The 68,628-nt window shown below is 46.3% G+C and overlaps 3 protein-coding genes across 5 annotated transcripts in view; 2 read left to right on the top strand and 1 right to left on the bottom strand.

The window, feature by feature from the left end:
* ANKRD35 (ankyrin repeat domain 35) overlaps window positions 1-12,212 on the top strand; it is a 61,465-nt gene extending 49,253 nt beyond the window's left edge. For 2 of the 3 annotated variants that reach the window (XM_082275325.1, XM_082275327.1), the window contains exons 7-13: window positions 340-446; window positions 532-713; window positions 983-1,035; window positions 2,858-5,137; window positions 5,406-5,495; window positions 9,246-9,311; window positions 12,033-12,212. In XM_082275325.1, the coding sequence (XP_082131451.1) occupies window positions 340-446; window positions 532-713; window positions 983-1,035; window positions 2,858-5,137; window positions 5,406-5,495; window positions 9,246-9,311; window positions 12,033-12,104 (2,850 nt within the window). In that variant the 3' untranslated portion in view covers window positions 12,105-12,212. The remainder of the gene's footprint in view (window positions 1-339; window positions 447-531; window positions 714-982; window positions 1,036-2,857; window positions 5,138-5,405; window positions 5,496-9,245; window positions 9,312-12,032) is intronic. The other variant, XM_082275326.1, reaches the window with a different exon arrangement.
* Window positions 12,213-26,856: 14,644 nt separating this feature from the next.
* Window positions 26,857-44,102, top strand: PIAS3 (protein inhibitor of activated STAT 3; the record flags this gene model as incomplete). Its single annotated transcript, XM_082275890.1, has 13 exons — window positions 26,857-27,457; window positions 29,176-29,260; window positions 29,757-29,807; window positions 32,048-32,138; window positions 32,236-32,370; window positions 35,820-35,925; window positions 36,053-36,126; window positions 38,074-38,234; window positions 38,326-38,462; window positions 38,612-38,780; window positions 41,724-41,860; window positions 42,041-42,081; window positions 43,700-44,102. The coding sequence occupies 13 exons, from the start codon at window positions 26,857-26,859 to the stop codon at window positions 43,958-43,960; spliced, it is 2,049 nt and encodes a 682-aa protein (XP_082132016.1). The 3' UTR covers window positions 43,961-44,102.
* Window positions 44,103-48,210: 4,108 nt separating this feature from the next.
* NUDT17 (nudix hydrolase 17) lies at window positions 48,211-68,317 on the bottom strand. Its single transcript, XM_082275328.1, has 10 exons — window positions 68,242-68,317; window positions 68,006-68,153; window positions 62,437-62,559; window positions 56,853-57,036; window positions 54,041-54,066; window positions 53,866-53,958; window positions 52,282-52,380; window positions 52,067-52,203; window positions 48,677-48,849; window positions 48,211-48,600 (listed from the first exon to the last, which is right to left on the bottom strand). Exons 2-9 carry the CDS (start codon window positions 68,078-68,080, stop codon window positions 48,690-48,692), a joined length of 897 nt encoding a protein of 298 aa, XP_082131454.1. The 5' UTR covers window positions 68,081-68,153; window positions 68,242-68,317; the 3' UTR covers window positions 48,211-48,600; window positions 48,677-48,689.
* Window positions 68,318-68,628: the final 311 nt, after the last annotated feature.

Here is a 68,628-nt window from a genome sequence, read left to right as displayed (position 1 = left end):
CTCATTCATGAGGGGCAAGCTTAGGGGATCTATGCCTAGCAGTTTTTCGCTTATCAAAAATCACTGCAGCTGTCACTACTTCTGTCAGCCTTTGCAACAGAAGGAAGGCACCCCCATCTCTACAGTAGATCACTGTGCCCAGGGAAACCGCCCCTCCCTTGTCCCGACCAGGGTGACAACACTCTGTCCCTGTCTCCCACCTGTGCTCCTGTGTTGTCACTCTGTCACATTGACTTCCAATATAGACTATTAGTGGCCAAGTACTAAAATGTACAAAAGGTTACAAAGTTGCGCCGAGGCTTTATATGTAGATTTAGCGCTCTCTTTTTTTAATTACAGGATGGACGGACGCCGCTTATGATCGCCGCACAGCGCAACCATCCTACCGTCTGCTCGCTGCTGCTGGACCGCGGCGCTCAGGTGGACCTGTGTGACCGCGAAAAGAAGTGAGTGAAACAAAAATTGGCCGGTCCTGACTCCCCACCCAGTTATTCTCCCAAGTCTGACCCTTCTTTTACTTTTGTGTGGCAGGACGGCGCTTATTCTGGCCTGCGAGAAAGGCAATATCCAAGCGGCGGAGACCCTCATCACCAAGGGAGCGGACCCCCAGCTGAGGGATAATAAATTCTGCGACCCGCTCTCCTATGCTAGCGTAGCGCGGGATGAAGCGCTCAAGAAACTGATCCAGTCCGCCCTGGACAGGAGGAAAAACGGTGAGGACCCCACCCCCCTTTCCCCATTTTATCATCTAAGATTAGGTGCAGAATGTTGGGAGACACCCAACTTCGAGTCAGAGGATACCCCAAAAATCACATCCTGATCGTAGAAGTGGGGGGAGGGGTAAATTTAAATTCAACGTTAATTTAAAGGGTGGCTAATTAACACCCAACTCCACCCCCAACCAGGGATGACCATTATTCTAGGTGGTTGGGTTGGGTGAGCAAGGAAATGTTAACACATTCCTGAATATTTTATTTTACAGCACAACTGTCGCGGATTCAAGATGACCAAACTGCACCCAGGGTATGTACAAAGGTCAGAGGAACCAATCAGGAGCTATGGGAGCTGGTGAGATTTTACTTCAGGAAGAAAAATAACCTTTTAGACAGTTTTCCCTGAAACAAGCGTCCCCATTGGAAGATTTCCCCCCACTTTCTGGTCTGGTTGTTGTGGCCTGGGGGCGGTATCCGCTGAGAAACGGACAGCTTACAGGGGTGCAGTGGAGACACGGGTGTGGGGAGGCAGAGGAGCCCACTTGGAAACAGACAGATGCACTGGAGATGCAAAGGAACCCCTTGGAGGCACATCGATGCACAAGGACACACTGGAAGACACGGGTACACAGGGCATACTTGGAAGTATAGGGATGCATGAGGGCGAACAGGAGACACAAGGGGGCACAGAGAATACTAGATGGCACACTGGAGACACAGGGGCATATATGGAGCATTTAGAGGCACAGGGATGCACAGGAACACATAGGAGGCAAAGGTGCACACAGCAGACACAGGGGCACACTGAAGACACAGGGGCACACTGAAGACACAGGGGCACACTGAAGACACAGGGGCACACTGAAGACACAGGGGCACAGGGCATACTTGGAAGCATAGGGATGCATGAGGGTGCACTGGAGACACAAGGGGGCACAGGGAGCATGGGGATGCACAGGAACACATGGGAGACAAAAGGGGCACACAGCAAACGCTTGGAGGCACAAAGGCACACTGAAGACACAGGGGCACACTTGGAAGCATAGGGATGTATGAGGGCACACTGGAGATACGGGGGCACACTGGAGACACAGGTACACAGGGCATACTTGGAAGCATAGGGATGCATGAGGGTGCACTGGAGACCCAAGGGGGCACAGAGAACACTAGGGGGCACACTGGGGACACAGGGAGCGTTTGGAGGCACAGGGATGCAGGAGGAACACATGGGAGACAAAGGGTCACACAGCAAACACTTGGAGGCACAGGGGCACACCGAAGACACAGGGGTACACCGAAGACACAGGAGGGCACTGAAGACACAGGGGCATGCAAGGAGCACTTGGAGGCACATTTATGCATGGGAACACATAGCAGTCAAAGGGGCACAGAAAACACTTGGGGGCACATTAGAGGCACCTGGAAGCACAAGGACGCACAGAAACACACTAAAGACACAGAGGCACACTGAAGTCAAAAGGGCGCACTGGAGACACAGGAGTGTCAAGGAATCGCTTGGAGGCACAGGGACACATGGGAGACACAGAGCCACACAGCAAATACTTGGGAGGCACAGGGGCGCACTGAAGGCATTTGGAAGCACTGGGCACACCCGGAAGCACAGGGATGGACAGAAAACGCACTGAAGACACAGGGGCACACTGGAGACACAGGGGCGAACACATGGGATACAAACTGGCACACAGCAAACACGTGGAGGCAAAGGAATGCACAGGAACACACAGGAGACAAAGGGGCACACAGCAAACACTTGAAAGCACAGGGATGCTCTGAAAGGAACAGGGGCGCACTTGGAAGCACAGAAACACACTGAAGACACAGGGGTACACTGGACTTAAAGGGGTGCACAGGGAGTGCTTCTAGACACAAGAGGACACACTGGGGACATAGGGGCATGTAGAGAGGAAGAGGTACAGCACAGTACAACTCTAATCTATATCTAAGTCAGATAATGCAACTGAATAGCCAGTCTTCTGAGAGTTTAGCCTATTGCTACAGATTCAAGGACACAAGAGTGTTGAGTACCCCAAGATGGCCAATGGGCCATTTTACATATTTTCTTGGCCAACAGGTAAAATAAACCCAATGTTGTATAGAATTTACAAATATGTGTTTATTTTCAGGCTGCTTCCCCAAACTCAAGCCATGAGCAAGAACTTGTCAACATATGGAAGAAAAGATTTCACGAAGAGCAAAAGCGAGGAGTGTGGCTACAAGGAGAACTGATGATGAAGACACAAGAAATCGAAAGGATAACAGAAGATCAGAGGATAGAAAACAACAGAATTCGAGAACTAGCTGAGAGTTTGGAGGGACTTTTGGACAGGCAACCCGAGAACCTTGGCGCTTTGGCTGGTCTTTTGGACAGGCAACATGAGAACCATGGCGCTATAGCTGGAGTTTCCACCTCAGACACCTGTGGTCTGTTGACTCGAGTTCTGGAACAAGTTAGGACTTTAAAAGATCAGATAAACGAGAAGCATCTTCTAGACCAGAGGGTCAAAATCCTTACTTCCAAAGCAGCGGAGGCTGAAAAGACGAAATACCAACACCAAGAAGAAACAAGGCTTCTTCAAGGAGAAGTTGCTGCAGCAAAGGAGAAGGAAGAGGGTGCGAGAAAAAAAGTGATGGAGCTGGAAGGCCACTTGGAGAACATGAGAGAGGTGTTGTCACAATTTGAGAAGCGCAAGCGAATACAAAGTACGGTAGTAGAAGATCTGCAGGAACAGATCTCTGAGGTGACCAAAGAAAAAGAAGAGCTTCTGGTGCTGTTACAAAAATTGCAAAGGCAAGAGGAGAATGGTGGCAGTGGTCAGACAACGAGATCTGTCAATGCCAAGGCATTGACTGAAATGACCACCTTGAATGAGTTCCTTACAAAGCTGAAAAGCAACTGTGTTAACGTCGAAGTAAGGCCAAACAATGAAGTATCGAAAAGGTGCTCGGGTTACGTGCCAAAGGACATTCTGGAAAAAAGTGCTGAAGACTGGAAAACCACCGTGGCATCAATAGAGAATTATATAACAACAACCGAGAGATTACAACAGAATGTAAGGTCATTACAAAGAGCAGAGTCGGATCTTGTGAATGGTACTACAAAGGAGAAAGCCAAGGGGAATGGGTCAAGCAACACTTTAGAACACTACCGTCCAGTCGAAACCAATGTGCCTTGTTTACGAGAAGACTTAACCTACTATCCAAAAAACAGTATAGCCCAACTCAGCAGAGGCCCATCCCTTAACAATACCCAAAGCAGTGACCATACAAGGAGTATAGACTCATTAAAACAAACTATCAGAGGCTTAGAGTCAGAATTGTCCTCTCTTAAGGCAACCAATGCCGACTTTCTCTCCAAAATGAACCAAGTCATTCAGGAAAAGCAAAACCTCGAAGAAGGACTCCTCGCCCTGCAGGAGAGCATGCAATCAGAGTTCGCCATGAGGCAAGAAACTGAACTCCGGTGTAAGGATTACAAGCACCAGATCGGGGTCTTATCCGATGAAATGCAGGCAGAGCAAGACAAACTCAAAAAGCTAAACACACGACTGGAGGCTCAGCAAAGCGAAATTGCCGTGCTGAGGGACAGCTTTCCTCCAGAGGTCCTTCAGGTAGAGAACAACAGAAGCATCCAGATGTTTAGCTCGGACATCCTGGAAGAGCTCTACTGGAATGTTGGGACCCTGGTCAGGAAATACAACGAGGCTTTGCAGCAGGTGGCCACATTACAAAAGGAGAACCTCAAGCTTCTGGATGACCAAGTTCAAACCATATCTATGACGGAGCACAAAAACATTCTCAACGGAATGAAGAATGACTTGCACGCCAAGGTCAAGGAGATAGAAGACGTAAAACAAAGGCTGTTCCAATCCATGGGTAGTGTGGTGGAGCTCAAAGATCAACTTGAACTCCAAACCTCCAACTCCATCCCGAAAGCAGATGTGGAAAGCCGCATGGAGGACCTGGAAAGTGTAGTCATGGCTTTGAAGGAGGAGAACGATGCCTGCAAGGTGGCACTGGAGGGCAAATGCGAGGAAGTCATCGTCCTAAAGCAACAGCTGGAACAGGAGGCTGAAGAAAGCCAAGCTTTGCGGCAAAAGGAAGTCAACGCACTGCAGGAGTTTAAACGCACCAGGGACCATCTGGAGGCCCAACTTCGAGCGTTGCGAGAGCAAGTCCAGGTCCTAAACAAGGAATATAACAAAACCACAGAGGAGGCCAACCGGTGTAAAGACCAGCTGGCATCTGAACAGGAAAAGGCGGTTGTCCTAGAAGGAAAGGTTAGGGAACTGGAGAGAGAGGCTGAAAATCTGAAGTTGAAGGTCCTGAAGTATGAGGAAGAGAAGTGCCAAGTCAGTCAAAAGTACGACCTACTGTCTAGAGTGTCCCAAGAAAAACAGGAGAAGGTAAGTGGAGGAGGCACCTGGGTTTGTTACATCGATCCTCAGATGTTTTTTTGCTTTTAGATTGGGGAACAATTAGCCTTTGAGGATTGTTTAGAACCCAGGCTGTATCACCGCCATCCCGGGTTCTGTAATAGGGACACAGACAGAAATTTCCAAAGCATGTTAATGGGTGGGGGAAGGTGACCCGGGGAAGGCAATCTATCATCAGATTAGACTTCAGCTTTTATTCCTATCATTCACTTCTAAACAAGGCATTTCCTTCTCTTAGATGGAGGCGTCTGCTAAGGAGTCCAAGTCCTTGTCAAAAGAGATTGAGCAGCTGCAGAGACGCTGCACCGAACTGGTGGGCCAGCTGGAGGTAGGTCACTGGATCTTCTAGACTAGGGGGGTCTTCAAACCTTGAAAACAAAGAACCATTTTGCTGCACCTCAAACTTCAGGGGGGCAGGACTGTGGTGAATGGGAATAGAAAATGAGGTCATGTGAAGGACTAGGACCCCATCTTTGGCATCAGTGGGAAAAACAGTGCCTGAGCGTTGGCATCAGTGAAGGGGGGGAGGGGGTGGGAAGAGTCCCTCGTTGTTGGTGTCAGTGGGAGGAATAGTGACCCAACATTGGAGTCATTAGGAGAAATAGCCCCTCACTCTTGGTGCCATTGGAATAGTCCCTCATTGTTGGTGCCAAATATGGGAAAGAGTCTATCATTGTTGGTGCCAGGGGGAGGAATAGTGTCTCTTCATTGGAGTCATTAGGAGGAATAGTCCCGCATTGTTGGTGCTATTGGGAGAAATATTACCTCTTTGTTGGTGCCATTGGGAGAAATAATGCCTCATCATTGGTGTCAGTGGGAGGAATAGTGCCTCATCATTGGTGTCAGTGGGAGGAATAGTGTCCCATCATTGGTGTCAGTAGGAGGAATAGTGCCCCATCATTGGTGTCAGTGGGAGGAATAGTGTCCCATCATTGGTGTCAGTAGGAGGAATAGTGCCCCATCATTGGTGTCAGTGGGAGGAATAGTGTCCCATCATTGGAGTCAGTGGGAGGAATAGTGCCCCATCATTGGTGTCAGTGGGAGGAATAGTGTCCCATCATTGGAGTCAGTGGGAGGAATAGTGCCCCATCATTGGTGTCAGTGGGAGGAATAGTGCCCCATCATTGGTGTCAGTGGGAGGAATAGTGCCCCATCATTGGTGTCAGTGGGAGGAATAGTGCCCCATCATTGGTGTCAGTGGGAGGAATAGTGCCCCATCATTGGTGTCAGTGGGAGGAATTATGCCCCATCATTGGTGTCAGTGGGAGGAATAGTGCCCCATCATCGGTGTCAGTGGGACGAATAGTGCCCCATCATTGGAGTCATGAAGAGTAACAGTCCCTCATTGTTGGTGTCAGTGGAAGGAAAAGTGCCCCATCATTGGAGTCATGAAGAGTAACAGTCCCTCATTGTTGGTGTCAGTGGGAGGTATAGTACCCCATCATTGGTGTCAGTGGGAGGAATAGTACCCCATCATTAGTGTCAGTGGGAAGAATAGTGTCCCTTCATTGGAGTCATTAAGAATAATAGTCCCTCATTGTTGATGCTATTGGGAGGAATAATTCCTCATCATTAGTGCCATTGGTAAGAATAGTGCCTCATCATTGGTGTCAGTGGGAGGAATAGTGCCTCATCATTGGTGTCAGTGGGAGGAATAGTGCCCCATCATTGGTGTCAGTGGGAGGAATAGTACTCCATCATTTGGGTCAGTGGGAGGAATAGTGTCCCATCATTGGTATCAGTGGGAGGAATAGTGCCCCATCATTGGTGTCAAGTAGGAGGAATAGTGCCTCATCATTGGTGTCAGTGGGAGGAATAGTGCCCCATCATTGGTATCAGTGGGAGGAATAGTGCCCCATTATTGGTGTCAGTGGGAGGAATAGTGCCCCATCATTGGTGTCAGTGGGAGGAATAGTGCCCCATCATTGGTGTCAGTGGGAGGAATAGTGCCCCAAGGGCCAAATAAAAGGCATGCAAAGGGTCACATCTGGCCCAGGGGTTGCAGTTTGGAGACCACTGTTCCAAACCAAGGATTCCAAAACTTGTTCCTCATCTACCCCCAACAGGTCATGTTCAGGACTTCCTAAACCTTGCATAGGTGCTTTTAATTAATGCCATCCACTGAATGCAATCATGAATTACCCCGTACAGTTACCAGAATAGAAGATAATTTCATAAAAGGAGGTCTTATGGTCTTCATATGTAAAGAGAAGACAAAATTCCCTTTAGGCTTGACTACACAGCTGCCATTAACTCTCAGCCCAGCAGGTGGAGCTCTTGTGTAAGCCTTTACTGACCCTTCCTAGTAACCATATTACATAATTGTTTTAAACAAGCCCTTCCCACTGGTTGTACGCCTGTGGGGGCGGGTCCTATTCTGTCCTGCCCCTTTTGCATCACCTTTTGTGTGTTGAAAGCGCGCCCCAAACACTGTCACTGCACGCTGTGGAATAAGGGCCCATAGAAACGAAATAGGAAGGGAGGCGACGTCATGACGTCACCTCCGGTTAACTCGGCGGCTAACCGCGCCGAATTTAAAAAAACTGTCAGTATTCAAAAATGCCGGCATTTTGAATACTTTAAAGTGCATTGGAGAGGTTTGGTGTCTTTTAGACCCCCGATCCCTCCATAAAGCGTATCTGTATCTGTCGCAAGGGATGTTTGCATTCCTTGTCACTGCAATAAAAAAAGTCATCAGATTTTTTATTTTTTTTAAACATTGCTAAAAATATAAAAATTAAAGAATATAAATAGGAAAAAAAATGATTATTATTTTTTTAAAGCGCCCCTGTCGCCGTGAGCTCGTGCACGACAGAAAACACATTATGCAAGTCGAGCCCGCAAATAAAAACGGTGTTCAAACCACATGTGAGATATCGCCGCGATCGCCAGAGCGAGAGCAATAATTCTTAAAAAAAATACCTTCTCTAACTCTACACTGGTAACCTTTAAAAATGTTAAATTTATACTTCTAAAACTAATAAAAATATGTTAAAAAAAAAGTAAATTAAAAAAAAAAAAAAATTGCAAGGAAAAATGTATAAAAAAAAAAAAAAATTTTTTTTTTTTTAAAAAGTAAACAAAAAAAAATGTCAGTGCCCTCGTCCGTGCATGCAGAAGTGAACGCATACGGAAGTCCCGCCCATATATGCAATACCTTCTCTAACTCTACACTGGTAACCTTTAAAAATGTTAAATTTATACTTCTAAAACTAATAAAAATATTTGTTAAAATAAAAATAAAAAATTGCAAGGGAAAATGTAGAAATTTTTTTTTTTTTTAAAAATAAAATATAATGTCATTGCCCCCGTCCGTGCATGCAGAAGTGAACGCATACGGAAGTCCCGCCCATATATGTAAACAGTGTTCAATCCACACATGTGGGGTATCGCCGCGATCGTTAGAGCAAGAGCAATAATTCTAGCCCTAGACCTCCTCTGTAACTCTAAACTGGTAACCTGTAAAAAATGTTTTACCAGCGTTACGTATGGAGATTTTTTAAGTGCCGTAGTTTGGCGCCATTCCACGAGTGTGCACAATTTTTTAAAGGGTGACATGTTGGGTATGTATTTACTCGGAGTAACATCATCTTTCACATTATACAAAAAACATTGGGCTAACTTTACTGGTTTTTTTTTTAAATTAATGAAACAAACATGCATTTGAAAAATTGTTGGGCAAATACCGTGTGAAATAAAAAGTTGCAACAACCGTCACTTTATTCCTTAGGGTCTCTGCTAAAAAAAAAAAGATGATTTTCACATGTAGGAGCGGAGTGGCAGAATCGGCCCGGTATGGAAGTGGTTAAAAAAAAAAAAAAAAAAAAAAAAAAAATCGCTCATCACCCAAAAAGGAGCAGAAGCTTTATTTGGGTGACAAACGCACACAGGGCAGACTAGCAAAGTGAATGGGCTTTCCTATGCACAACATGCAAAAACGCATGTAAATCTCGTGCTTTCAGAATCGCACGTGGAAACGCCGATTGCTTCAATGCGATCTCTGAACGGGCCTGAAGGCGCTCAATTCTCCATAGATAAATCATTGCTGATAGAGTTTTTTTTTTTTTTTTTTTTGCAGGACACCAACAAACATCATCAGGAGACTATCGCCACCTACAGGACTCACCTGCTCAACGCAGCTCAGGTAACACAGGGAAGGAAAAGCGACCGTCCAACTAATTGGGGAGGAGAGGAGGGACTTGTACTTGTAAACCTGAATAATTAAAACCAAAAAAAAATTAAAGCTGAACTCCATTCCAAAAATAAACCTTTTCCTCCATAGCCAGAAAGTATATAAATCACCAAATGCCTTTACAAACCCAGATATTACTTTGTAGAAGTAGCAGTGACATCATCACTGTGCTGTACATAGCTTGTGCAGAGAGCAGAGATGTGGGAGGAACCCTACAAGCTCCACCTACTGCAAAAAACTAAAGGAGGGGGGCGGAGACGAGACATGTCACACTGCACAAGGAAAGAGCGCAAAGCTGTGGGAGGGGCTCAACATACTCCACCCACTATAGAAAATTACAGAAGAGGCAGATATATGGGAGGGCTCAGGATGGGGGGAGGGCTCAGGACAGGGGGAGGGCTCAGGACGGGGGGAGGGCTCAGGACGGGGGGAGGGCTCAGGACGGGGGTGGGGCTCAGGACAGGGGGAGGGCTCAGGACAGGGGGAGGGCTCAGGACAGGGGGAGGGCTCAGGACAGGGGGAGGGCTCAGGACAGGGGTGGGGCTCAGGACAGGGGTGGGGCTCAGGACACCCTTAGCGAACAGTCAATTTGGCAGACTCCGATTACAAAAAGACTCAGACAGCGGTACAGGATAACAGACCTTGAGGTTCATTCAGTATCCATAAAGCTTCAGATTGATCTGGGAGGCAACTCCTCTCCACCAGATCCAATCTCTCTTGTGGTCTGTACTGGCTGGACAGCTGTCTTCCATATGAAACAGGCAGGTTACTCACACAGGTTACTGGATCTCTGTGGATGTGCTTTCCATGTGGGTCGCTGCCTCTCCTCAGCAGAATCCCAGACTTGTGGCTAGGCCCCTGGTTTCAGGCCTAGCCATCAGCAGCACACACCCACCCCGAAAGGGGGTCCGGGCAGTAAGAGAACTATGATTAGACCTCCCCTCACTTAAATACTCTCTCCCAGCATGCCACAGCCACACTGTAATTGGCTGAGAGAGACATGGACATTAACAGTTTGTTTAACTGTAATTCTCACTCTAGTGTCAGAAGCAACAGTGCCACCTACTGACGGAAGGGAGAAACGCAGTCAAACCCAGATTAAGAGAGGAAGTTCAATTGCCCACAGTATAATTATAGCCAAGCTAGTTACTGCTAGGGTTGCCACCTCGTCCCTTTAATCCAGGACACATATTAATTACACAAGTTCTCAGGCTGATATAAAGCACCAAGTGAGTTTAATTACCACCTTAATCAGCCACAGAACCTGTGTGATTAATGTGTTTCCTGGTTTAAAGGGATGAGGAAGCAACCCTAGTTACTGTCCAGCAAACTAAATTTTAATAGCAACCCTGCATTAAGACAAGGGTGCTACACTTATACAGGTGTCACAGATCACAGAAACAGGAAGTGAAAGTCTCCCCAGTGGAGTCACAGATAGAGGTTTCCACTTGAAATCCCTACAATGGGTTCACAAAGTCTCAATTTTAGTACAGCCAAGAAGGCCGGATTTCTGTTTTACCATCTGTGACTTCCTGTCCCGGTGACAATCACACCCTCATTCCTTCTACGGGTGTCACAGAGACAGGAAGTGAAGGTAAGTCTCCCCAGTGGGGTCACAGACAGGAGGTTTCTCCTTAAAAACACTTTAATTGGTTCACAAAGACTCAATTTTAGTGCAGCCAGGAAGGCCAGATCTCCGTGACTTCCTGTCCTGGTGCCAACCACTCCTTTATTCCTTGTACAGGTGTCACAGAGACAGGAAGTGAAGGAAAGTCTCCCCAGTGGGGTCACAGACAGGAGGTTTCCCCATGAAATCCCTACAATGGGTTCACAAAGACTCAATTTTAGTGCAGCCAGGAAGGCCAGATCTCTGTGACTTCCTGTCCTGGTGACAACCACTCCCTTATTCCTTGTACAGGCGTCACAGAGACAGGAATTGAAGGAAAGTCTCCCCAGTGGGGTCACAGACAGGAGGTTTCTCCTTAAAATCACTTTAATGGGTTCACAAAGACTCAATTTTAGTGCAGCCAAGAAGACCGGATCTCTGTTTTACCATCTGTGACTTCCTATCCTGGTGACAACCACTCCCTCATTCTTTATACAGGTGTCACAGAGACAGGAAGTGAAAGAAAGTCTCCCCCAGTGGGGTCACAGACAGGAGGTTTCTCCTAAAAATCACTTTAATGGGTTCACAAAGACTCAATTTTAGTGCAGCCAGGAAGGCCAGATCTCTGTGACTTCCTGTCCTGGTGACAACCACTCCCTTATTCCTTGTACAGGTGTCACAGAGACAGGAAGTGAAGGAAAGTCTCCCCAGTGGGGTCACAGATAGGAGGTTTTGCCTTGAAATACCTATAATGGGTTCACAAAGACTCAATTTTAGTGCAGCCAGGGAGGCCACATCTCTGTATTACTATCTGTGACAACCACTCCCTCATTCTTTGTACGGGTGTCACAGAGACAGGAAGTGAGGGAAAAGTCTTCAATGGGGTCTCTTATGCAAACGATAATCTATGAGGAATTAGAATTCTTGCTCTTTCAATTCAAAACTGATAAAAATGATGTGTTGGCTGGAGTAGGCCTTTGATGAGGGATGGGAGGGTAATGTTGGCCTGTGGTTGGTGTACCGAGGAGCTTACAATCTAACAATTCCCTTTGTGTCTTTTCCTGCAGGGCTACATGGATGAAGACGTCCATCTAACGTTACATTGGATCCTGAAGATGCAGAACGACGTTGTTTACTGATCAGGAGAATTTTTCTCTCTCCAGGAACTGCACTACAAAAAGGCCAAAAAATACCTAAAAAAGCACCTTCCTGCCTCATACAGACTCCATGCGGTCAGCGAGCGCCATAACCGCATCCCACAAAGCGGGTCTACCAATGGAAAATGACTTCAGATTGACAGACGACTTTTTTTTTTTTTGGAACGCGCCAAATCACCAATTAGCAGGGGGGGGGGGTTCAATGTTCAAGGGGTCCTCTGACTTTGCTGGTCAGGTTCACTTTTATCCTTTTAAAGAGACCCTGTCATCGATGTAAAGCCACCTTATCCTCCCCTCTCCAGCGATTTAATCCTCTAATGCCACAAAATACCCAGCGCCTGGCCGCATTCTGGGCTTAGAAGGATCGAGGACAGACTTCACCCCCCCCCCCAATGTTACAGCGCTCGAGACTAACCATTGGCTGCTAGGAAGGAGGTCACATGCACCTCGGGTATTCTTTGGCGGAGGAAGGAGCAGAGGGGAAGATGAGGATAAGGTGGTTGGAGGATGGATTGGGTGACAGGGTCTCTTTAAATAAACACCCAACATCAATGCGTCGTACAGCCGACGCTTTAAAAATCACTTGGAGAGAAGTGAAGAGGACGAGCCATTATCCTCAGAGCTAAATCAAAATTCCACTGACCGGGTCCCTATGCTTCTCTATGCAATGCAGGTAGATCATGGCTGGTGGGAGGGGCTGTACATTGCTTCCTGAACGCAGCCCTAGGTAACGCCCACATGTGACGCCGAGTCTCCATGATTGAGAAAAACTGAAACCCGGCGAGCTGAGAACAGTCAGGCTGGGGAAGAAAGGCTTAGAATAGAATAGATGAACCTGGATGGAGGGTGGAGGAGTGCTAAGGGGTGTGGCTGTAACACAGCTCAGCCACCACAAAGGACTGGAGTGGAGGAGGAGTGCTAAGGGGTGTGGCTGTTACTCAGCTCTGCCAGCACAGAGCATTGAAATGAAGGAGTGCTAAGGGGTTTGGCTGTAACACAGCTCAGCCACCACAAAGGACTGGAGTGGAGGAGGAGTGCTAGGGGGTGTGGCTGTTACTCAGCTCTACCAGGACAGGTGTGGCTGTTAGTTAGCTTTGCCAGGAGTGCTAAAGGGGCATGGCTGTTACACAGCTCTACCAGGAGGAGTGCAAAAGGGGTGTGGCTGTTACACAGCTCTACCAGGAGGAGTGCAAAAGGGGTGTGGCTGTTACACAGCTCTGTCAGGAGGGGTACTAAAGGGGCACGGCTGTTACTCAGCTTCGCCAGGAGGAGTGCCAAGGGAGCGTCGCTGTTACTCAGCTCTGCCAGGAGTGCTAAAGGGGTTTGGCTTTTGCTCACGTCTGCCAGGAGGAGTGCTAAAGGGGCGGGGCTGTTACTCAGCTCAGCCAGGAGGAGTGCCAAAGGAGAATCGCTGTTACTCAGCTCTGTCAGGAGTCCTAAAGAGGTGTGGCTGTTACTCTGCTCTGCCAGGAGGAGTGCTAAAGGGGTGTGGCTGTTACTCTGCTCTGCCAGGAGGAGTGCTAAAGGGGTGTGGCTGTTACTCTGCTCGGCCAGGAGGAGTCCTAAAGAGGTGTGGCTGTTACTCTGCTCTGCCAGGAGGAGTGCTAAAGGGGTACAGGCCGGCTGTTACTCAGCTCTGCCAGGAAGAGTGCTAAAGGGGTGTGGCTGTTACTCAGCTCTACCAGGAGGAGTGCTAAAGGGGCAGGGCTGTTACTCAGCTCAGCCAGGAGGAGTGCCAAAGGAGCATTGCTGTTAGTCAGCTCTGTCAGGAGTCCTAAAGAGGTGTGGCTGTTACTCAGCTCTGCCAGGAAGAGTGCTAAAGGGGTGTGGCTGTTACTCAGCTCTGCCAGCAGAGAACACTGGAGGGGTAGGACAGAAAGCAGCATTTTTACAGCAGTGTTTTAAGATGTTTCCTGGCCAATATCAGTCACACATCATCGCACGCCGGAGGACCATACAAAAGGTGCGATTCCAATTTGGCGATAAGAATCGGTTGTAATGCACTCAAGCTCTACCAAAGTCCTCTACAGACATCGCGGAGGAACGGAAGCCCCTCCCAGGACCAAGGACAAATCAAATGCTTCCATCTCAGAGAAATCCATAAATAAAACCAAAAAGGTTGTCGTGTACAAGTCAACGCCATCAGAAAGTGGGCAACCCCTTTAAGCCCCGCCCAGTCAATGTGCCTTATGTACGGTCTGTCTATAACCTGTAAATACAGACACACTACAGATCGCTTTTCTTATCATCTGTATAATTGATACCAGGATAACTTATCGATGTTTGTATCTTGTTACATAAAAAACAAATATATATATATATATATATATATAATAAAAACAAAAAAAACTTTATGTGCAGTAATTTATGAAACAAAAACATTAGGACTCGTGCTCTAATTTTTTTTTTTGCAGATCCCCCGACTTCCTCCACCCCTGTATGTGGGCTGATTGGATGATCCGCCCCTGTATGTAGGGTGATTGGATGATTCGATTGTTGGGCGGGGGGGGGGGGGTAATGTTCCTTTACAAAACACTCGTATTTTAATTCAACTGTAAATCACGACATGTATGATGAGCATACAATCTGATTGTACAATCTCCTTTAAATCTACCTGATTGGATACAAATTGCACAGATTGTCCTCATATTGCATAGTTTTGATAACCGTACAGAGATTGCATAGCCACGAAGGCTCTGTTAACACCATGGCGTTCCGAATCGCGGACCGAATCGCTGGCATTCCAGTCACCATTCCCGAATCGCCACAAAAATGCGGGATGCTTGTGATCCCCGTTAATTTTTTATTTTTTTTTTTACACTGTCCCTTTAATTTACTTATTTTTAATCACTTTTATTCCTGTTAGGAGGAATGTAAACCTCCCTGGAAATAGAAATAAGAGATGACCGGTCCTCTTTATGGGGAGATCTGGGGTCTATAAGACACAGTCACTGACACCTTGCTGATCATCAGGGGGCGGTGGGTTGGGCTCTCAATCAGGTGATTGCTGCCACAGCCAATCCCAGCGGCTACATGATTGGGAGCCCCGCCTTCCAGCCTCCGGGCATTGAGCACCTCCTAAATGGTGGAGGCGGAGTTAAGGGCTTAGTTTAAATCGGCTGTATAGCTTTTTTTTCAGCCAGCTATTGGCTTTTTAATGAAAGTGGTCCGAGCGGCTAATTAGCCACTGGATCGCTTTTAGAAGCGGCAGGAGAAGAGGAGTCCACCGTTCCCCCTCCCAACCGTTCGACCCTCCCGTGTATTTCCCCCCCCCCCCCCAAAAAAAAAGTGCGTTTGAAAAAACCTGACATAAAAAATTGTGACATAAAAAATTGCAACGATTGCCATTTTATTCTCAGGGGCCTCTGCCAAAAATATATATAATTGTAGGACATTCTATGACGTCTGGTAATATTCTCAGGGGCTTCTGCATAAAAAAAATGTTTATATATATATATATATATATATATATATATATATATATATATATATACACACACAGTATATATATATATATAAATTTATTTATTTATTTTTAGTTTTTTTTTTAGCAGAAGCCCCCGAGAATATTACCAAACACTATAGAATGTCGTGCAATTATATATTTTCTAGCAGAGGCACCTGAGAATAAAATGGCAATCGTTGCAATAAACAATATAGAGAGTCCTAAAATTTATATATATATATATATATATATATATATATATATATATATATATACATACATACACACACACACACACAGAGGTCCATATATATATATATATATATAATTCTATATTGTTTATTGCAACGATTGCCATTGTATTCTCAGGGGCCTCTGCTGGAAAAAAAAAAAAATTTATATATATATATTTTTTTTTTTTATATTATGATTATTATATTTTTTGTTGTTTTTTTTTTGTTCTTTTAAGCAGAAGCCCCCAAGAATATTACCAAACATTATAGAATGTAGTACAAATATATATATATATAAAATTTAGGACATTCGTTATTGCTTAGTATTATTGCAACAATCGCCATTTTATTCTCGGGGACTCTGCTAAAAGAAAAAAAAAATGTTTTTTTTCTTTGGTGGGGGGGGGGGGGGGGGGGGTTGTCCAAGTAATTTTCTAGCAAAAAAATACTGGTTTAGACTTGTAAACATAAAGTGCCAGAAAAGGGGGGGGGGGGGGTCAGCACGTGGTATAAAGCATACGGCCAGCTTGAAGAGGATTGTAATGTATGTTCAGCTTTACTGGACGTATTATGACGGCTGGCAGCCGATAAAGCGCATCTTTTTAAAACACAAGGCACGTTATCGCATGCATTTAGATGCACTTGCTTTGATTTTAATGCAAACTGCAAAAGTGTGAATCCAGCAAGTTGCCGTCCAGCCAGGAAAAGCGAAAACTGCCCCCCCAGGAAAAGTGAGAACCCCTCCCAGGAAAAGCGAGAACCCCTCCCAGGAAAAGCGAAAACCCCTCCCATAAAAAGCAAGAGCCCCTCCCAGGAAAAGCGAAAATCCCTCCCAGGAAAAGCGAGAACCCCTCCCAGGAAAAGCGAGAACCCCTTCCAAGAAAAGTGAGAACCCCTTCCAAGAAAAGCGAGAACCCCTTCCAAGAAAAGAGAGAACCCCTTCTAAGAAAAGAGAGAACCCATTCTAAGAAAAGAAAGAACCCCTTCTAAGAAAAGAAAGAACCCCTTCCAAGAAAAGAAAGAACCCCTTCCAAGAAAAGAAAGAACCCCTTCCATGAAAAGTGAGAATCCCTCCCAAGAAAAGTGAGAATCCCTCCCAAGAAAAGAGAGAATCCCTCCTATAAAAAGCGAGAATCCCTCCCATAAAAAGCGAGAACCCCTCCCATAAAAAGTGAGAACCCCTCCCTTAAAAAGTGAGAATCCCTCCCATGAAAAGCGAGAACCCCTCCCATAAAAAGGGAGAACCCCTTCCATAAAAAGGGAGAATCCCTCCCAGGAAAAAAATCGATCGTAGTGCGCTCACAAACGCCAGACATCGCAGGTCTTTGAAGGGCCGGTCACCAGACGTTGCGTCTTTCCGTCGGATTGGTCGGTCCGGCGCACACACGGTGAAAAGAATCAAATCAATGAGTCTGGGTGATGACGGGCGATGATGAATTGTACGTCTGTGTGCCCCTCCCCCATTGCAAAGTGGGGGGGAGGGGGAAGCAGGAATGACTCCAGGAAACCCCCCCCTCCCCCATAGATAAAAATGCCTTTGACCTCTCCCCTCCCCCCTCTTTGCCTTTCACAGGTCTGTTTGTTATTTGCAGTACAAAGCGTGGGGGGCGTCCCCAACATCTGGCCCAGAAAATGAACCCCCCATTCCTGTACGGGGGAGATGGGGGGTCCTCTTTAATGACACACACAGAGCCATAAGGAAGACCCCCCTCCTGAGTGCGGCCTTGGCCAGCTCCCAGAATCCTTTGCCCGCCCGCCCCCCCGGCGATTGTTTCCACGGCAACAATGGCCCACGAGCCATTCAGCTGGGATCGACCAAGGAGAGGCGGCCTTGGTGAAAAGCATAGAGGGGGGGGGGGGGGCAGCTGCGCAAAAAATGAAAAAACCTGTTCTGGACGCCGAGTCCCATTTAGGCCTCAAACATCTGAAATGTTTTTAGCAATTTTTTTTGGAGGATGAGGAGAAAACACCAAAAAACACACAAGAAAAAAAAAAAAAAGAAAAAGATGCTTAAAACGCCAAAAGACACACACAAAAAATGATGCTAAAAACACAAAAAAAAAAAAAACAAAATGTTAAAAATGCAAATAAAAAGCAAAAAAAATAAAAATAAAAAAAAAATGCTAAAAAAACACAAAAAAATGCCAAAAAACCTAAAAACGCCAAACAAACCCCCCAAAAAACACAAAAAAATGCTAAAAACAAAAAAAAGATGCTAATAACACCTAAAAACACACAAAAAATGCTACAAACGCCAAAAAAAAAAAACACACAAAAAAAAAGGATGCTAAAAACACCGAAAAAAACAAATGCTAAAAACGCAAAAAACAAAACAAAAAAAAAAAAAAAGGGATGCTAAGAAAGGCCAAAAGACACACACACACAAAAAAAAAAAAAAACAGATGCTAAAAACACCGAAAAAAAGCAAATGCTAAAAACACAAAAAAAATATATAAGATGTAAAAAAAAAACGCCAAAAAAGAGAAGATGCTAAAAACGCCAGAAGACACACAAAAAATAAAAAATATGCTAAAAACACCAAAAAAAAAAAAAAAGGCTAAAAATGCAAAAAAAAAAAAAAAAAAAAAAAAAAAAGAAGAAGGATGCTTAAAACGCCAAAAGACACACACTAAAAAAAAAAAAGATGCTAAAAACACCAACAAGAAAAAAGAAATGTTAAAAATGCAAAAAAAAAAAACACAAAAGAAAAAAAAGAAGATGCTAAAAACGCCAAAAGACACACACACACACAAAAAAAAAAAGGATGCTAAAAACACCGAAAAAAAAACAAATGCTAAAAACACAAAAAAAATATATAAGATGTAAAAAAAAACGCCAAAAAAAGAGAAGATGCTAAAAACGCCAGAAGACACACAAAAAATAAAAAAATATGCTAAAAATACCAAAAAAAAGGCTAAAAATGCAAAAAAAAAAAAAAAGAAGGATGCTTAAAACGCCAAAAGACACACACAAAAAAAAAAGATGCTAAAAACACCAACAAGAAAAAAGAAATGTTAAAAATGCAAAAAAAAAAACACAAAAGAAAAAAAAGAAGATGCTAAAAACGCCAAAAAAACACAAAAAAATGCTAAAAATGCCAAAAAACCTAAAAACGTCAAAAAAAACCCAAAAAATGCCAACAAAAAAATGCTAAAAACAAAAAAAGATGCTAATAACACCTAAAAACACAAAAAAATGCTACAAACGCAAAAAAAAAAAAACACAAAAAAAAAAAGAAGATGCTAAAAACGCCAAAAGACACACACACACAAAAAAAAAGGATGCTAAAAACACCGAAAAAAAACAAATGCTAAAAACGCAAAAAAAAACAAAACAAAACAAAAAAAAAAAAAAGGGATGCTAAGAAAGGCCAAAAGACACACACACACACACAAAAAAAAAACCAGATGCTAAAAACACCGAAAAAAAGCAAATGCTAAAAACGCAAAAAAAAAAAAAAAACCACAAATAAAATATATAAGATGTAAAAAAAAACGCCAAAAAAAGAGAAGATGCTAAAAACGCCAGAAGACACACAAAAAATAAAAAAATATGCTAAAAACACCAAAAAAAAAAAAAAGGCTAAAAATGCAAAAAAAAAAAAAAAAAAAAAAGAAGGATGCTTAAAACGCCAAAAGACACACACAAAAAAAAAAGATGCTAAAAACACCAACAAGAAAAAAAGAAATGTTAAAAATGCAAAAAAAAAAAAAAAAAAAAAAAAAAAAAAAAAAAAAAAAAACACAAAAGAAAAAAAAGAAGAAGATGCTAAAAACACCAAAAAAACACAAAAAAATGCTAAAAATGCCAAAAAACCTAAAAACGCCAAAAAACCCCCAAAAAATGCCAACAAAAAAATGCTAAAAACAAAAAAAGATGCTAATAACACCTAAAAACACAAAAAAATGCTACAAACGAGAAAAAAAAAAAAAAATATAAGATATTAAAAACACCAAAAAAAAAAAAAAAAGCTAAAAACCACAAAATACAAATAAGCTGAAAAACACTGAAAACGCACTACAAAGCTACTGGCGAATTAATAACGTCCCGTGTGTATGAGGCCGGAGTCAGCGGAGAGGACGGCGTTCAATCCTGGATGCCATTGGTGCAAATGTGAGGGGGAGTGACCACTCAAGAAACGCTTAGTGTGACACGTAAATCTTTATTGTACAACAACCAAAAGACACCCCATCCCCCCCACCGTGGTGACATCACAGTGACGACCACAATAATCAGATTGCCGCCATTACTAGTAAAAAAAACAATAAAAATGACAGAAATCTTTCCCGTAGTTGGTAGACGCGTTAACTTCTGCGCAAACCAATCTATATACACTTATTGGGATTTTCTTTTACCAAAAATATGTAGAAGAATACAAATTGGCCTAAAATGATGAAAAAATTTTGGATTTTTACATTTTTTTGGGAATGTTTTATAGCAGAAGGTGAAATTCTTTATTTGTTTTACAGAATCGTCGCTCTCTTTTTTTTTGTTTATAGCGCAAAAAATAAAAATCGCAGAGGTGATCAAATACCGCCAGAAGAAATCTCTGTTTGTGTGGGGGAAGGGACATTGACTGTATTTGGGCGCAGCGTCGCACGATCGCGCAATTCTCCGTTAAAATCACGCCGTGCCGAATCGCAGAATATGGCCCTGGTCATTAAGGGGTAAAATCTTCCGGTCCAGGATTGGGTAATCAATAAAGATGAGCGCACGGTTGGTGGACAGTCTGCGCTCTGATATCCTTCAATAGGACAGCTATGGGGGGGGCGGAGTCATGGCTTACCTTTAGAGTGTAAGCTCTGCAGTCCAGTCTCCAGAAGTGCTGCATTAATTCTCCATAGGCTGAGCTGCTCTGTCATGTCTTCCCCTCCCCCCCCCCCCTGCACACAGGTGACCCCATCAGGGTGATGATTAGTAATGAGCCTCCAGCTGTGCTCCTACCTGGAGGGCTGGAAATATCCCCATCCCCCCACTCCTATAGGAGAACCTTCACCTTATATCATCACACACCATCAATGACACTCCCCTCCCCCACTGATCAGACTGTACAGTGTAATTTTGTAGAATGTCACAAGGTGAGAGTTTATATCAGGATTACTATTATTCAATTATAGTAAGTAATACCCTGCACTTCCACTCAGAGCCTGCTGGGGCGGTAGAGAGTCAGCCGTGCATTTGTTATTATTGAATACACTAATTATTACCACCAGGGGCGCTGGTGACACCTGCACCGCCACACACAGCCAACGGGGGCGCTAGACAGTGGAGGGAAAGCCTGATTCAGACAGCCAGCTTGGCGCCTGCACTGCCATGAATGGCCACCAGAGGCGCCGGAGAAAACTTGTCCTATCCTGTAGACAGGCCGCCTGCACTGCCACAAATGGCCACCAGAGGCGCCAGAGAAAACTTATCCAATCCTGCAGACAGGCCGCCTGCACTGCCATCAATGGCCACCAGAGGCACCAGAGAAAACTTGTCCTATCCTGCAGACAGGCCGCCTGCACTGCCACGAATGGCCACCAGAGGCACCGGAGAAAACTTGTCCTATCCTGTAGAGAGGCCGCCTGCGCTGCCATGAATGGCCACCAGAGGCACCGGAGAAAACTTGTCCTATCCTGCAGACAGGCCGCCTGCACTGCCACGAATGGCCACCAGAGGCACCAGAGAAAACTTGTCCTATCCTGCAGACAGGCCGTCTGCACTGCCATGAATGGCCACCAGAGGCACCGGAGAAAACTTGTCCTATCCTGCAGACAGGCCGCCTGCACTGCCACGAATGGCCACCAGAGGCACCAGAGAAAACTTGTCCTATCCTGCAGACAGGCCGTCTGCACTGCCATGAATGGCCACCAGAGGCACCGGAGAAAACTTGTCCTATCCTGCAGACAGGCCGCCTGCACTGCCACGAATGGCCACCAGAGGCACCAGAGAAAACTTGTCCAATCCTGCAGAAAGGCCGCCATCGCTGCCTGTGATGACCGGTAAGGGGGCGCTCTCCTCCCTCTTCCTATTTCCTGGTGTGTCCCCCGTGCAGTGCGGTGTCCGAGGAGTCTTTGTGGATCGGAATCGTTTCCCTTCCCCCCCTCCGGGTCCATCGCCCGGACAGCGGAGAATCTGGGGCTCCCCCGGCCCCCACCCTGCAGGATCACACCGAGAGCGGGGGGGGGTGCACCCCTCCCCCATCTACACAGCCCGATCCGGGTGAGTACAATGAGGAGACCCCCCTCCAATCCCGCCCGGATCCCCCCATCACTGACCGGGCCTGATCCCTACACCCATCCCCCACCTTCCCGAGATCACCCCCCCCCCCCCAACACTGCAACATCCCAACCCCCCCCCCCCAACACAACCCCCCCCCCCTACACTGCAACATTGTAACATCATCCACATCACTACACCGGAAATATCACTTCCCCTCCCCCTATATATATATATATATCTGTATACTGATCATTATATACACCGGAAGTGTCTTTTCCTCCATTCTCATCACTGATATTCTATAGATAGGAAATACTTCCTGTGTCATCTTCATCATTATATATATATATATATATCATCATCATCATCATCATCATATATTATCTATTATTATATCATCATCATATAATATTTTTATATTATTATTATCATCATCTTCACCTCATCTTCATCATTATTATTATTATATATCGATCTGTATACAGAGGAGATCATTATTATATACACTGGAAGTCCCTCTTCCTGTATACCAATCATCATTATATATATATATATATATATATGGTTATATTATTATTTCGATTAGAAATACTACTTCCTGTATACAATTATTATTATTTAGATTAGTTATACTACTTCCTGTATACCAATAATATTTTTATATAGATTGGAAGTACTGCTTCCTGTATATTAATTATTATTATTATATAAATTCGTAATACTACTTCCTGTAAACAATTATTATATACGTTAAAAATACTACTTGTATACAATTATTATTATATAGATTAGAAATAAAACTTCCTGTATATAGTTATTATTATATAGATTGGAAATACTACTTGTATATTGATTATTATTATATAGATTGGAAATACTGCTTCTTAGGCTCCGTTCACATGTCAGCGTAGGATCGCGGGCAGAAGCGCCGCGGTTCCGCCCGCGATCCGAAGATATATTGCAAATCGCGGGAAACCTAGCGTTGCCCGTTGATTTGCAATAGCCCCCCAAACGCCGAGCGATGTTGCCGCAATTTACGCCCGCCGAATTGCGGCAACATCGCGCAAACAAAATCGCGGGACGCAATACGCTCCAAAGAAGCTCTTGTACTTTTTTGGAGCGTATTGCGTCCCGCGATTTTGTTTGCGCGATGTTGCCGAGATTCGGCGGGCGTAAATCGCGGCAACATCGCTCGGCGTTTGGGGGGCTATTGCAAATCAACGGGCAACGTTGCAATAAATCTCCGGATTGCGGGCGGAACCGCGGCGGTTCTGCCCGCGATCCTACGCTGACATGTGAACGGAGCCTTAGGCTCCGTTCACATCTAGGCGTTTTGGGGCGTTTTTGGGGAGTTTTTCTGCTCTAGGATCAGCTCTCAAAACGCCCAACAAGACAAATCCTATTCATTTCAATGGCCCCTGTTCACATCTGAGCGTTTTGACACTGTGAGCAAAACGCCCAACGCTCAAAAAAGTACATGAGCTTCTTTTTGGGCAGATTACAGGCGTTTTCCATTGGTTTCTATTCAATCTAAAAACGCCTGCACAAAAAAACGCCTGTAAATCGCTGTAAAAAAAGCGCGCGAGAACGCTACGCTCAGGTGTGAATGTAGCCTTATATACAACTATTTATTATTATTATTTGGATTGGAAATCCTACTCCCTGTATAATTATTAATAATAATATTTAGATTGGAAATACTACTTCCTGTATACTTAATAATAATATTATATAAATTGGATATACTGCTTCCTGTATACAATTATTATTATTATTATTATTATTATTATTATTATTTTTTTTTTAGATCAGAAATACTGCTTCCTGTATACTGATTATTAATATTCTAGATCTGTATATTGATTATTATTAAATACTTCAAAAGTACTTCTTCCACACCTGTATATTGATTGTTCTTATATAGATTGGAAATACTCCTTCCTGTATACTGACTATTATTAGTTATATTGGAAGTACTGCTTCCTGTATATCTGTATATTGATTATTATTATTATATAGATTGGAACTACTGCTTCCTGTATATCTGTATATTGATTATTATTACTATATAGATTGGAAATTCTGCCCCCAGAACTGTATAAATTATTATTCCAATACTTATTGATTTTGATACAGAATTTATTATTGTTTGCAGGATGTTTATTTGTTACATATTTGTCAGTACACAATATTTGCGGTGACTTTGTATATATTGTAGCAGCGCTCACATTTACATATCAGGATATATCCTGGTTCAGCTATTGGTTGTTAGCAGAAGCAGATCCTTTATTTTTGATTATTCGCCTTTTCACATTCATTTTACTTTTCTCTTTCGTTCATTGATGGACGCAGCCCCTGGTAGTCATAACCATTGGGTTATACTGCCCCCTACAGGAGGAGGACTACACCCATGGGCGGTCCCAGGGGGGGAACTCCCTCTCTCTGCTATAGGTACTCAGTTTTCTTCTTTCCGGTCCGCAGTCAGGACCTCCTTCCTTGCTGGGATCTCTGGTCCTGGCAACATTTTTTAGATAGGAAATTTTTTCCTCCTGGATTTTTCCTGTGAGATCTGCAATCAACTGCCGGACTGGGCGCCGGGCTGGATAATCCAGATCCAGTGGTCACCCCAGTCTGGCCAGCGAGCGCGCGCAAACCTCAGCTCCTGCGCTAGGTCGGCCACGACATAGCCCCACCGGACGGGGGCTGGCCTGCAAGTTAAATGCCTCGCGAGGTCGCATACGACCGGGTCTCGGGGTTCCTCCTGCCTGACAGCCCCCCATTTCTATGGAGAGTGGTTCTGTCTGGAGCGGTGCCCACCCTGTTCCTTGTATGGTGAGTAGCTGTCCCCCGTCTCCCCCTGGAGGGTTTTGGGGTGGACATGGGCCCCTCCTTGGGACAGTCAGACCCACGGGTTCCCTTCCTTCCAGCAGGCACCCCCCACCCCTCCATGCTGGGGCTATTTGGGTGGTCTGGCCATTTTCCTGGGATGTGGGCAGGGCGCTAACTGGCGATGGGGGTAAACTGCCAGTGACTGCATGATTGCTTGTGTGGAAGGGGTTGTACCTGGTGGGGGCTCCTGCCAGGGCCCCCGTCCCACCTGGATCTGTCCTTGAGGCCTGGTCACCCTCCTGGGTAAGCCTTGTGGTGCCGCGTGGGGCTGCCATTTTGTTGTAGCTTGTGTTTCTATACACGGTGGCCATGTTTGTGTAGTCCGATGGCCATTTTCTTGTGGTTTGCCTTTGGAAATAGTGGCAGCCATGACAGTGGAGCCCTGTGGGTGGGAATTTCGGCAGTGGGAGCCCCTCCTCATACCAATATAGATCCCAACACATTCCCCAGTCCATACCAGTATAGAGCCGAACGCATTCCCCAGTCCATACCAGTATAGAGCCCAACGCATTCCCCAGTCCATACCAGTATAGATCCTAACACATTACCCAGTCCATACCAGTATAGATCCTAACGCATTCCCCAGTCCATACCAGTATAGATCCTAACACATTACCCAGTCCATACCAGTATAGATCCTAACGCATTCCCCAGTCCATACCAGTATAGATCCTAACGCATTACCCAGTCCATACCAGTATAGATCCTAACACATTACCCAGTCCATACCAGTATAGATCCTAACACATTACCCAGTCCATACCAGTATAGATCCTAACACATTACCCAGTCCATACCAGTACAGATTCTAACACATTACCCAGTCCAGTCTCCAGGGATGGACGGGGGGGAGGGATATACAATATTCCAGCACAGGATCGGGTTCTGATACAGAATGCCACCTCATGCTGCCCGGTAATCCGACAAGCACTGGCAGACGGCGTCCTCATATAACCCACAGAAGCTCAGGTCATCCTATGGCACAAAGTTAAATCTGCTTATATTTTGTCTTCCCTGGTTCCCCTCCCCCCCCCCCCCCTCATCAACAAAATTTACATTTTTAACCTTTTTTTTTTTTTTTTTATATGCCTTATTTTATACCGAGCAATGTCATCACTGGGTCTCTGTGCTTCTCTATGCAATGCAGGCAGCTCATGACTGGTGGGAGGGGCCGGCAGGAGGCTGTATTTAGCTTCCTGAACACATCACAGCACTCTGCTCAGTACTCCTGTGCGGAGCCCCTCGGTACCCCTCTGGGTAGCCCCTTGGCCCTCGTCTGGGTAGCCCCTTGGCCCTCGTCTGGGGAGCCCCTTGGCCCTCGTCTGGGGAGCCCCTTGGCCCTCGTCTGGGGAGCCCCTTGGCCCTCGTCTGGGTAGCCCCTTGGCCCTCGTCTGGGTAGCCCCTTGGCCCTCGTCTGGGTAGCCCCTTGGCCCTTGTCTGGGGAGCCCCTTGGCCCTCGTCTGGGGAGCCCCTTGGCCCTCGTCTGGGGAGCCCCTTGGCCCTCGTCTGGGGAGCCCCTTGGCCCTCGTCTGGGTAGCCCCTTGGCCCTCGTCTGGGTAGCCCCTCGGCACTCGTCTGGGGAGCCCCTCGGCACTCGTCTGGGGAGCCCCTCGGCACTCGTCTGGGGAGCCCCTCGGCACTCGTCTGGGGAGCCCCTCGGCACTCGTCTGGGGAGCCCCTCAGTGTTCCTCTGGGGGGCCCCCTCGGTACTTCTTTGGGGGGGGGGGTCCTCGGTACCCCTCTGCAGAGTCTGAAGTCTGCAGTGCCTAGTGGCCAATGTAGGGGGAACATGCATGTCTAAAGGGATGCCAGGGATGTGTTCTTTCATATGATTTTGAAAAGGATCCAAGAATGCAGTGACATTTACAGTAGCCTGGCCGGCCCCTCCCACTAGATATGGAACAAAGAGGGGGAGGAGGCAGACCCAGTGATTATGTAAACGCTCTCCCCCAGGACTAATAAAATGGTTTCAGTATTCTGTTTCCTGGCTCCCTGTCTGAAGACCTCGGCATTTGGTCATGTGATCTCTGCCGAAGGGGAGGGTACAAGTTCAGACTCGCATGACAATTTGAACGCAGACTCTAAAACATTGTTGCTATTAGTAACGCCCCCCATTGTCTCTCCTCTCTTCCAGGTTATGAGCCTCCGAGAAAAGGTGCTGCAGTTTTTCCAGGATTTTGCCGGCAGTGAGGAAAGTGTCGGGGAAGAGGCCAAGGCCTTCCTCCCGGTCAAATCTGGCTCCATGAAGATTAAAGAGCTCTACCGGAGGCGATATCCGCGGAAGATCCTCAACACTGAGGACCTGACCATGCTGCACATGCCGGCCGGGGCCCTGCCCAACGCCACCTCGCTGGCGCAAGGGGCCATGTGCCACCTGGGCTACGACAGCGGCACCATGGCGGCTGGCGTTCCCTCCACCATGTTGCCGCCTTTGCCTATAATGAAACACGAGACGGACATTCAGCACCTCTCCCCGCCCATCCACCCGGTCCACCCCGACGTCAAGATGAAGAGACTCCCGTTCTACGACGTCTACGATGAACTCATCAAGCCCACCACCCTCGGTGAGCCAGGAACCCTGTGCCCATTATGAGGTGTTCCCACCATCCCTGTGCCCATTATGAAGGGTTCCCACCAACCCTGTGCCCATTATGAGGTGTTCCCACCATCCCTGTGCCCATTATGAAGGGTTCCCACCAACCCTGTTCCCATTATGAGGGGTTCCCATCATCCCTGTTCCCATTATGAGGGGTTCCCACCATCCCCGTGCCCATTATGAGGGGTTCCCACCATCCCTGTGCCCATTATGAGGTGTTCCCACCAACCCTGTGCCCATTATGAGGTGTTCCCACCATCCCTGTGCCCATTATGAAGGGTTCCCACCAACCCTGTGCCCATTATGAGGAGTTCCCACCAACCCTGTGCCCATTATGAGGAGTTCCCACCAACCCTGTGCCCATTATGAGGAGTTCCCACCAACCCTGTGCCCATTATGAGGTGTTCCCACCATCCCTGTGCCCATTATGAGGAGTTCCCACCAACCCTGTGCCCATTATGAGGAGTTCCCACCAACCCTGTGCCCATTATGAGGAGTTCCCACCAACCCTGTGCCCATTATGAGGAGTTCCCACCAACCCTGTGCCCATTATGAGGAGTTCCCACCAACCCTGTGCCCATTATGAGGAGTTCCCACCATCCCTGTTCCCATTATGAGGGGTTCCCACCATCCCCGTGCCCATTATGAGGGGTTCCCACCATCCCCGTGCCCATTATGAGGAGTTCCCACCATCCCTGTGCCCATTATGAGGGGTTCCCACCATCCCTGTGCCCATTATGAGGGGTTCCCACCATCCCTGTGCCCATTATGAGGGGTTCCCACCATCCCTGTGCCCATTATGAGGGGTTCCCACCATCCCTGTGCCCATTATGAGGGGTTCCCACCATCCCTGTGCCCATTATGAGGGGTTCCCACCATCCCTGTGCCCATTATGAGGGGTTCCCACCATCCCTGTGCCCATTATAAAGGGTTCCCACCATCCCTGTGCCCATTATAAAGGGTTCCCACCATCCCTGTGCCCATTATAAAGGGTTCCCACCATCCCTGTGCCCATTATAAAGGGTTCCCACCACCCTGTGCCCATTATGAGGTGTTCCCACCAACCCTGTGCCCGTTATCAGGTGTTCCCACCAACCCTGTGCCCGTTATCAGGTGTTCCCACCATCCCTGTGCCCGTTATCAGGTGTTCCCACCATCCCTGTGCCCTTTATGAGGGGTTACCACCATCCCTGTGCCCATTATGAGGGGTTACCACCATCCCTGTGCCCATTATGAGGGGTTCCCATCATCCCCGTGCCCATTATGAGGGGTTCCCATCATCCCCGTGCCCATTATGAGGGGTTCCCACCATCCCCGTGCCCATTATGAGGGGTTCCCACCATCCCCGTGCCCATTATGAGGGGTTCCCACCATCCCCGTGCCCATTATGAGGGGTTCCCACCATCCCCGTGCCCATTATGAGGGGTTCCCACCATCCCCGTGCCCATTATGAGGGGTCCCCACCATCCCTGTGCCCATTATGAGGGGTTCCCACCATCCCTGTGCCCATTATGAGGGGTTCCCACCATCCCTGTGCCCATTATGAGGGGTTCCCACCATCCCTGTGCTGAGTTCCCAGGTCTGTACACCCGCTGTGCCCATTATGAGGGGTTCCACCATCCCTGTGCTGAGTTCCTTTCTTGGTGACCCCTCACCTAAGTCTAACCATCTTTTGTCTCCTTCCAGCTTCAACGAACTCCCAGCGGTTTGAAGAGGCACATTTCAGCTTCGCCTTAACCCCCCAGCAGGTCCATCAGATCCTCACTTCCAGGTCAGTTAATTGGTTCTCTGTTTTGGTGATTTTGGTGATTTAATAATTTAGGGAACATTAGAGAGGAAAAAAACCTAAACCTCATCTACACTATAAATATACTGAGATAATTCGGGGTCCGTGTATAAAATAAAGTTGGCTCTATTCGTCTGTTACTCATTCAGAGACCCCAGGAATGATTGCCTGCTTTTTTGTAATATTATTTCCTATGATCTTTGGCTCCATCTAGTGGCCACAATGTGGTATTTTTTCGTTTGAGGTATTTAATGAAAATACTGCATTGTGGCCATCAGAGGGCGCTGACGGACACAGGAGATAATCCTATTACAGACAATACGGCGCAAATTCTGTGTGGATGCTTAAGACGTCCTTACAGTGAATTTTTTTTTTTATACATATCCCCTCCCCCGTAGTGATTTTATTTTATCAGGTTGTATATCTGTGAATATGGTGATGACTGCTTTTGATTGGCTCGTGTTTTGTTTTTTCTTTGCAGGGAAATATTGCCGGGAGCGAAGTGTGATTACACAGTACAGGTCCAGCTCAGGTAATTCCTTCATTCATAAATTAGGAACGCCCACCTTTCATTCACTTACCTTTTTATTGTTCTAGATATTAAAGGGGCTACAAACCTATCACCAAGATCAGGATCCCCCGCCGAGCCCCCGCATGCGTCAGGGTCCCCCATCCTAGCCTTCCCTATATTTATAATTTAGGAACGCCCACCTTTCCTTAGTCCCACCCCCATTCACTTAACCCGTCCGAGCCCCCGCTTGTGTCAGGGTCCCCCATCCTAGCCTCCCCTTTATTCATAATTTAGGAACGCCCACCTTTCCTTAGTCCCACCCCCATTCACTTACCCCATCCGAGCCCCCGCTTGCGTCGGGGTCCCCCATCCTAGCTTCCCCTTTATTCATAATTTAGGAACACCCACCTTTCCTTAGTCCCACCCCCATTCACTTACCCCGCTTGCGTCTGGGTCCCCCCATCTGAGCCCCTGCTGGAGCTTGGGTCGCTCTCCAGAGCCCCCGCTTGCATCAGGGTCCTCCTCCTGAGCCCCTGCTTGCGTCAGGGTCCCCCATCCTAGCCTCCCCTTTATTCATAATTTAGGAACACCCACCTTTCCTTAGTCCCACCCCCCATTCACTTACCCCGGTTGCGTCGGGGTCCCCCATCTGAGCCCCTGCTGGAGCTGGGGTCCCCCTCCTGAGCACCTGCTTGCGTCAGGGTCCCCCATTCTAGCCTCCCCTTAATTCATCATTTAGGAACGCCCACTTTTCCTCAGTCCCACCCCCCAGTCACTTACTCCGCTTGCGTCGGGTCCCCCTCCTGAGCCCCCCGCTTGCATCAGGGTCCCATATCCTAGCCTCCCCCTCATTCATAATTTAGGAACACGCACCTTTCCTCAGTCCCACCCCCCCAATAACTTACCCCGCTTGCGTCGGGGTCCCTCTCCTGAGCCCCCGCTTGCGTCAGGGTCCCCCATTCTAGCCTCCCCATAATTCATAATTTAGGAACACCCACCTTTCCTCCGTCCCACCCCCCAGTCACTTACTCCGCTTGCACCAGGGTCCCCCGTCCAAACCCCTGCTGGAGCTGTGGTCCCCCTCCCGAGCCCCCACACTTGCATCCAGGTCCCCCTCCCGAGCCCCCCCACTTGCATCCGGGTCCCCCTCCTCCCGCAGCCTATATGTACAGATTGGTTTCTCAGTCTATACACACAAGCTGCGGACTGCATGCGGGTTGTAGTTGGGAGACTCCTGGAGAATACACAGATCAGACATAGAGAATACACAGATCAGTCATAGAGAATACACAGATCAGACATAGAGAATACACAGATCAGACATAGAGAATACACAGATCAGACATAGAGAATACACATATCAGACATAGAGAATACACAGATCAGTCATAGAGAATACACAGATCAGTCATAGAGAATACACAGATCAGTCATAGAGACTACACAGATCAGACATAGAGAATACACAGATCAGACATAGAGAATACACAGATCAGACATAGAGAATACACAGATCAGTCATAGAGAATACACAGATCAGACATAGAGAATACACAGATCAGACATAGAGAATACACAGATCAGACATAGAGAATACACAGATCAGACATAGAGAATACACAGATCAGACATAGAGAATACACAGATCAGACATAGAGAATACACAGATCAGACATAGAGAATACACAGATCAGACATAGAGAATACACAGATCAGACATAGAGAATACACAGATCAGTCATAGAGAATACACAGATCAGTCATAGAGAATACACAGATCAGACATAGAGAATACACATATCGGACACAATACAGGGATTTTCTCGGGACGGCTGTGTGAATGGAGACGTTCGATGTGAATGTGAAGGGGGAAATGTCTTTTATTTATGGCAGTGCAGAGAATAAATCCTTTTATAAAACAGAAAGTGTTCACATGTCTTTATTGATTATTCCTCATTTCAGGACAGTGGGAGGAGCCATGCAGATCAATCTTTTACACCCCATTGGCCAGATGTACAACTAGACCCACTGGTGTACAGTGCAGATATTTCCTAATATTAGAGAGCCATTTATACCAAACTGCATAGAGCTGTTTCGGGCTTTTTGGCCATCATCAGTGCAGCGTGTGGAAACCATTGCCTCTATGGAAGAGTGCTTGGGACCCTACCAGACAGTGTAACCAGGTTTTGGTGAGAAGGGACTAAAAGCTCCTTTTTACGGTTTGGCTCCTAACACCCCCCCCCCCTCTCTTGTGTGTCCAGGTTCTGTTTGTGTGAGACCAGCTGCCCCCAGGAAGACTATTTCCCCCCCAACCTGTTTGTGAAGGTGAACGGCAAGCTTTGCCCGTTGCCGGTAAGTTATTCAGTCGCTCCTGGATCTCCTCTCACCCCTCCCGAAACTTCCTACCCCAGGAGATGTTCACCAGAACTCTCTCATTCCATCCGCACAGGGTTACCTTCCCCCCACCAAGAACGGTGCCGAGCCCAAACGGCCGAGCAGACCCATCAACATCTCACCGCTGATCCGCCTGTCTTCCACTGCCGCCAACAGCATCGTGGTCAACTGGTCCTCCGAGTTCGGGAGGGTAAGTCCTACACCAGAGATTCCCCCGGAGATTTCCCCAGGGATTCCCCGGAGATTTCCCCAGGGATTCCCCCCGGAGATTTCCCCAGGGATTCCCCCCGGAGATTTCCCCAGGGATTCCCCCCGGAGATTTCCCCAGGGATTCCCCCCGGAGATTTCCCCAGGGATTCCCCGGAGATTCCCCCGGAGATTTCCCCAGGGATTCCCCGGAGATTTCCCCAGGGATTCCCCGGAGATTTCCCCAGGGATTCCCCGGAGATTTCCCCAGGGATTCCCCGGAGATTTCCCCAGGGATTCCCCGGAGATTCCCCGGAGATTTCCCCAGAGATTCCCCCGTGTCCTCTTCCTGCTAAAGGGTCACCCTGATAGCTCTGCGATTGGTGGAGCTGGGAATTGCCCCCCCCCTTTAATCACATCTGGACCGGAGGGTTTTACCCCCGTAATAACCAGGCACCGCGTTACTTTAACCACTTTAAGACCGGAAGATTTGCCACCTTAATGGCCAGGCCATATTTTGCGATTCGGCACTGCGTTATTTTAACGGACAATTGCGCGGTCGTGTGACGCTGTACCCAAACTAAATTTACGTCCTTTTTTTCCCCACAAACAGCTTTGTTTTGGTGGTATTTGATCACCTGTGCGATTTTTTTTTTTTTTGATCATGCGCTATAAACAAAAAAAGAGCGACAATTTTGCAAAAAATAACAATATTTTTCACATTTTTTTTTATATGAAATTCCCCCAAAAAAATGTAAAAATCTAAATTTTTTAACATTTTTGGCCAATTTGTTTTCTGCTACCTATGTTTGGAAAAAAAATCGCAATAAGCGTATTTTGATTGGTTTGTGCAAAAGTTATTGCGTTTACTAAGAGAGAGATTTTTGTCTTTTTTTATTTTTTTTTTGAGTAATGGCGGCCATCTGCGATTTTTTTTTTTTTTTTTTTTTTTTTTTTTTTTTTTTTTTTTCGGGACTGCGACATTGCGGCGGACAGATCGGACCCCTGACTGACATTTTTGACACTTTTGGGGGTACCAGTGACATTACTACATTAATCAGTGCTATACATATGCACTGTTACTGTAAAAATGCCACTGGCAGGGAAGGGGTTAACTTTATTGAGGAAGGAGGGGTTAAGTGTGTCCCTAGGGGCGTGCTTCTAACTGTGATTGGATGTGGCTGTGTATGTAACTGCAGAGATCAACGGTCCTACATAGCAGGACCGTTAGATCAGTGCTTTTACACCGGGGAGAATGACAGGCGGCTTTGTTTATATTAGCCGCCTGCCTTTCTCCCTTCACGGCGGACGATCGCGAGTGACCGACGGACATTGGGTCCACCGGTCACACGCGCAGACTTGCTAGGAAACGAGCCGGGGTGGGAGCGCGCCCCCACCCGCTATTGGCTCCCAGGCTAGTGACGTACCCTATACGTCACTTTGCCTGGCCGGGGCTGACCGCCGCAGTATATGTACTTGCGGCGGTCGGCAACCGGTTAAGACCAGAAGGATTTTCCCCCTTAATGTCTAGGGCATTTTTTTTTTTTTTTGCGATTCGGCACTGCGTTATTTTAACTGACAATTGCGCGGTCGTACGACGCTGTACCTAAACGAAATTTACGCCTTTTTTTCCCACAAATAGAGCTTTCTTTTGGTGGTATTTGATCACCTGTGCAAAAAAGAGCGACAATTGTAAAAAAAAAAAAAAAACTATTTTTCACGTTCTGCTATATAACATTCCCAATAAAAAAAAAAAAAAAAAAAAAAAAAATTATTTTTTTCATCAGTTTAGGCCAATTTGTTTTCTGCTACATATTTTTGGTTAAAAAAACATCCCAATAAGCGTATTTTGATTGGTTTGCACAAAAGTTATCGCGTCTACAAACTACGGGAAAGATGTATGTCATTTTTATTTCTTTTTTATTAGTAATGCGACGATCAGCGATATTTTTTCTGGAAAAAAAAAAAAGGTTTTATTTGGTCAAATCAACAGGCATACAGTAAAAATAATATGTACATCAGACATTTCGTGTCGATTAGCGATTTTTAGTGGGATTGCGACGGGCAGATCGGACCCCTAACTGACCTTTTTGACACTTTTTTGGGGGGGGGGGGATCAGTGGCATTACCACAGTAATCAGTGCTAAAAATGTGTTACTGTACTAATGACATTGGCAGGGAAGGGGTTAACTCAGGGGCGATCAAAGGGTTAAGTGTAAGCCTAGGGTGTGTTTTCTAACTGTGTTGATTCCAGAAGCCCTTCCCCCCCCCTCACAGAGACCTGTGTTCCTAAATAGGAGGATCACAGGTGCTCTGTGTTCATTACAGAGAGAACCACGGTCAGCTGTGTTTACAACAGCAGACCACCATTCTCTCTCAGCCCCATGGATCGGCTTCCTCGCTGCCTAATGGGGGCACGAGGGCACCCCCAGGAGTGCTCCCGCGAACTGACGTACCTATACGTTGGTTCGCACAGCCGAACCAGCCTGTGGCGGGCAGTCGGCAAGTGGTTAAATCACTGTAAGAATTTTTTTTTTATTATTATTTCTATTTTTTATTATTATTATTTTTAATATTCATTTTATTATTATTTTTAATACAATTAATATGAATAGTCATAATAAAATTGATAATTATAATAAAATGAATATTCATCATTTATTATTGTTAATACAATTAATATTAATAGTAATAATACAATTGATATTCATTTATTATTATTAATAAAATTAATATTAATAGTAATAATAAAATTGATAATTATAATAACATGAATATTCATTTATTATTATTAATACAATTAATATTAATAGTAATAATAAAATTGATAATTATAATAAAATGAATATTCATCATTTATTATTGTTAATACAATTAATAGTAATAATACAATTGATATTCATTTATTATTATTAATAAAATTAATAGTAATAATAAAATTGATAATTATAATAACATGAATATTCATTTATTATTATTAATACAATTAATAGTAATAATAAAATTGATAATTATAATAAAATGAATATTCATTTATTATTAATACAATTAATATTAATAGTAATAATAAAATTGATTATAATAAAATGAATATTTACTATTATTAATACAATTAATATTAATCGTAATAATAAAATTGATAATTATAATAAAATGAATATTCATTTATTATTATTAATACAATTAATATTAATAGTAATTATAAAAATAATTATAATAAAATGAATATTCATTTATTATTAATACAATTAATATTAATAGTAATAATAAAATTGATTATGATAAAATGAATATTATTATTAATACAATTAATATTAATAGTAATAATGAATATTCATTTATTATTAATACAATTAATATTAATAGTAATAATAAAATTGATAATTATAATAAAATGAAGAATTTATTTTATTTATTAATATTAATGTTTCCGTTCCCCGTCTTCCTTGACAGAATTACTCCCTCTCCGTGTATCTGGTGAAGCAGCTGACGTCGGTCACTCTGCTGCAGAAACTTCGGGCCAAAGGCATCCGGAACCCAGACCACTCAAGAGCGCTGAGTGAGTCTAGAACATTCTTCACCCCGAAAACAAAATCACGATCACCTCTGACTATTATCAGAAAACACCTCTGACTTCTTGTTTTGCTGATTCACATTTTTGGTTTTCTTTTTTTGTTCCACAACAGTAAAAGAAAAACTGACGGCCGATCCCGACAGCGAAATCGCCACCACCAGCCTGCGGGTGTCGCTGATGTGTCCGGTGAGTTCACTCAATTTATTTTAAAAAAAAAAACTTAGTCCCCAACCCCCAGGATCTATGTATTACTTGGTTATCTAAATCAATAATGTAGCCATTGCCGAATAATTAGGTCCATAGTAGAGCTGCACGATTAATCGTATGAAAATCGCGATCTCGATTCACCCCCCCTGACGATCTAAACCTGACATATGCTCGATTCTTTGCATAGCTAAGGGAGCAGAGAAAACAGCTCTGGAAAACTCCCAGTAACTATAAACAAAATGATTACATTGTATCTTTCCTCCTGCAAACGCCTATCAGCATAAGTCCCCCAGTAACTATAAATAAAATGATTACATTGTATCTTTTCCTTCCCTCTGCCAGAGAGAAAGGAAGTTTAACCTCTTAAAGACTAGACCTTTTTCTGACGCTTGTTGCTTGCAAGTTAAAATCATTTTTTTTTTGCTAGAAAAGTACTTAGAACCCCCAAACATTTTATATATTTTTTTAGCAGAGACCCTACAGAATAAAATGGCGATTGTTGTAATATTTTATGTCACACTGTATTTGCGCAGCAGTCTTTCAAACGCAATTAATAAACTTTAATGAATAAAAAAAAAACGTAACCGTAAAGTTATCCCAATTTTTTTTTGGTTACACAGCGAATCGTGATCTTTATTCCAAGCTAAAAAATCGTGATTCTCATTTTGGCCAGAATCGTGCAGCTCTAGTCCATAGTAATAATGTAAGAACTGCTGTGGGTGTCGCTGATGTGTCCAAGTGAGTTCACTCCTTTAAAAAAAAACAAAAAAAAAAAAACCCTAGTCCCCACCCCCCATTATCATTGTATTACTTATCTAAATAAATGATGTGGCAATTGTTGAATATAATCAGGTCCATAGTAATAATGTAAGAACTGCTGTGGGTGTCACTGATGTGTCCGGTAAGTTCAGTCAATTTAAAAAAAACCTAGTCCCCACCCCTCCAGGATGTATTTATTTCTTTGCCATCTAAATTAAGAATGTAGCGATTCCTGAATAATCAGGTCCTTAGTAGAATTGTAAGAACTGCTGTGGGTGTCTCTGATGTGTCCGGTGAGTTCACTCCATTTATTTGCCCACTGGGCTTCTTTTACCCCCTTCCTGCCCCGTCCAATCTTCAGCTTTCAGCGCTGTCACACTTTGAATGACGATTGCGTGGTGATGCAACACTGTACCCAAACAACATTTTTATCAATTTTTTTTACACACAAAAAGAGCTTTGCTTTTTTCTTTTTTTTTTTCTAAATAAATGAATAAAGACCGAAAATTAAAAAAATAAATAAAGTTTAGCAAACGGGTAATTTTTCTTCTTCACTGATGTGCACCACTGATGGACACCATTGATGTGCACTGGCAGGCGACACTGGTGGGCACTGGCAGGCGACACAACACTGATGGGCACTGGCAGGCGACACAACACTGATGGGCACTGGCAGGCGACACTGATGGGCTGACAACGTGAGAAGAAGCGGTGAAGAAAGCCGGTAACCGCCTTCTGTTGACATCATGATCAGCTTATTGGACACACTGATCACGTGGTAAAGAGCCACTGATTGGCTCTTTACCTTAATCTATGTTCAGCAGTGGAAGACACTGTGAACACAGAGTGCGCCGCCTGCGCCCAACAGCGGGCGTGATCACGGGGGAAGGGGGCCTCGTATGATGGCCTCCCAGGACTGGGCGACCGCGCTGTAGCTATCATTCGGCTATAGCACGGTCGGAAAGTGGTTAGAAGAACACCTAGTCCCCACCCCCAGGATCAATGTATCACTTTGCCAGCTGGATGAATGATGAAGCAATTGCCTCCATGGCAGAAATGTAAGAACTGCTCTGCCCCATAAGGTGGTGCATGGGGGAGGGGTTAACAATTAATTTTGATGCCCCCCCCCCCCTTTATAAACGTCTCCATGTCTCGGTTCCCCTCTAGCTGGGTAAGATGCGTCTGACGGTTCCCTGCCGGGCGATCACCTGCACACACCTGCAGTGCTTCGACGCCGCGCTCTACCTTCAGATGAACGAGAAAAAGCCGACCTGGACCTGTCCTGTCTGCGACAAGAAGGCGCCGTATGACACGTTAATCATCGATGGGTGAGCACTATGTAGAAAGATATGAAGATTGGGGAAGGATATATGAGCCGGAGTTTCCCTTTAATCTGTTTTCTCCCCCCCACCCCCACAGCCTCTTCATGGAGATCCTGAACTCCTGCACCGACTGCGACGAGATCCAGTTCATGGAGGACGGTTCCTGGTGTCCCATGAAACCCAAGAAGGAGAAGCAGGAATTGTGTCCCTCGCAGACGTACAGCTCCATCGACAGTAAGTGACATTTATGTTCTGCATGGGTTGCCCGACCGCTCACATGCAGAAAGGATTTAAAAAAAAAAATTGGCTGTGTGTAATCAAAAAATACACATTGAATGTCATTCACCCCGAAAACCTTGTAACCTCCCCTCCCCCTCCTACAGCCGGCGCGCTCTACAACCTCAGCCCTGACTTCAAGCACAACACAGAGACCAAAAAAAAGGTGGAGGTCATTGACCTGACCCTGGACAGCTCGTCCGATGAAGATGAACCCCCGGCCAAGAGGAGCTGTCCCATCACCTCCACCATCATGCCTTCCATGGGGTCTAAAGGGTAAGACTTGGCCGTAGTCTTCTTGTTTGACACATCCAAATCCTTCTATGGTACGATCTCCCCCGACAGCCAGGTCCTGGGGGGGGATCTACCTCTCTCTCTCACCCTTACTCCTCTTCCTCCCATCCCCCCCTCTCTCTCTCACCCTTACTCATCTTCCTCCCATCCCCCCTCTCTCTCTCTCACCCTTACTCATCTTCCTCCCATCCCCCCCTCTCTCTCTCACCCTTACTCCTCTTCCTCCCATCCCCCCCTCTCTCTCACCCTTACTCCTCTTCCTCCCATCCCCCTCTCTCTCACCCTTACTCCTCTTCCTCCCATCCCCCTCTCTCTCACCCTTACTCCTCTTCCTCCCATCCCCCCTCTCTCTCACCCTTACTCCTCTTCCTCCCATCCCCCTCTCTCTCACCCTTACTCCTCTTCCTCCCATCCCCCCTCTCTCTCTCCCTCTCTCTCACCCTTACTCCTCTTCCTCCCATCCCCCCTCTCTCTCACCCTTACTCCTCTTCCTCCCATCTCCCTCTCTCTCACCCTTACTCCTCTTCCTCCCATCTCCCTCTCTCTCACCCTTACTCCTCTTCCTCCCATCCCCCTCTCTCTCGCCCTTACTCCTCTTCCTCCCATCCCCCTCTCTCTCGCCCTTACTCCTCTTCCTCCCATCCCCCTCTCTCTCGCCCTTACTCATCTTCCTCCCATCCCCCCTCTCTCTCGCCCTTACTCCTCTTCCTCCCATCCCCCCTCTCTCTCTCACCCTTACTCCCCCTCTCTCTCGCCCTTACTCCTCTTCCTCCCATCCCCCCTCTCTCTCACCCTTACTCCTCTTCCTCCCATCCCCCTCTCTCTCTCCCTCTCTCTCACCCTTACTCCTCTTCCTCCCATCCCCCCTCTCTCTCTCTCACCCTTACTCATCTTCCTCCCATCCCCCCTCTCTCTCTCGTCCTTACTCATCTTCCTCCCATCCCCCTCTCTCTCTCTCTCTCGCCCTTGCTCCTCTTCCTCCCATCCCCCTCTCTCTCTCTCTCTCGCCCTTGCTCCTCTTCCTCCCATCCCCCTCTCTCGCCCTTACTCCTCTTCCTCCCATCCCCCCTCTCTCTCTCGCCCTTACTCCTCGACCTCCCACCCCCCCTCTTGCCCTTACTCATCTTCCTCCCATCCCGCTCTCTCTCGCCCTTACTCCTCTTCCTCCCATCCCCCCTCTCTCTCTCGCCCGTACTTCTCTTCCTCCCATCCCCCCTCTCTCTCTCGCCCTTACTCCTCGACCTCCCACCCCCCCCTCTCTTGCCCTTACTCATCTTCCTCCCATCCCGCTCTCTCTCGCCCTTACTCCTCTTCCTCCCATTCCCCTCTCTCTCTCTCGCCCGTACTCCTCTTCCTCCCATCCCCCCTCTCTCTCTCTCGCCCTTACTCCTCGACCTCCCACCCCCCCCCTCTCTTGCCCTTACTCCTCTTCCTCCCATCCCCCCTCTCTCTCTCGCCCTTACTCCTCGACCTCCCACCCGCCCCCCTCTCTTGCCCTTACTCATCTTCCTCCCATCTCTCTCTCTCTCTCTCTCTCTCTCTCTCTCCCTCTCCCTCTCCCTCTCCCTCTCTCCCTCTCTCCCTCTCCCTCTCTCTCTCGCTCCTCTTCCTCCCATCTCCCTCTCTCTCTCTCTCTCTCTCGCTCCTCTTCCTCCCATCTCCCTCTCTCTCTCTCTCTCTCTCTCTCTCTCTCTCTCTCTCTCTCTCTCTCTCTCTCTCGCTCCTCTTCCTCCCATCCCCCTCTCTCTCTCGCCCTTACTCCTCTTCCTCCCATCCTCTTCTCTCTCTCGCCCTTACTCCTCTTCCTCCCACCCCCCCCCTCTTGCCCTTACTCATCTTCCTCCCACCCCCCCCCCCCCTCTTGCCCTTACTCATCTTCCTCCCATCCCCCTCTCTCGCCCTTACTCCTCTTCCTCCCATCCCCCCCTCTCCCTCACCCTTACTCCCTTCGCTCATCCCCCCTCCCCCCCCCTCCCCCTCGCCCTTACTCCTCTTCCTGCCACCTCCCTCTCTCTCGCTTACTACTTGTCTCCCTCATCCTTTTCTCTTTCTCTTCTCTTCTTTTTTTTTTTTTCCTGCTCCGGCAGAACCGAGTTATAGCCACACCCATTAGCACTCCTCCCCCCTTCAATACTCTGTGATGGCAGAGTTGAGTAACAGCCACACCCCTTAGTACTCCTCCCCCCTTCAATACTTAACTCTGCCATAACAGAGTAACAGCCACACCCCTTAATACTCCTCCCCTCCAATACTTTGTGCTGGCAGAGTTGAATAACAGCCACACCCCTTGGTACCCCTCCCTTTCTAGTGCTCAATGCTGGCAGAGTTGGGTAACAGCCACACCCCTTGGTACCCCCCTCCCTTTCTAGTGCTCAATGCTGGCAGAGCTGAGTAACAGCCACACCTCTTGGCACTCTTCTTCCTCCAGTGCTCCATGCTGGCAGAGCTGAGTAACGGCCACACCTCTTGGCACTCTTCTTCCTCCAGTGCTCCATGCTGGCAGAGCTGAGTAACGGCCACACCTCTTAGCAGTAGGGATTGACCGATTATCGGGGGGGGGGGCGATTATTCATTTTTTTTTTAAGTATCGGTCACAAACTTGCCAATATGACCGATATTGCTTCAAGTGGTTGTACCGGAGTGATGCCGGCAGCTACAGATATCACCCAGGTACCGTTTTTTTTTTTTTACAGCCGATGGTCGGCTTTCTTGTAATATCAACCGATGTGGCTAAGCAGCTTCGCTGTTATTACAATCAGTGGAGGGGATGTCCCAAATCGGTATCGGCCCTGAAAAAACAATATCGGTCGATCCCTACTTAGCGGTTAATAAGTAATATTTCACTGTCTGCCCTCATGTTCTAAAAAGCTGGGAAAACTGTTGGCGCGTTATAAATCCTGTATAATAATAATAATTCCTTTATAGGGTGATCAGCATCGACCATCAAACATCGCCTTCCGTGTTGAGAAGCCCTCCGTTGACGACCATAGGCAGCGATTACCTGTCGAGTCTTCCCATCCCGGAATACCATCGAACCTTCCCAGTACCAAGTGACCTTCAGGGTAAGAAAAGCTGGATTTAAACTTAATCTCTCATATGATGAAAGATTTAAAGTGTTCGTGTTTTTGGTTGTAATTGGTGAACACGTCTTTTTAGGCCCATGTGATATTTCAGATGTGAGAGCTCCTCGATAAGATAAGACAAATTCTCACTGACATTTTTTTTGTATTTGTCATGTACAGGACTCGACCTGTTCTCGTTTCTTCAGACCACTGATAATCAGGTGAGATTACCAAAATTTTTAGACTGAACTTTTATAATTTTGCGAAGAGTTGTATTATTGTGGACTTTAGTGGTTCTATAATCGCTGTTCGGACTTTCTGAATCGGGTTGCTCAGCCCCCCCCCCCCCCCCCCCCCCACCCAATATGGTAGCGTGGAAGGGGCAGAAAAGTGCAACACAGGTTAACATGGAAGGCGACGTACATCACAGAGGGTGAAATTAGGGCATATCTCCCCCTTAAGAAGTAGAAGTGGAAGTGTGCAAGACACCAGATGTACCCACTCTGCTTGTCCTCCAGCTATGGGTCGCCAATAGCGACCTTTTTAATGGTGGCCAATGGTGACCTTAGTAATAATGGGCAATGGTGATCTTAGTAATGGTGGCCTTGGTAATGGAGGCCAGTGGTGGCCCCTGGTAATGGAGGCCAGTGGTGGCCCCTGGTAATGGAGGCCAGCGGTGGCCCCTGGTAATGGAGGCCAGCGGTGGCCCCTGGTAATGGAGGCCAGCGGTGGCCCCTGGTAATGGAGGCCATGGTAATGGTGACAAATGGAGGCCTTGGTAATGGAGGGCAATTGTGGCCTTGTAAATGGAGGGCAATGGTGGCCAATGGTGGCCTCGGTAAAGGTGGCAAATGGAGGCCTTGGTAATGGTGGCAATTGTGGCCTTGGTAAAGGGGGCCTTGGTAATGGAGGGCAATGGTGGCAAATGGAAGCCTTGGTAATGGTGGCCTTGTAAATGGAGGGCAATGGTGGCCTTGGTAAAGGTGGTCAATGGTGGCCTCGGTAAAGGTGGCCAATGGTGGCAAATGGAGGCCTTGGTAATGGTGACAAATGGGGGGCCTTGTTATTGGAGGCCAATTGTGGCCTTGGTAATGGAGGGCAATGGTGGCAAATGGAAGCCTTGGTAAAGGTGGCCAATGGTGGCCTTGGTAATGGTGGCAAATGGAGGCCTTGGTAATGGAGGCCAATGGTGGCCTTGGTACTGGGGGCCAGTTGTGACCTTCAAAATGGTGGCCTTTAGTAATCGAAGGCCAATGGTGACCTTAGTAATGGTGGCCAATGGTGACTGGATATAAATAGCTGCACTCTGTTCTTCTGTTCTATCCGGTCAGAGAAAAGGTAAAATAATTGCACAGACGATGACTTGGATAGCACCAAATAATAAGCTATAAAGAGTACAAATGTCTTCATAAGGGTGAATTTGTACATTAGGTGGGCAAATTAGCCATAGGGGTGTATTTATATAATATTTGCTTTTTGTCCATTAATACTGCATGTACATTCGTTCTGTGCGATTATGCTCAGGCTGTACTCTCTGCAGATTTAATGTGTGAATGCGGAAAATACCACACATTGGTCACTAGATGGAGACGAGGAGTATAAAGACAGTCAACACCATCTAGTGGTCATAATGCGGTATTTTCCCAATTCATTCTTGCTTTACAGATAATATAGCCTGAGAACCTTTGATTTTCTACATTCCCACAGAATGAACAGCTATTATAAATTGACCCCCTAGCGGTATGGTCACAATAACTAACAGTGCTTATGTTGGTCTGAGCATCAGTGACCTCTGTTAATGATCGGGTTATACTGACCTCTCATTTCCTCCCTTTACAGCACTACAGCCCCTCAGTCATCACTTCTTTGGACGAACAAGACACCCTCAGCCACTTCTTCCAGTACCGCCCCACGCCGTCTCATTACATGAGCCCCCTGACCCAGGCCATAACAGCATCCCACGCAACCAGCAACAGCGGCAGCCGGATCAGCAGCATCGTGTCCACCAGCACGTTACGGGAAAGCCACACCCACAGCGCCTCACAAAACCCCTCCTCCACAATACCAGGGTGCCGACCAGACATTATATCCCTGGACTGAGCAGACGCTCCCCGCTCAGTGACCGGCTCACCAAGCCTGGTGGTCGTATTTCAATTCCCAGAATCCTCCTCGGGACTGGCTACCGCATTATCAAGCAGGACAGACGCAGGAATCTACCGTCATGGAGTTACTTTCTAAATAGACAAAAAATGTTGTGATTTTTAGTATTGCGTTGGCTCCTCCCTTATTCAACATGGCGGGTATGGGCGGTCATATCATAGTTTTATATTAGGATTGTTTTTTTTTTAATTCAGTGACACAGGGTGGCCCTCTTTGGGGGGGTTGGAAAATTGTACGATTGCCGCAATGTTACAACAAAGGCGATTGGCCGGTCTGTTTTGACATTTCAGTCTGTTACGCGGTTGGTTGCAGACGCAGAAAGTTATCAGCCCGTTTCTACAACCAACCAATCCGGATTTGATTTATTAATGCCTCAAGCAAGCAATACAATGTATCTTTTTTTTTTGTATTATGTTTAATTAATATCAATTTATGGTTACAGAAATGGGTGGGAGGAGTCTGATCTTTTTTTTTATGGGGGAGTTGTGACCGCCCCCTGTTGTCACGGCTTCATTTTTCTTCCAGGCATGTGCGCTGTTGGGCAGAGTTTTCTTTGGTCATGTGACAGCAGAAAACTGCCAGCTATATCTATATGACAGCTGGGAAAGTACATCGCCATGTACGGGATCGCCATTCTGTGGCCTTAGATCTCCTACTTTACAGCGTCTGCTGATCATCACTTGGCGGCACGTTCAGCCTGTGCTGACCTATGAGATCTCATTCGCACGGACGCGTCCTTCCAGTTGGAGGGTTGTATTTATGAGCCCGGTGTTCCATGCGGCCAGCCTTTCAAAATCGATGCATTGAAAGACGCAGCGGCTGTACGGGTCTTCCCACCAATGCCAGTGTTTACATCTGGGGGCTCATCCCTGTATCGATGTAAATGGTGGCATGTGCCAGAAGATCCATACAGCCACTGCGCATTTCCAAATTTTTTGGGGTTAGGCAGTCCTGGCAATAAAAATCGCATTAATGTTCGTAGGCATTCGGGAAGTGCTTACTGAGCGTTCGATCTAATCTTCCCAGCCCCCAGGAGGCACTATATCATCTCGCATATCCCAGCTGGACATTGAGAATCCTTACCCCCTTCCCGCCCACTACGGCGTCCCTTGAAAAGGTTCTAAACGCCAGGGGTGGGAGTGAACGGCGATCAGTTGACCACTGATTGGCTGCCACTGTGGTCACATGGTCAGGAGCTGTTCGCGCTTGCTGTCTTTGGTAACTTTGGCTTCACCCACTTCTGGGCTTAGTTCTAGACTTAAGTGGGTGAAACGCGTCTTCGTAGGTGGTCTGGATCAGCCCCATGTGCGGCCATTAATGACCACCCCTTTTACTGCTGCACCTATGTGTCACTTGGGCAGGAACAGGTTAAAGTGGAGTTCCACCCCCCCCCCCCCCTCCAAAAATTAAGAGTCAGCTGCTACACATACCGCCGGCTGTGCTCAGTAATTGGCCAGGAAGCAGAAGGAGGAGTAGGGGGCCGAACCTTTGACAAACCTCACCGCGGCAGTCAAAAATGGGTACCTGCTCCCCCCTCTTCCCTGAAAGGTGCCAAATGGACAAGGGAACAGGTATTAAAATACTCCGGTATGGGGAAGCAGGTGCCCTCCTGTGTCGAGAGGAAATAGGTGGGAGATGCTGGACCCAGAGCACTCTGGCATTGTACAGTGACTTGGGTCAGGCCACTGTCATGCATGTTGAGACCTCAGGGGAGGGACTTTGGGCAAAATCCTGGAGTGAATCTTGCATGAAAAGACCTCATGGGAGGGGCTTTGGGCAAAATTCAGGAGAGAATCATGCATAGAGGGATCTCATGGGAGGGACTTTGAATAAAACCCCTTAGGTTTTGCATGAAGAGACCTCATGGGAGGGGCTTTGGACAAAATTCAGGAGGGAATTATGCATGAAGGGACCTTATGGTAGGGGGGCTTTGAACAAAACCCCAGAGTTATGCATGAAGAGACCTCATGGGAGGAGCTTTAGACAAAATTCAGGAGAGAATTATGCATGAAGGGACCTTATGGTAGTGTCTTTGAACAAAACCCCAGAGTTATGCATGAAGAGACTTCATGGGAGGAGCTTTGGACAAAATTCAGGAGAGAATTATGAATGAAGCGACCTTATGGTAGGGACTTTGAACAAAACCCCAGAGTTTTGCATTAAGAGACCTCATGGGAGGGGCTTTGGACAAAATTCAGTAAAGAATTAGGCCTACAGCACAAAATCCTGGAGAGTCCCCATCCTCCCTTGTGGATAAGTAAAAAGGTAGGAGATCCTAGATAAGCAGCGCTCTAGCTTTGTGCATTGACTTGTGTCAGGCCACCTTCATGCTTGAAGAGACCTCTTGGGAGGGGCTTTGGAAAAAACCCTGGAGAGAATCCTGCAGGAAGAGAACTCATGGGAGGGGCTTTGGACAAAATTCATAGGAGAGGTAGGACCCAGAATAGGTTCTTCTAGCACCCAGGGCAAGGATGCGGAACTGCTCCACCTCCCCCACTGTTAATGTATGCCTGTAATGGGTTTATTTCCCAATGTCCATTCTCTGTCCCTTTGCTCCGCTGTGCCCAGGACAACTGCCCCATCCCTTGTCCCAGCCCTGGTAGGACCACAGCAATGGTTGATAGTCCTTTTGTTTTATCATAATATACACACCGAGCTCAGGAGCTGGTCCCTTCAGCTGTCTTTGATAACTCGGGTTTCAGCTCTTCCTTCACCCAGACCACATCTCTTTACCCACGTCTGGGCTTAGTTCTAGACTAAGCCCAGGAGTGGGCGAAACGTGTTGGAATGGGAGGAAGATCTAAATCGGCCCTGGTAGGACCATAGCAATGGTTCATAGTCCTTTTTGTTTTATCATATACACACTGTGATCAGGAGCTGGTCCTGTCAGCTGTCTTTGATAACTCGGGTTTCAGCTCTTCCTTCACCCAGACCACATCTCTTTACCCACTTCTGGGCTTAGTTCTAGATTAAGCCCAGGAGTGGGGGCGAAACGTGTTAGAGGGGAGGGAGATCTAAATCGGCCCTGGTAGGACCATAGCGATGGTTCATAGTCCTTTTGTTTTATCCTAATATACACACCGTGCTCAAGAGCTGGTCCTGTCAGTTGTCTTTGATAACTCGGGTTTCAGCTCTTCCTTCACCCAGACCACATCTCTTTACCCACTTCTGGGCTCAGTTCTAGATTAAGCCCAGGAGTGGGCGAAACGTGTTAAAGGGGATGGAGATCTAAATCAGCCCCGGTAGGACCATAGCAATGGTTCATAGTCCTTTTTGTTTTATCATATACACACCGTGATCAGGAGCTGGTCTTGTCAGCTGTTTTGATAACTCGGGTTTCAGCTCTTTCTTTACCCACTTCTGGGCTTAGTTCTAGATTAAGCCCAGGAGTGGGCGAAACGTGTTAGAAGGGGAGGGAAATCTAAATCGGCCCTGGTAGGACCACAGCAATGGTTGATAGTCCCTTTGTTTTATTATAATCTGAAATGAAATAAGCAAAAGGTATGTTTTGGGGTTCCAAAGAACACCCCTGGAGGCACAGAATTTTTGTCTTTCGTTCATTGAAAGGACACAGCCATACTTCATGATGGATGGGTTTGATATCGCCACCTCCAGGAGCAGGACCATTTGGAGTCACTCCTTTTGTAACAGCCACCAGTACATTGAGCCCTAAAGAAGGGGGTCCCCCGAAATGTGTTGGCTTGTTGATTGTACTGTAAAGGTAAGGGGGGGGGGGGAAGAGGTTTAATAGCCTTCAGCTTTAAATCTCTGCGTACCTCTGCCCTTGAACTATTCGGTTAATCATTTATTTTTACATTATGGGCGGTTATCGTGACTTTTTGGTAATCAGGCCACCACTTGGCCCTCTATCATTCCAAAAATCTTCAAATAAAGCATTAACATAATCATCAATACTTGTAATACCTCCTGCAGCCTGTGTGTGGTGCCAGATCCTTGCAGAAGCACAGCGCAACCTAGTGGCTATAACTAGGCACTGCACCCAATTATTTTTAATTTTTTTTTTTTTATTTTAGGTCTGTGGTTTTAAATGGTGGATATGAAGTGACTACAAGCTATTTTCTAGACTTTGCTGTTTTTCTTTGTATATTGTCTTTTTGTATATTTTTTTTTTTTTCTAACTCGCTGTCTCCTAACTGTATTTACTTGATATTGTATATAGATGAAATACAAAAATACATTTATATATTTTCTTTTTATATTCCGTACACAAGCTCCAGTGCTTTTACTTTCTATGAAGGTTTCTGCTCTCCCTTTTCCGCCCTGTCAAGAGACCAAAACTGCATTCCAGATCTCTTCTCCCCCCCCCCCCTCCCCCCGAAGCCGAAAGGGTTAATGCCACCATTGTAGGGACAGCGAGTTCTTTCTTTTTTTTTTTTTCTTCATATTTATGTATTTAAAAATCTATAATGTATTCTGTATTTAGTCTCTATGGTTTTTACTTACTGGCTAATGATAGACATAATCCAAAAAATAGAAAAAATAACTTTTTAAACGGAATAAACCTTTTTATTTATTCAGTGTTCTGTGGTGTTGTACATATTGGTTCCTCGTGGGCGGGGCTGCTGAAAAAAAAAAAGTGATTTAGAAAATAATTAGTTGGTTTTATTGCCTTGGGATTCATAGAAAATTCCTTACATGCCTCCTGGATTTATTCCTGCGCTTGCAAAGTTTCCAACCAAAGTTCCAGAGCGTATTTGGTGCCGGTGCTCACACGCTCCACGTCTTCACCGCCAACCGGGGCCGTGTTCAAAAACACCGACACATCCACATCCCTCTCAGAGAGAGAATTCCCTGACACCTCTGTTACCCTGGAAGAGAAAAATATTACTATGGAAAATCTGATGGCTGCAGAATATCGCATCCCCCCCCCTCCTGACTGATCCAAATTTATATATTCTGCACATTATCCCATCACTGACCCCACGAGTTCTGCAGAACATCGCTCCATCCGCTCTCCCTCCTGACATATCCATATTGATATATTCTGCAGATTATTCCATCACTGGCCCCTCTAGCGATCTGCAGAGCATCGCTCCCTCCTGACAGATCCATATTGATACATTCTGCAGATTATTCCATCACTGACCTCTCGAGTTCTGCAGAACATCGCTCCATCCACTCCCCCTCCTGACTGATCCAAACTGATATATTCTGCAGATTATTCCATCACTGACCTCTCGAGTTCTGCAGAACATCGCTCCATCCACTCCCCCTCCTGACTGATCCAAACTGATATATTCTGCAGATTATTCCATCACTGACCTCTCTAGAGTTCTGCAGAACATCGCTCCATCCACTCCCCCTCCTGACTGATCCAAACTGATATATTCTGCAGATTATTCCATCACTGACCTCTCTAGAGTTCTGCAGAACATCGCTCCATCCACTCCCCCTCCTGACTGATCCAAATTGATATATTCTGCAGATTATTCCATCACTGACCTCTCTAGAGATCTGCAGAACATCGCTCTCTCCCATCCCCCCCTGACAGATCCATATTGATATATTCTGCAGACTATTCCATCACTGACCTCTCTAGAGTTCTGCAGAACATCGCTCAATCCACTCCCCCTTCTGACTCATCCAAATTTATATATTCTGCAGATTATTCCATCACTGACCTCTCTAGAGATCTGCAGAACATCGCTCCATCCACTCCCCCTCCTGACAGATCCAAATTGATATATTCTGCAGATTATTCCATCACTGACCTCTCTAGAGATCTGCAGAACATCGCTCCATCCACTCCCCCTCCTAACAGATCCATATTATTATATAGGCTTTATATAGCGCCGACAGTTTACGCAGCACTTAACATGAGGGTAGACAGTACAACTACAATACACTTTAATGCAGGAGGAATCAGAGGGCCCTGCTCATCAGAGCTTACAATCTAAGCAGGAGGGTCAAGAGATAACTATGGGGGATGGGCTGATGGAGGAAATAAAAGTACAGTTGTTAGGTGGGTGCCAGATAGGTTTCTGTGAAGAGATGTGTTTTCATGGATCCTCTGAAAGTGGACAAAGTAGGAGATAGTCAGACAGATTGGGGTAGAGAATTCCAGAGGATGGGAGAGGCTTGGGAGAAGTCCTGGAGGTGGGCATGGGAAGAGGTGACGAGGGAGCTATAGAGCAGGAGGTCCTGGGAGGAATAAAGAGAATGAGTTGGTTGGTATTTTGAGACCAGATTAGTGATGTAGCTGGGCGCCAAGTTATGGATGGCTTTGTAAGTTATGGTTAGTAACTTGAATTTAATTCGTAGGTTGAGTGGCAGACACTGAGCGGTTTGTAGGGTGGATGAGCCTGGCAGCAGCGTTCATGATGGCTTGAAGGGGGAAAGCCTATTTAACCACTTGCCGACCGCCGCACGACTATTTACTGCGGCAGTCAGCCCCGTACAGGCAAAGTGACGTAGTACTACGTCGCTCGCCCACGAGCCTCTAGGGAGCGCGCTCCCACCCCCCCGCTCGTTCCCTGACATGTCCGCGCGAGTGACTGGCGGTTCCGATGTCCGCCGGTCACTCGCGATCTCCCGGTGCAGAAGGAGAAAGGCAGGCGGCTGATGTAAACAAAGCCGTCTGTCATTCTCCCTGATCTAACTGCAGAGATCATACAATCCTGCTATGTAGGATCGTATGTCTCTGTGGTTACATCACTAGCCACGCCCCTTTACAGTTAGAAGCACGCCCCTAGGGACAAACTTAACCCCTTGATCACTAATAAAGTTAACCCCTTCCCTGCCAGTGTAATTTTACAGTAACAGTGCATATGTATAGCACTGATTACTGTAGAAATGTCACTGGTACCCCCAAAAGTGTCAAAAATGTCAGTCAAGGGTCCGATCTGTCCGTCGCAATGTCGCAGTCCCGCAAAAAAAAAAAAATTGCAGATCACCGCCATTACTCTTTAAAAAAAAAAAAACAATAAAAATGACAAAAATCTTTCCCTTAGTAAACGCAATAACTTTTGCGCAAACCAATCAAAATACGCTTATTGCAATTTTTTTAAACCAAACATAGGTAGCAGAAAACAAATTGGCCAAAAATTTAAAAACATTTAGATTTTTACATTTTTTTGGGGGGGGGAATTTCATATAAAAATGTGAAAAATATTGTTATTTTTTCAAAATTTACTCAATTTTTTTGTTTATAGCGCAAAAAGTAAAAATCGCACTGGTGATCAAATACCACCAAAAGAAAGCTCTGTTTGTGGGGAAAAAAGGACGTAAATTTTGTTTGGGTACGGCGTCGCACGACCGCGCAATTGTCAGTTAAAGTCACACAGTGCCGAATCGCAAAAAGTGGCCTGGACATAAGACAGCAAAATCCTCCGGTGGTAAAGTGGTTAAGGAGAGCAGTTTCCATGGAATGCTGAGGGCGAAATTCGGACTGAAGGGGATCAAGAAGTTTTGTTCTTAGACGGTTGTAGATCAATCATTCAAGGAGTTTGGAGGAGATGGGGCGTAGATTGTGAAGATTGGTTGAGTCCAGTGAGGGCTTTTTAAGGATGGGAGTGACTAGCGCGTGTTTTAGGGAGTTGGGGAAGATGCCAGAAGAGAGAGAAAGGTTGAAGATGTGAGTTAGGGAACGTAGAATCCAATCAGAGGGTGAGCGTAGCATTTGCGAAGGATCTAGCACGAGATTCGAGCCAGAGACTCTAATAGGCTTCAAAAAAGGGTGGGATCGGGGCACAGAGTACTGCGCCCCGAGCCCACCCAGTTGTGTGACAATAGCAAATTAATATTGAGTATTGTCACACGGATCCTCCTCCTGGCCAATCAGGAAGTGGGTCCTGAGACCCATTTCCCGATTGGCCGAAAGGAGAAGCCATGCCATTGGTCAGGGAGGAGATGCAAGAGACTGAGGGGGAAGAAGCCGACGCTGCCGCCTGCCCTCCCTCCACATGTCCAGGCAGGGTGAGTGAGCCGGCAACCAAGGGGGGTGGGTGGGTATGGTGTGGTCCGTCTGATGCCCCCCCGGCCCATGGAGCACCAGCCGCCACTGGATAAAAATATATATAAACTTACTGAACGGAGGTTGGAATCCCTGGCAGGTTTTTCCCAGAATCCTCCTCTCCCTCCTGAGCTGCCACTATCCGCTCAGCAATCTCCAGGTCCAGCCAGACACATGCACTGACCTCCTGTTCGGCTGGGTGGAGTTTCTCCTGTTACAGTAAAAAAAAATCCTAACATTAGACCGCTGAAAGAAGCAGACGGAACGCTCCAATTCCGGGCCGACCTACCTGCAACTCCTGGTGGGTTTCGCTGGAGGTGACAAGAAGGTAAGTGACAATATGGTGTCTCGTGGGGAGTCCGCGGCTCAGCAGTGGTGGGAAGGCGGACTGTAAAACAAATTATTTTCTGGTGTAATAAATTCCCTGCTCAGGATTGTACTACAAATTGACAAAAAAGCCTAAATCATGAATTTGGGGATTTAAAAATTTTGCTTCAAACTGTTGAATAATAATTAGTGATGGGCGGAACACCCCCCCCCCCCCGTTCTGTCCGCACCAGAACTGAGAAAAAGATCTGACCCGGACGGTAAACCCTATTACTATATTATTATATACCTAGTATTATTATTATATATTATTATAATATTAATATATTATTATTATATACCGTTATTATTAATATAATATTAATATATATTTTTATTATATATTATTATTATATACCTATTAATATTATATATTATTAATATAATATTTTTATTATATACTATTATTAATTTAATATTAATATATATTTTTATTATATATTATTATTATTATATATTATATTATTTATATATTATTATTATATACCTATTATTATTATATATTATTATATTATTAATATATTATTATTATATATTATTATTAATATACATTTTTATTATATACCTATTATTATTAGTCTATGAAAAATCAAATGTTCTAATTTTGAAGGCTTATATGCAGGTAATTGGCCATAAAAAGGGTATTGGGGCCCAGGTACTGCCCCGGGGGGCATGTACTATCAATGCAAAAAAGATCACCCCCCCTTGTGATATCACTGAATGGTGCATGCTAGGTTAGTGACGTCACTCGGTGGCATCCCCAGGTGGCCCCACCCTTACCTATATAAGAACTGTCAAAATTCAGCAGTTTGCCTTAGTTGACAGCAGAGCGGTTTTTTTTTTTTTTTTTTTTTTTTTTTTGGGGTCCGATGGGCATCGTGATTGACAATGGACTTACATTGGGGACACTTTTTTTTTTTTTTTTTTTTTTTTTTTATTTGTTTGTTTTTTTTTGTTTGTTTTTTTTTTTTTTAAATAAAGAAATTGTCAAAAATTGCCTTCTGTTTTTATTAACTTTTTACACTATTTTGGTGATTGGATAGGGGTCCTAACCCTAAGGTGCGGTATACTCATTTACATGGGGGGGGGCAGGATGTGGGGGTGCCCCTTGTTAAAGATCCCCACAACCACAGCCCAGGGTTGTAGGGATGAGGCCCTTGTCCCCATCAACATAGGGACAAGGTGCTTTGGGGGTGCATGGCTTCGCAATTTAAAGCCGCAGCAAATAAAAGAGCGGTCTCCTGATCTGCCTCAGAACCCCGGTGAAACCGGGGGTGAAACCTCGAAGTGCCAGAGAGAAGATCCAGTGCTGGATCCTGGGAGGAGGTGAATGTATCACCTGTAGCTGTCAGTGACAGTGCAATCTTCAAACTAAGACGGCGTGCGCACAGGCGTACGCTGTTATTTCTCAGACAGAAGGTAGATTAACAATCACTAAGCATGGAGAACTCTGTCCGAGAATGAGAATCTACAAGCTGCTGTGGAATGAGGGCTGTGAACTAGTTACCTCCCAAAGCCCCAGGATCCTCCAGGGCGGAGTCTCGTTCCTCAGGTCCAGCCCAGTCTCCTCCTGCAGTTCCCTCAACCCGGCATCGAGGAGCTGCCAATGTGAATGTTTAAAAAATGAACAGAGCTACGATACAAATAAAAAGCAGTATATTAGCGAGACGCCATGCACTCACCCGCTCTCCTGGCTCCATGTGACCACCTGTAAACATAAGACAAAAAAACGGCTGAAACATTCCCATGCAGGCACAGAGCAAGTTCATTACAAATAACATATATAAGGGGATAAACAATATTTAAGAAAAATTTTTGATTTTTATGTGCACAGGATGCTTTTTTTACAGGGCGACACAGGATGCTCTGGGGTCACTGGGCGACACAGGATGCTCTGGGGTCACTGGGCGACACAGGATGCTCTGGGGTCACTGGGTAATGCAGGATGCTCTAGGGGTCACTGGGTAATGCAGGATGCTCTAGGGGTCACTGGGTAAAGCAGGATGCTCTGGGGTCTCTGGGTAAAGCAGGATGCTCTGGGGTCACTGGGTAATGCAGGATGCTCTGGGGGTCACTGGGTAATGCAGGATGCTCTGGGGGGTCACTGGGTAATGCAGGATGCTCTGGGGGGTCACTGGGTAATGCAGGATGCTCTGGGGTCACTGGGAGAGACAGGATGCTCTGGGGTCACTGGGAGACAAAGGATACTCTGGGGTCACTGGGTGACACAGGATGCTCTGGGGTCACTGGGTGACACAAGATGCTTTGGGGTCACTGGGTGACACAGGATGCTCTGGGATCATTGGGTAATGCAGGATGCTCTGGGGTCACTGGGAGACACAGGATGCTCTGGGGTCACTGGGAGACACAGGATGCTCTGGGGTCACTGGGAGACACAGGATGTTAGGAGGTCACTGGGTAATGCAGGATGCTCTGGGGGTCACTGGGTAATGCAGGATGCTCTGGGGTCACTGGGTAATGCAGGATGCTCTGGGGTCACTGGGTAATGCAGGATGCTCTGGGGGTCACTGGGTAAAGCCGGATGCTCTGGGGTCACTGGGTAAAGCAGGATGCTCTGGGGGTCACTGGGTAATGCAGGATGCTCTGGGGTCACTGGGAGACACTAAGATACTCTGGGGTCACTGAGTAATGCAGGGTGCTCTGGGGTCATTGGGTAACACAGGGTGATCTGGGGTCACTGGGAGACACACAGGATACTCTTGGGTCACTGGAAGACAGTAGGATGCTCCGGGGTCACTGGGTAATGCAGGATGCTTGGGGTCACTGGGTGACGCAGGATGCTTGGGGTCACTGGGTGACGCAGAATGCTTGGGGTCACTGGGTAATGCAGGATGCTCTGGGGTCACTGGGTAATGCAGGTTGCTCTGGGGTCACTGGGAGACACAGGATGCTCTGGGGTCACTGGGAGACACAGGATGCTCTGGGGTCACTGGGTGACACAGGATGCTCTGGGGTCACTGGGTGACACAGGATGCTCTGGGGTCACTGGGTGACACAGGATGCTCTGGGGTCACTGGGAGACACAGGATGGTCTGGGGTCACTGGGAGACACAGGATGGTCTGGGGTCACTGGGAGACACAGGATGGTCTGGGGTTACTAGGAGACACAGGATGTTCTGGGGTCACTGGGAGACACAGGATGCTCTGGGGTCACTGGGTGACACAGGATGTTATTAGGTCACTGGGTGACACAGGATGTTATTAGGTCACTGGGTGACACAGGATGCTCTGGGGTCACTGGGTAATGCAGGATGCTCTGGGGGTCACTGGGTAAAGCCGGATGCTCTGGGGTCACTGGGTAAAGCAGGATGCTCTGGGGGTCACTGGGTAATGCAGGATGCTCTGGGGTCACTGGGAGACACTAAGATACTCTGGGGTCACTGAGTAATGCAGGGTGCTCTGGGGTCATTGGGTAACACAGGGTGATCTGGGGTCACTGGGAGACACACAGGATACTCTTGGGTCACTGGAAGACAGTAGGATGCTCCGGGGTCACTGGGTAATGCAGGATGCTTGGGGTCACTGGGTGACGCAGGATGCTTGGGGTCACTGGGTGACGCAGAATGCTTGGGGTCACTGGGTAATGCAGGATGCTCTGGGGTCACTGGGTAATGCAGGTTGCTCTGGGGTCACTGGGAGACACAGGATGCTCTGGGGTCACTGGGAGACACAGGATGCTCTGGGGTCACTGGGTGACACAGGATGCTCTGGGGTCACTGGGTGACACAGGATGCTCTGGGGTCACTGGGTGACACAGGATGCTCTGGGGTCACTGGGTGACACAGGATGCTCTGGGGTCACTGGGAGACACAGGATGCTCTGGGGTCACTGGGAGACACAGGATGGTCTGGGGTCACTGGGAGACACAGGATGGTCTGGGGTTACTAGGAGACACAGGATGTTCTGGGGTCACTGGGTGACACAGGATGTTATTAGGTCACTGGGTGACACAGGATGTTATTAGGTCACTGGGTGACACAGGATGCTCTGGGGTCACTGGGAGACACAGGATGCTCTGGGGTCACTGGGAGACACAGGATGCTCTGGGGTCACTGGGTGACACAGGATGCTCTGGGGTCACTGGGAGACACAGGATGCTCTGGGGTCACTGGGAGACACAGGATGCTCTGGGGTCACTGGGAGACACAGGATGCTCTGGGGTCACTGGGAGGCACAGAATGCTCTGGGGTCACTGGGTAACGCAGGGTGATCTGGGGTCACTGGGAGACACAGGATGTTAGGAGGTCACTGGGTAATGCCGGGTGATCTGGGGTCACTGGGTAATGCAGGATGCATTGGGAGACACAGTGTTACTAAGTGTCAAAGTTTGATGAGGTGTAATTTGGGGTCACAGGGGTGTATTGGAGGTGTGGAGGCATGGCACGAGGAGCACACAAGGGGCCAGGTACACATGGACACTGGCAGCACTATTAGCATGCACTGCCGTTATTGTGACGGGCGCAGAATACTGACCTGGTGGTACCCAGACATTGGGGAAGATGCTCAGGGTTTTGGTTCTCCTCGTTAGCAGGACCTTTTTGTTGGCAGTCTGCAGCAAGATGGCGACTCCCACATCCACACCTCTGGCCCGGGTCTGCTCTGGCAGGTGGGCGGCTTGTTCTGGGCTCAGGTTTTTGATGGGGCAGAAGGGCGGCCTCTGTGAGAAGAGCAAAATAAATCAGGCGAGTGGGCACCAGGGGTATGCTGTAATAATGGGCTTCTATGCCAAGACACTTTTTATATACTTGTTAGCTCCTTTCTGAATGGGCGCTGGCCCTTTAGGAGGATCTGCATGCAGAAAGCCAGTAGGCGCGCTCCTGGTTATATGATCACTATGAGTGGCTGTCACAGTGATCACATGATCCGAAGCTTGACCTATCAGCTCCTGTGTGTAAACGGTGGCAGCGCAGTCACAGTGCTGGGGGTGCAGAGTGAGCGCATTCTCAGGACACCAGCTGTATGCATGTATGTGGCACCATGGCATGAAAGCCTACTGCCATCCAACCGCACACGCTCACCTCTGCCTTCCCCTTCCGTGTGCCGCTTAATCTGCCCTCCCAGTCTCAGGCCAGTGTGAACATTGCTTTGTCTACTGTGAGGGATTAGCTCGGTGGCGGGTGTAGATGACTCCTTGGGGGGTGCGTTTTCACAGAGAAATAGCCCAAAAGTGCTTGCAAACAACAGGTTTATTCTTCAAACAAGTGCATGCAGCAAAAACATCAAAATAAAATAAAACAAAATAAATCCTTGCCTCTGTGGGCGGCTACCTTCTCACGCTGGAACCTACCTAAGAAGTCTTTCCAACCTACTGTTGGGCCGACACTGCTGATCCTACAGCAGACACTCAAATGTCCATTTGTTTGCTTTTCACACAGCACAAACATTGTCCATTGAACATGTCCCTTTGTTTTCTTTCACATCAACAACACTTCGTCTTCTCACCTTTGAGACGTCTTCACTCTTGGTTACCGTCCCGGGCACACATCACTCCGGGGGGTCTTCTCCCAGGCCCACACATCCTGTCGGGAGGCACACGCTGACTGTCCTCCTGCTCCCAGCCCACATGGCTTCAGGATGCAGCTTCTGGAGGCAGCACTCAATAGATTTTCTCTGGACAAATTATAGAGGCCTTGATCTCCTCATTCTGAACAGCTGAAGACCTTTCAACTTCCTGCTGGCTAGCTCTGTAGCCAACACCCTAAATTAATTAATGGACTTTCTAAGTCAGCTGGAAATGTATCTCCTTCCTGTGACTACATTCCCAGATTTAGCTGACTTCCTGTTACATACCCCCCCCTCTTGTTTCAACCCTAGGGTTGGGACACAGATTTCCAGGCACGCATGTGTCAAGCACTGCTGACTCACTGATAAGCCTCCTATTATCCTCAAGCTTCCGGATGAAACTGTTTTGTCATCTTCATTGACGGATTTCTCATAAATGCCACACAGTTTGTCTCTCATCTCATATACACATTCTTCAACTGCATTTTTGGCATCATTTTGCTCCTTCTCGTTTCTGTCATCTTCATTGACAGCTTTCTCATAAATGTCAGACAGCTTGTCCCTCATAACCGTCTGTCCAATCCACCATGGAGGACCGTGATCCATAGGCAACTCAATTGGGCTAGTCTTAATGTCTTCAACATTCTTAAGACGCCTCTCTCTGCAATCCATAAATGTTTTCCACAAAACTTTGAGAACCTCTGCTTCACTTAGCTTTGTTCCAAGTAGGGACTCTTGACATCCCTCTGTGACTTGAGTTGCCTCTCCATACATCTGTACACAATCATTGACTTTTTGTTGTAAAAGGGAATGATCTTCCTTCTTGAGCTTTGCTTGCTCTAAGATGCTGTGCAGAGGATTTTCCAATTGAGACAACAGGCTGTCACACATTTCTTCAAAGTGACCCCTGTTCCTTTTCCCAGAGATATCAATATCATTCACCAAACATTTCATATTCATAGGCAGATCTGAAGCATTTGCACTCATCAACTTCTTAAACTTTTCGCCCTCCTGAGCGAGTCGCAGTAAAGGCCTACTATTTGATTTGATATTCAGTTTATATTTCTTGCCAAACTCTTCACAGAAGAAGCCAACCAGAACATCATCAACTTTCCTTCCACCAACATAGGGGTCAAAGGCAACAACACAGTTGAATCCAGCGATCTGGGTGGTATCCATTATAGACCTCCTCTCTGCATCAGTGAAGAAGCATGGAACTGCAACACATTCTTTTACAGGTTTCTTCAATGCACTTTCTGCTGAACTATTTGACCGCTCAAGGTCACCTAGTTCTTTTTCTCTATCTGAATTCCACATGGAATGCATCTCAAGATCACGATCAAACTTCTGCCACCCGTCTTTCACCAGTTCCATTTTGGAAACACTCCCTGAAAGGCACTTATTCATTTGCTTCACGTTTTCACCAACAGCCTTAGTTTTCTCCACTAGGTTTTCAGCCTGAACTGAGAAATCACCACATTTCTTACTCAGCTCCTTTGTTTGCTGAAGTTCTAATGATACATTTTCCAATGCTTGAAGTTTTTGAAGGAACGGTTTATTCCAAAGGGGTGATTCAAGCCACATGTCGTCACATTTCTGAGGCTCACTCAGGACAGACCCCAAAACACTGATCCTTTTAAAAACTGCATCAGGCACACTATCCCCTCTTTGGGACAGATCCTCTGTTGCCTGGAATTCCTCTTCCAGTTCCTGCAACGGAATCTTCATCTCTTCTACTTGCTGTTCTAAGGCTCGCTTAGACTTTTCTAGCTCCTGAACTCTTTTCACAACATCATCCTTGGAGCTGACCAATTCTTCCATTTCTGTACGCAGCTGTTTGTTAACACTTTCTAGTTCAGCCTTACACTCTAGAACTTCCTCCAAAGAGCGAGCCAAGAACAGGGCTTTGCTCTCGTTATCACGCGCCTCCGTTTTTGCACGGTCGCGTTCTTCTGCATATTTTGCAGACACAGTCTTCTCTTCACCAAGCATCTGATCAAACTTCCTTTGCACATCTTCAACACATTGTAATGAACCAACGCTTTCTTCCATGCGTTTTTTCATATCCGCTATCTGAGCTTGCAATGTTGCGACTTGCTCTGATAGGTTTTTCTTTGCTTCCGCCTCCTCTTTTAATTGTTCCAGGAAGCCATTTTTCTCATCTTCCATTTGTTTGAGCTTTGTGCTAAAACTCAGCCTTTGACACCTCTCTTCCTGTAAGAGTTCCTGCGTGTCTTGCAGCTGCGATTCCAAGATAGAAAAATCTTCCGCAATTTCTCTAGATTTTCTGTCTGCTTGAGAAAGCCGATTTGTGACACTGTCCAACTCAACCTGCAATCGGTTTGCCTTCTCTGACAGCTTAGCACACAATCGGTCACCTTCTGACACCTTGACTTGCGATTCCAGAAGCTGTGCCTCTACTTTTTCCCTCTTATGTTCACAATCTCCTTTTCCCTGCATAAGAGCCTTCACCTCATTGGCTAGTTTCTGGGAATGAGAATGTAATTCTGCCACACAGGCTTCTTTCTCCTTTAACTGCTGCTGGACACGTTGGGCTTCACCTTTCCAACTTTCACAGTCTGCACGTAATTCCTCTACCACATTGCTCAAAGTGGTGAGCTCATACACAGTACTCAGTAATTTAGCCTCTCTTTCACTTTTCTCTTTGTCGCTGAGAGACAATGTCACTTTCAGAGCAACATTCTGTTCCTGCGACTCCTGCAGGTCTATTTTTGTAGCTCCCAAAGACTGAAGACTTTTTTCCAGCTGATTACGCAACTCCAACATATCAGCCATACTTTGCTTCTGCAAAGTCTGAATTTCACTTTCCTTTTCCATGAGGATGGTATCTTTCTCCATTATAGTCTCTCTGCGTTTTTGCAACTCGACCAAAAGAAGAGCAGTGGATTCTTCCCACTGTGACACATGAGACTTGAGTAGTTCATTCGTTTCCTGCAAGTTTCTATGCTCCATCTTAAGCAATTCCACGGCTTGTTCCTTTTCTTCCATTTTCCGTTGCAAGGCATCCAACTCAGCCCTGCACACATACTCGGTTTCTTCCAAACCGATGGCCTCCATTGGCTGCTGGCGTCTCTGTTTCCAGCCTGCCATGCTCTCTTGGTGATCCTTTTGTTGAGCTGCAAAGCTCCGTTGTTTCAGCATCTCCCCCATTTTGGGTTTACTTTTCATCTGAGAACCCTGCGTCTCCAAAGCAGTTTCATTTGCCCCAGTGTTGCTAGGGACAACAACTTTTCTCTTTAGCCGATTCCGTTCAGGCATGGATGGGGCTGGTTCAAATGGTAGCATCCCCTCCATCCATAGAATTCGGTCTCTCATTTCATCTATCTTTGCATTTTTCAGGCGTTTGGATCGCCCCATCTTCAATAACTCCACAAACAAATTTTTCACAGTCCAGCAAAAAAATTTTCAGACCACTGTCTCTTTAACACATGTAGTTGTTCTCTCTCTTGCAGGATCTCTTTTCCTGCGCACACAGTTTGTGCAGTCACTTGCACCAGACACAACAAAGTTCATCAAAAAATTTTTTTTTTTCTGTCAGGATCTTCTCTCCTGCACACATAGATTGTGCAATCTCATGCACCAGACAAAGTTCATCAAACATATGCACTCCATTGCAGGGATCTTGCTGCTTCTGCCCACTGCATACCTCCACCATATGTGAGGGATTAGCTCGGTGGCGGGTGTAGATGACTCCTTGGGGGGGTGCGTTTTCACAGAGAAATAGCCCAAAAGTGCTTGCAAACAACAGGTTTATTCTTCAAACAAGTGCATGCAGCAAAAACATCAAAATAAAATAAAACAAAATAAATCCTTGCCTCTGTGGGCGGCTACCTTCTCACGCTGGAACCTACCTAAGAAGTCTTTCCAACCTACTGTTGGGCCGACACTGCTGATCCTACAGCAGACACTCAAATGTCCATTTGTTTGCTTTTCACACAGCACAAACATTGTCCATTGAACATGTCCCTTTGTTTTCTTTCACATCAACAACACTTCGTCTTCTCACCTTTGAGACGTCTTCACTCTTGGTTACCGTCCCGGGCACACATCACTCCGGGGGGTCTTCTCCCAGGCCCACACATCCTGTCGGGAGGCACACGCTGACTGTCCTCCTGCTCCCAGCCCACATGGCTTCAGGATGCAGCTTCTGGAGGCAGCACTCAATAGATTTTCTCTGGACAAATTATAGAGGCCTTGATCTCCTCATTCTGAACAGCTGAAGACCTTTCAACTTCCTGCTGGCTAGCTCTGTAGCCAACACCCTAAATTAATTAATGGACTTTCTAAGTCAGCTGGAAATGTATCTCCTTCCTGTGACTACATTCCCAGATTTAGCTGACTTCCTGTTACACTACATTCAGCCTGTCTGCAGCCTGCACTGCCCCTGCAGACCAGGACTAGGGAAAAGAAAGCCAACTGCTGCAAATACTTGCCATTTTTATTTCTGCACTGCATTTGTGTAATCACCAGAGATCAAAGGCTGTGTAACCCCCCCCCCCCCCCCCCCGTATGTGTCTAGCTCTCATTTGCTGACCTGCAGCCGGACGTCGCTGGAACCGCTGAATGGCCGATCGGAGATGACAAACCGGTTCTGGTCCAGTCCACAGTTCACGGTAACCTTGTCCTCGTGACCGGAGGAAAACTGCCCAGTGACACCCTAAAAAAAAAAAAAACATTTACAAATATCAGAAAATGCAAATCAGCCAAAAATCGACAGCGTGTGAGAATGGTGGAATGTGCCGGGGGAATACATCAGTGCATGCGTAATGTGCATTCATTCTAAATCCGCCAGCATTACTCCTTAATATGAGAAAAATAACGCACCTGCAGAATTGGTTGAGTTCACAGTGCACCAAAACACACAGCATTTAGGGGGTTAGGGTCTTAGGCTTTAGCGTTAGGGGGTTAGGGTTTGGAAGGTTCGGGTTTGGAGGTAGGTGGTTAGGGTTGGCCGGTTAGGGGGTTAGAGTAAGGAACCTAGAGTTTGAAGTTAAAAGGTTAGAGTTAGGGTTTAAAGTTAGGGGTTAAGGTAGGGGGTTAGGGTTCAGAGTTAGGATTAGAGGGTTAGAGTTCAGAGCTAGGATTAGGGTTCAGAGTTAGGATTAGAGGGTTAGAGTTCAGAGTTAGGATTAGAGGGTTAGGGTTCAGAGTTAGGATTAGAGGGTTAGGGTTCAGAGTTAGGATTAGAGAGTTAGGGTTCAGAGCTAGGATTAGAGGATTAGAGTTCAGAGTTAGGATTAGAGGGTTAGGGTTCAGAGTTAGGATTAGAGAGTTAGGGTGCAGAGTTAGGATTAGAGGATTAGAGTTCAGAGTTAGGATTAGAGGGTTAGGGTTCAGAGTTAGGATTAGAGGGTTAGGGTGCAGATTTAGGATTAGAGGGTTAGGGTTCAGAGTTAGGATTAGAGGGTTAGGGTTCAGAGCTAGGATTAGGGGATTAGAGTTCAGAGTTAGGATTAGAGGGTTAGGGTTCAGAGTTAGGATTAGAGTTCAGAGTTAGGATTAGAGGATTAGAGTTCAGAGTTAGGATTAGAGGATTAGGGTTCAGAGTTAGGATTAGAGGATTAGGGTTCAGAGTTAGGATTAGAGGATTAGAGTTCAGAGTTAGGATTAGAGGATTAGGGTGCAGATTTAGGATTAGAGGATTAGGGTGCAGATTTAGGATTAGAGGGTTAGGGTTCAGAGTTAGGATTAGAGGGTTAGGGTTCAGAGTTAGGATTAGAGGGTTAGGGTTCAGAGCTAGGATTAGAGTTCAGAGTTAGGATTAGAGGGTTAGGGTTCAGAGTTAGGATTAGAGGGTTAGGGTGCAGAGTTAGGATTAGAGGGTTAGGGTTCAGAGCTAGGATTAGGGTTCAGAGTTAGGATTAGAGGGTTAGGGCTCAGAGTTAGGATTGGGGCTCAGAGTTAGGATTAGGGCTCAGAGTTAGGATTAGGGCTCAGAGTTAGGATTAGGGCTCAGAGCTAGGATTAGAGGGTTAGAGTTCAGAGTTAGGATTAGAGGGTTAGGGTTCAGAGTTAGGATTAGAGGGTTAGGGTTCAGAGTTAGGATTAGAGGGTTAGGGTTCAGAGCTAGGATTAGAGGATTAGAGTTCAGAGCTAGGATTAGAGGATTAGAGTTCAGAGCTAGGATTAGAGGGTTAGGGTTCAGAGTTAGGATTAGAGGGTTAGGGTTCAGAGTTAGGATTAGAGAGTTAGGGTTCAGAGCTAGGATTAGAGGATTAGAGTTCAGAGTTAGGATTAGAGGGTTAGGGTTCAGAGTTAGGATTAGAGGGTTAGGGTGCAGATTTAGGATTAGAGGGTTAGGGTTCAGAGTTAGGATTAGAGGGTTAGGGTTCAGAGCTAGGATTAGAGTTCAGAGTTAGGATTAGAGGGTTAGGGTTCAGAGTTAGGATTAGAGGGTTAGGGTTCAGAGCTAGGATTAGGGGATTAGAGTTCAGAGTTAGGATTAGAGGGTTAGGGTTCAGAGTTAGGATTAGAGGGTTAGGGTTCAGAGCTAGGATTAGGGGATTAGAGTTCAGAGTTAGGATTAGAGGGTTAGGGTTCAGAGTTAGGATTAGAGGATTAGAGTTCAGAGTTAGGATTAGAGGATTAGAGTTCAGAGTTAGGATTAGAGGATTAGGGTGCAGATTTAGGATTAGAGGGTTAGGGTGCAGATTTAGGATTAGAGGATTAGGGTTCAGAGTTAGGATTAGGGTTCAGAGTTAGGATTAGAGGATTAGGGTGCAGATTTAGGATTAGAGGGTTAGGGTGCAGATTTAGGATTAGAGGATTAGGGTTCAGAGTTAGGATTAGGGTTCAGAGTTAGGATTAGAGGGTTAGGGTTCAGAGTTAGGATTAGAGGGTTAGGGTTCAGAGCTAGGATTAGAGTTCAGAGTTAGGATTAGAGGGTTAGGGTTCAGAGTTAGGATTAGAGGGTTAGGGTTCAGAGCTAGGATTAGGGGATTAGAGTTCAGAGTTAGGATTAGAGGGTTAGGGTTCAGAGTTAGGATTAGAGGATTAGAGTTCAGAGTTAGGATTAGAGGATTAGAGTTCAGAGGTAGGATTAGAGGATTAGGGTTCAGAGTTAGGATTAGAGGATTAGGGTGCAGATTTAGGATTAGAGGGTTAGGGTGCAGATTTAGGATTAGAGGATTAGGGTTCAGAGTTAGGATTAGGGTTCAGAGTTAGGATTAGAGGGTTAGGGTTCAGAGCTAGGATTAGAGTTCAGAGTTAGGATTAGAGGGTTAGGGTTCAGAGTTAGGATTAGAGGGTTAGGGTTCAGAGCTAGGATTAGAGGGTTAGGGTTCAGAGTTAGGATTAGGGGATTAGAGTTCAGAGTTAGGATTAGAGGGTTAGGGTTCAGAGTTAGGATTAGAGGGTTAGGGTTCAGAGTTAGGATTAGAGGATTAGAGTTCAGAGTTAGGATTAGAGGATTAGAGTTCAGAGTTAGGATTAGAGGATTAGAGTTCAGAGTTAGGATTAGAGGATTAGGGTTCAGAGTTAGGATTAGAGGATTAGGGTGCAGATTTAGGATTAGAGGATTAGGGTTCAGAGTTAGGATTAGAGGGTTAGGGTTCAGAGTTAGGATTAGAGGGTTAGGGTGCAGATTTAGGATTAGAGGATTAGGGTTCAGAGTTAGGATTAGGGTTCAGAGTTAGGATTAGAGGGTTAGGGTTCAGAGTTAGGATTAGAGGGTTAGGGTTCAGAGCTAGGATTAGAGTTCAGAGTTAGGATTAGAGGGTTAGGGTTCAGAGTTAGGATTAGAGGGTTAGGGTTCAGAGTTAGGATTAGAGGGTTAGGGTGCAGATTTAGGATTAGAGGATTAGGGTTCAGAGTTAGGATTAGGGTTCAGAGTTAGGATTAGAGGGTTAGGGTTCAGAGTTAGGATTAGAGGGTTAGGGTTCAGAGCTAGGATTAGAGTTCAGAGTTAGGATTAGAGGGTTAGGGTTCAGAGTTAGGATTAGAGGATTAGAGTTCAGAGTTAGGATTAGAGGATTAGGGTTCAGAGTTAGGATTAGGGTTCAGAGTTAGGATTAGAGGGTTAGGGTTCAGAGTTAGGATTAGAGGATTAGAGTTCAGAGTTAGGATTAGAGGGTTAGGGTTCAGAGTTAGGATTAGAGGATTAGAGTTCAGAGCTAAGATTAGGGTTCAGGGTTAGGGTTCAGAGTTAGGATTAGGGTTCAGAGTTAGGATTAGGGCTCAGAGTTAGGATTAGAGTTCAGAGCTAGGATTAGGGTTCAGAGTTAGGATTAGAGGGTTAGGGTTCAGAGCTAGGATTAGAGGATTAGAGTTCAGAGCTAGGATTAGGGTTCAGAGTTAGGATTAGAGGGTTAGGGTTCACAGTTAGGATTAGGGCTCAGAGTTAGGATTAGGGCTCAGAGCTAGGATTAGAGGGTTAGAGTTCAGAGTTAGGATTAGAGGGTTAGGGTTCAGAGTTAGGATTAGAGGGTTAGGGTTCAGAGCTAGGATTAGAGGGTTAGGGTTCAGAGCTAGGATTAGAGGATTAGAGTTCAGAGCTAGGATTAGAGGATTAGGGTTCAGAGTTAGGATTAGAGGGTTAGGGTTCAGAGCTAGGATTAGGGGATTAGAGTTCAGAGTTAGGATTAGAGGGTTAGGGTTCAGAGTTAGGATTAGAGTTCAGAGTTAGGATTAGAGGATTAGAGTTCAGAGTTAGGATTAGAGGATTAGAGTTCAGAGTTAGGATTAGAGGATTAGGGTGCAGATTTAGGATTAGAGGATTAGGGTTCAGAGTTAGGATTAGAGAGTTAGGGTTCAGAGCTAGGATTAGAGGATTAGAGTTCAGAGTTAGGATTAGAGGGTTAGGGTTCAGAGTTAGGATTAGAGGGTTAGGGTGCAGATTTAGGATTAGAGGATTAGGGTGCAGAGCTAGGATTAGAGGGTTAGGGTTCAGAGTTAGGATTAGAGGGTTAGGGTTCAGAGCTAGGATTAGGGGATTAGAGTTCAGAGTTAGGATTAGAGGGTTAGAGTTCAGAGTTAGGATTAGAGGATTAGAGTTCAGAGTTAGGATTAGAGGATTAGGGTTCAGAGTTAGGATTAGAGGATTAGGGTGCAGATTTAGGATTAGGGTTCAGAATTAGGATTAGAGGGTTAGGGTTCAGAGTTAGGATTAGAGGGTTAGGGTTCAGAGCTAGGATTAGAGGATTAGGGTTCAGAGTTAGGATTAGGGTTCAGAGTTAGGATTAGAGGGTTAGGGTTCAGAGTTAGGATTAGAGGGTTAGGGTTCAGAGCTAGGATTAGAGGATTAGAGTTCAGAGTTAGGATTAGAGGATTAGGGTTCAGAGTTAGGATTAGAGGATTAGGGTTCAGATTTAGGATTAGAGGGTTAGGGTTCAGAGCTAGGATTAGGGGATTAGAGTTCAGAGTTAGGATTAGAGGGTTAGGGTTCAGAGTTAGGATTAGAGGATTAGGGTGCAGAGTTAGGATTAGAGGATTAGGGTGCAGAGTTAGGATTAGAGGATTAGGGTGCAGAGTTAGGATTAGAGGGTTAGAGTTCAGAGTTAGGATTAGAGGATTAGGGTTCAGAGTCGGGATTAGAGGATTAGGGTTCAGAGTTGGGATTAGATAGTTAGAGTTCAGAGTTAGGATTAGAGGGTTGGGGCTTAGGGTTAGAATTTGGGGGTTAGGGTGTAGAGTTAAAGCAAGGTTCAACCCCCTAGCTGCAGGCGCGCGACTGACGTAGGTCTACGTTGTTTCCGCCAGGAGGGTCGCCCTGCCGCAGTAAATCGGCGGTGGGCGGTCCGGAAGCGGTTAATGACTAAACCATAGTAAACTTAATTCACTATGCTTCCGTTTGTGAATGAGCAGAAAGCCTCAGGGCGCTTCCGATTCATTCATCTGTGCAACTGAGGTTGCAGAGAAAGAAACTGATAAATCTGTGTCCTCAGTCACTTTCAGCCGGGGGGGGTGCCCTGTCAGGTAGGCTGTAAGGGGCCCCATGATTTCTTAAAGCAGACCTGCTCACAGGGAAGGGAACCCGGAAGGCGGGTGCTGGCATTGGCCGGAGGACACAGTGGGAGGACATCGGGGGATCGTAGGGAAACGGTAAGTTTCACTACTGGGTAACCCCAAATGTGGCACGGGGGGGGGTTCACCACTTTTGGCTTTACCTGCACAAACCTGGCACACTGCAGCAGAGAACCCTCCTTGCTCAGATACACCAGGATTCGTTTGGCCGACTCCATGGCAGTCACCGCTCATCCAGGGAGCTCAGCCACGTTCTACCACGACTGCGTCCAAACCTGCGATTCCTCCATCCTGAAAGCAGAGGGAGAATAGATGAATGGAGTCCATTATGGGCACTTTTACGTACAAATACAATTCTTAGCCAGGGAAAAAAAAATACTTTGAACGTCCAGTGACAGCCCTGGATCAGGATATGAATTGTCCTCAGCAATGGAGACACACATTGTACTTTACCCAGGAAGTGATTCCTTCCCAGAATCCTCAGCGTCGAGAAAAACAAAAAAACAAAACTGAATATTGGCGCCCCCTGATGGTAACAGAGTGAAATTTATTTTGTTAGCAATCGTCAAGAAAATTATCGTTTCGATTTTTACCATAACAAACTATCAATATATAACCAATATTCGATGATCATTTATATTTATCCTCTATTCTGTATGTATGGACTCTGCACAGTACTACTTCTCCTGTCCTGTATGCCGGGTGTAATTCTCAGTATCTGTTCTTATTCTGTATGTATGGACTCTGCACAGTACTACTTCTCCTG

The sequence above is a fragment of the Pelophylax lessonae genome (genome assembly GCF_965119305.1).
Source record: "Pelophylax lessonae genome assembly, chromosome: 13".
NCBI classification, from domain to species: domain Eukaryota; kingdom Metazoa; phylum Chordata; class Amphibia; order Anura; family Ranidae; genus Pelophylax; species Pelophylax lessonae.
This window is presented reverse-complemented; position numbering and strand designations above follow the sequence as displayed.

Coding starts and splice junctions, on each gene's coding strand:
- NUDT17 (XM_082275328.1), bottom strand. CDS start 68,080: ATGGAGTCGGCCAAACGAATCCTGGTGTATCTGAGCAAGGAGGGTTCT. Junction 57,037..62,436: donor CCAGCGACGTCCGGCTGCAG/GTCAGCAAATGA, acceptor CTCTTCTCACAG/AGGCCGCCCTTCTGCCCCAT. Junction 53,959..54,040: donor ACATGGAGCCAGGAGAGCGG/GTGAGTGCATGG, acceptor TCACATTGGCAG/CTCCTCGATGCCGGGTTGAG.